The sequence below is a fragment of the Hetaerina americana genome, unplaced genomic scaffold (assembly GCF_022747635.1).
Source record: "Hetaerina americana unplaced genomic scaffold, ioHetAmer1.1.p SCAF_6, whole genome shotgun sequence".
In the NCBI taxonomy this organism is placed as follows: Eukaryota; Metazoa; Arthropoda; class Insecta; order Odonata; family Calopterygidae; genus Hetaerina; species Hetaerina americana.
This window is the reverse complement of record NW_027287205.1, coordinates 36,468,393-36,540,481: the sequence shown is the minus strand read 5'-3', so window position 1 is coordinate 36,540,481 and position 72,089 is coordinate 36,468,393. Positions and strand designations below refer to the sequence as shown.

General features: G+C 41.1%; 1 protein-coding gene across 1 annotated transcript; it reads right to left on the bottom strand.

Moving 5' to 3' along the window:
- Positions 1 to 15,623: 15,623 nt before the first annotated feature.
- Positions 15,624 to 51,174, bottom strand: LOC139695304 (homeobox protein SIX6-like). The gene is made up of 5 exons (XM_071594006.1): positions 50,928 to 51,174; positions 47,384 to 47,649; positions 45,257 to 45,361; positions 44,251 to 44,354; positions 15,624 to 16,098 (listed from the first exon to the last, which is right to left on the bottom strand). Exons 1-5 carry the CDS (start codon positions 51,172 to 51,174, stop codon positions 15,624 to 15,626), a joined length of 1,197 nt encoding a protein of 398 aa, XP_071450107.1.
- Positions 51,175 to 72,089: the final 20,915 nt, after the last annotated feature.

Below are 72,089 nucleotides of genomic sequence, written 5' to 3'. Positions count from 1 at the left end.
CTTAATCAGGTTACGAAATGTTATTTTCGATACCACGCTCATGAATGGCTTTCATTTCCTTCTCTGTGCTACGAACTTCATGAAAAATTTGAAAAGCTCACATTTTCAGGACTAAATAAGCCAAAGTAATCAACCGGAAGGTCTGTTTGATAGGAGAGGGTCAAGCACAGCCAGAACTAAGCCCAACGGCGTGTGTTAGTCACAAATCAGTGTATGGGGGCCAGTGGCACATCCGAGAGCCAAACCAAGCCCTTCGGTCAGTAGCATAGGGTGCGGCAGCATAGCTTTTTTTCAAGGCGTTTTTAGTTTGAAAAAAGTAATTTATGTTGACGCACCCTGCATAAAGCTTTTTGTATGGAAAAGTCCTTCTAGAGCATTATTGATAAATATTTCACGAGGTAAGTAGCACTAGTATTTATCATTTTAATGATAGAATTTATTTATTTTTCAAGGTATCATTTTCATCATTTTATTTTTTTTGAAAAGTCTAATTGAGAAGGAAAAAGCTAGAAAAACTAACCGCAGTTACGAATGTGAATTCAATCAACTAAGGAAAAAGGTGATTAAAATTATGTAGAGAATATACTGTAATAGAAGCTACCTTTCAGAATGGATGAGGATTCCGCAATACATTGAAGGTTTTGGAAGACTATCATGGTCTCAGCTGTTGACCAGAGCATAGGAGCTATGCTCGCTCAGATGATCCAAAGTTTCCCTCTTCCGATCCAAAAAATTCTCTGTTCTCAGGTTACCGGGTGGTGAAAATATTCGAAGGATCCTCTAAGTTCCAAAGGCGAGAGATCTTAAGAGATTTAGTGTTGCTGAGGATTCCCAAAGTCTCCCAGGAACGTGTCTACGATATCAGCAAACCGTTGTCACAAATGTTGGTCCATATCAGGTTTAGCTCTTCTTCACTGAAAGATAACATTTATAATATAGATATATACGAAGAAATTTGAGTAAACTAATTGAAAATTCCACTTTAGATACAGAAACTACAAACATTTAATGGCAGTAAAAAATTCAAAGAATAAAAAATTAATATTATTAAAGCTTTTTTCTCATATTTCATGCTAGTATCACGGCTTGGGTTAATAGTGCGTCTAACATAGAATGAGATACCAATGTAAAAACTTCCCCCTTATTAATTACAACCCCGAAAGAAATGCAAGTACAATATCGCTAATGAATATTAAGGTATTAATTACTACATATTTTTTTAAGGTAATCTACCGGTTAAGGTAGGTTTTTGGATGGACACAACTACCAAACAAATATTTTATTACTCCTAACAAAACAGAAAATCCATCATCCTACTCTATATCAGGTCCCTCTTCATCTCCGAGTACTTTCTTCCTCCCTTCATCCCGTCCAACATCCCTATCCTGTTCCTTCCCTTTCCCCTTTTACCCAACATTCTACCCTATATCAAAGTCTTCAACATCCCACTGCCGGTCAACACCCCCTTCATCCACTTTTCCTGTCTCCATAGGATTGCTCCCAACAAACCCCTTTCTTCGCCCACCATACCAAGTACTTCCTCATTTGTTTTCTTCTCTGTCCATTTCACCTTCTCCATTCTTCTCCACACCCACATTTCAAAAGCCTCCAATCTACGTCTATCCTCCTGTTTCAGTGACCATGTTTCCGCGCCGTACATAGCTACGCTCCATATCAAAGTTTTTACGAGTCTTTTCTTAACATCCTTACTCAAAGTCCCTGTCATCAACTCCCTCCTTGTGAAAGCCTCTTTGCCTAGCGCAATTCTTCTCCTTACGTCCCTACTACATTGACCGTGTTGGTCCAAAACACTACCGAGATACGTAAACTGTTCTACCAGCTCTAGTTTTTGCCCTCCTATTTTAATGTTAAGCTTTGCCTTTTTCTTTCTAGGAAATCGCATAACCTTTGTTTTATTAATATTGATTTTCATCCCATACCTGTCGCACTGAATTTCCAATTGACTCGGCAATGCTTGCAGCCCCTTGGCTGACTGACAAACTAAAGCTTGGTCATCAGCAAACCTAACTGATTTTACGAATTCCCCGCCCACTTTCATTCCTACCTCGAGTTCTTCCCATGCCTCTGATCATTTCCTCTGCATACAGGTTGAACAGCAACGGTGATAATGGGCAACCCTGCCTTACACCCCTTCCTAACACTGCCCATCCTGACTCCCCGTTTCCCACCCGCACCTGAGTAGTCTGAAACATGTACAGGTTGCGGATTAGCCTCCTTTCCCTCCAATCTAATCCTATTTTCTGCAATATACTCATTAGTTTTTCCCAATTCACTCTATCAAACGCTTTTTCGAAATCTACGAAACAGGCAAATACCTCCTGATTGTGTTCTATATTCCTCTCGATTAATAATCTCATTACTGCAATGGCATCACGAGTACCTCTCCCCTTCCTAAACCCAAACTGATCATCCCCTAAGTAATCATTTGCCCTACTCTCTATCCTTTTGTTTATGATCCTGAGATCAACTTTAGCTGCGTGGGATATCAAACTAATTGTCCTATAGTCCTCACATGACGTGGCCTTTACCTTTTTCGGAATCGGAACTAAAACTGCTCTCACAAAGTCTTCCGGCCAGATTCCCTCCTCATAAATGCTACGGATCAGCCCATATAGCCTCTTCCTCCCACATTTTCCTAAGCATTTTAAAAGTTCCACGGGAATGTTATCTACCCCCACGGCCTTATTTAGTTTCATCTCCCTTAATGCCCTTTCTATCTCATTGTCTAGTATGCCTGGACCTAAGCTGTCTTCCTCTACGTCATTTTCTTTTTCAATGTCTAACTTTGTTGGTCTGAGTTCTTTAGTATACAGTTCTTCTATATACTCCTTCCATCTCTCTTGGATCTTTCCTGCGTCAACTATTACCTTACCCGCCTTATCTCTAACTGTTAGCATAGCTCTTCCTTTCTTACTTACCGATAACGATTTAACTTTTCTGTACAGCGCACCGATTTCACCCTTCCTCTGCAGACTTTCCATATCCTCGCACTGCGTCTTCCACCATGCTTCTTTTGCTTTAATTGTTGCCCGCCTCAGTTTATTGTTCAATTCAATTCTTTGTACTTCATACTACATATATTGAATACTAAGATTTTTGATTAATTTTGCGGTTATCAACTAAGTATTGTTAGGAATAATACGAGTATTTAGTGAAAAGCGCAGTAATGGCAAATTGGGCTTGCAGTCATTTCTCGCGTGAATCGACAAAAACGAGACTAATATTACAAGAGCTACCTCATGTAGACAGGCGGAAATTAAAATTCTGAAAACGACGCAGTAAGTAACTAGTGAATCTAAGAAGCTAAATCGTTACATTAATTCAGAGGCGAAATTTATCCCGTATTCTGTAGGCAAGCCCATCCCATCCCAAATAAAGTCTGCACTTTACAATTTATGTAGCTAACTCAATCATAAAAGTTGACAGATTTAAAATTTTAGCGCAGAAATTTGGTTACCTTTTCGGAGTATGTATAGACGGCATCGGGGAAATCATCTCGTAGATCAGCTGATCACAGAGCACTCTTCGTCTTACACTTCGATACGTGCCCCTCGATTTGCTGCAAAGGCGATGCGATGCATTCTTCCGCAACGGAATTGGTTGGAGTCCCTTAAGTAATGCAGCTGGCAGGTTGAAGTTTAAGCGTCTGCAATGCATGAAAGAAACAATGAAATTTTTTGGAAAAATTATTTCTTGATTTTTTCTTAAATTTAGCAATAATGTTCGTAAAACAAGAAAGTTCATAAAGTGATATGGATCTGACCCATTAAAAGTAGGTAATTTTTACAACTAATAAATACATGCTTAATACTCATTTAGAGAAGCACCAATGATCTGAGCGGGGAGATTTCACTGGACGAGTCTTCCCTGAAGCTCTCCTCTCTGCAATTGAGCCACCACATACCTGCGGTTGATCTGCAAAATATAAAGACCACACATTCTAAAGCACGAAATTAATTTCATATTTGCCAAGTTTCCGTTTTGAACAGTCATTTTAGAAACGCAAATTATAACAAATAATTCCAGAATAAGAAGTTCCTATATTCGCTTATTCCAACGCATTTCCACGAATCTTGAGCATGCCTAGTTCTAGGGAACCTCGCTCTCCCAATTCAAATATTAGGTCTGGACATTTGAGTTCGATAAGAGTAGCTCTTAGGTAACGTTGCGTCAATTCAGTTACGGCAGTATGTCTAGACAAATTTAGCCTTTAGTAAATGTGAACGAGCATTTTTACCACATTAAATATCAAAGAATATTAAGGTTACGAAAGAGATGGATCGAGTTCAGGTCAGGGCTCGATCGCGGGAAGGATCGCGGGAGTTTTAACAAAATAATTCAGATGTTTCAGTTTTTCAGGAAAATGATCGTGAATTAAGAATACATGGCCACTTACTTGTTTTATTCGAGACTCCACTCATTTTTCGTTGCTCCCGTTACTTCGTTTGCACCATCCAGGCGATACCTATCTCTTTAGCGCACCTGCATCAAGCAGAACTCGAAGAATGCTTCAATGTCTTCTTGGGAATGCGTTCTGGGCCAGTGCATGCCGAGTGAGGGGGCGAGAATAGTTCGGAGACCACAGGTGATTGGTGCGTGAATATGAGAGAGGGGTGGGGAGGTTTTGAGCTTCCGGGAAGGAGGAGGGGAAGAATGAGGGGGGGATTCGGCGTATGGTGTGGATGAGGGAGTTGGGAGGGTGGGTTTATGGAATATTCTTAGCAGGGTAGAAGGATGGGGTGGGGGGATGACGAAAGTAGGCTGTAAAGACAGCTGAACGCGAAATGGCCTGGGCATAAATTGAGACAAGCGCTTCTTGATGGAACTACATATGAAAGCAAATATGTGTCAAAGATAAAATTTCTAATGACATTTATTGGAATAAAATGTTCTTGTCTTATTGGTATTCAAGGTATCCAAAAAGGCAAGGCAAACAAAAAAGTAATTGATTTCTTATCTATTTGATTAAAAAGATAGTGTAAGCGAAAGATAATGATATCAATAAAAACTTAACGGTCATGTGACAAGTTTTCGCCGAAAATCTTGAAACCAATAATTGCTGAAGAGCATGGGCAAACGCCGTGGGCAATTTTACAACTCTAGGCGATCAAAAGGAGTCACAGAAAAGACTTGCAAGATATTTACACTGAAAAATAGAACGTTTCCGAGTATCCTTGGATATTTTCCATTCCTTGAGTTCTTAGGTGGAAGTTTTTGGTGATCTGATGGGCGCGAAGGATTTGCAGGCGAGTCAAAGAGGGAGCAGGGAGGAAGAGTTCGAATTGACCGGCTTGCAACCGAGTATCCTAGGGCATTTTTCCATTCCTCAATGTCTAAGGCGTGCTCTCGTGGACTGTGACGTGATTTAGATCCTTCCGTGTGGATAACTGCCCCCTCCAGGTCGTCACCGAGTGGACTAAATTCACTTCTTCGGGTCCGATTGATGCTTCGCCGATTCGACTGACTTTCTTTACGACAGGTCACATTTCTATTCGCGACAACCGGAGTTTTTCCAAAAAGTGGTCTGTAACCGACAAGGAAGTCGCTGGTTCAAATTTTGAAAGGAAATCAGAACATGGGTCCGCTGCGACATTTCCCTGCACGCCAGCCAGCTCACACTGACTAACTTCTTTCGAGGCCTTGCAGATACGGGGATCCGAGTCGACGTGCTCTCCCCGTCTCGCCTGCAATCCCTCGTGCCTATCCTATCTCCAAAAGCCCGCCCACCCTCGAGAAACACCCGTGCATCTGATTACCTAATAAATGCCATAAATGAATTTTTTTCCCCCACGTACATAGTCATTTTACTAGGAACGAAATTTAATTTTACGAAAATGGGGGAGGTGGGAGAATGGGTTTGCGGCGAAGAGACACGAGGGAAGGAAGGAGAGGGAGCGGCGAAATTAGCCACAAGAGGGTTGAAGGTAGGGGAGGAAGGGGGCGTGTAGGTTGTGGAAGGACAGGGGAAGGAGGGAGGCAGATGAACGAACGAAGGGAGTTTAATGTCACCGAACCTAACCACAATCTCCCTGTTCTCCTAATACAGAGAGATGGAGAGTGAGCCATTTCATCTGTTATTGCCAAGAAACCATCAACTCCCATGACATGCATCTCCATTTAACGTCCGGCTATTTGTCCTTGTCTTGCGTAAGATTATTTAATTGATTTTTACCCCACCCTCTTTGTATGAATATGTCATGTACAAAACCCTCTAGCGTCATTATCTGCGCTATTATTAAACTTTCAAGTAATTTTTATGGGAGTCAACTGGAAGGTAAGGTCATTTGCGCCATTAAAAATTGATGGGAAAGGAACGGTGGAGAGAAACCCGGCATCGGCATTAACCTACTCTTGTCGACAGGCGCCAAGGGGTCCTCAGTTTAACGTCCCATCCGACGGACGTCACGCTCCTCAAAGTACCTGAAGTAAGGATCGGGATAGCACTGAAAAATATTTGTTGTCTCCAGGATTTGAACCCGGGACCTCTCGGTGGGAAGCCTGTACGTTAGCCACCGCGCCCTACATAAACGTTCAAGCAGGCACTTTTATCTCAAAAGATTAACTTTTAGGTGTGGAGGAAACGTTTTTTACTACAATTACCCACTGCTCGCTTCAATTGTGACTACTGGTTCAGTCCAAGAGAAGAAAGAATGATCTGCTCCCAGCCCGTACCCAGGGATTTTGTCCGGGATGCAAAGCGACAGGAGTGAGAATGAATGGGCGGAGGCAGTAGATTCGCGGGGGGAGGGGGCGAAGGATGGGAGGACGCACGGGGAAAGGTTTTCGGGCCATAATTAAAACCTTTTGGTGGGGCGAAGGAGTGCGTTTTTTAATTCATAAAATTTCTGACCGGAGTAATGAGAGGAGGGACCAAGGAGAAATCATACGTAAGATTTCCTATTGTGTTCTCTAAGCAATTCTTCATGTAGAAAGAATTTCTATTATCCTCAATTACCAAAGGACAAGTTGTCATAATGTTTACTAAAGAATCTCTCGCCTCTGCATTGCTCCAACATTCACCAATCAGTAAACAGGGTTTCGAAATATTTTTTTCTTTTACTTCTGATATTACTAAAATAAAGGAGGCAAAATTTCACTAATTTTGACAAACCTTTTTCAGTACAAACACTAAATTTAAGTGCTCGGGAAATAATCTTAGAGGAAAACTCTTTCGTCAAACCAGACCAGTCACAAGTAAGACAGGGAGCTTAAAGCTAGCTTCCTTTAGGCCATTGAGGTAAATAAGGATTCGATAGCGATTCGTCAAGTAAATGCCGGAATATGGGGGAAATTAAAATGAGCGGGTTGGCAAAGACTAGCAGTTGGCTAGCGGAGGGATAGGAGTGAGGGGCTATGGTACCCCAAGAAAAACAGAGAGAGAATAATGGAAAGAGGGTGGAGGTGACATTGGAACGGAAGGGGGGGCTGGGTTGGAGGAGGAATATGTGGGACGTGTAGGAGGTGTATGCAATGGGAGAGTCCAGGTTGAGGCACGAGCGAGATCGAAATGGTCGGAGGTAGACGAATGACCACGTCTTAAATGGGATTACAACTCGAGGGAGTCAAACATCCCCTGAGCGACCCGGGATCACCCGGCTTTTCTCTTTAAAAGCTCTTATCTCCGACCTAAAGGAGGGGTTAGGACCTAAGGCAAGAAGATTCAAGTGCGGGTTCTTCGATACAAGAATATATCGGAAGAATTAGTTGTAGTTTTGAGGGGAGGCGACCGACAGCTGAGGTCATTTGTGCCATAGGGGATGGATAGGAAAGGATGAAGGGTGGAGAGAAACCCGGCGTCGGCATTAGCATACTGTTTACGAAAGGCGCCAAGGGGTCCGCAGCTTAACGTCCCATCCGACGGACGGCGCACTTACTCAAAGTGCCCTCTATAAAGCCTCTGAAGTAAGGATCGAGATACCACTGAAAAATATTCAACACAGCCGAGATTTGAACCCGGGCCCTCTGGGTGGGAAGCCAGTACGATAGCCACCGCATCATTCGCGAAAGTGTAAGCCTCACTTGTTCTCTTAGCATACCAAGGGGTACGCAGCCTAATTCCACGAAAAGACCTGTCACACTCGTCTTCTTATTGTAATGATATTTTACCATTCTAGCGGGTTTTCGCTGCACATCATCGAATTCTTTTATCAAAGCTTTATCCCAAGGATCCCAAATACTTTCGACGTATTCCAAATGTGGTCTAACTAAAGTGAAATAATACCTATGTTTAATTTTCTCATTACATTTCATGAAGTCCGCATTTCTACCCCCATTCTTCCCTAATTACTGCCCGAAAACGTAATGCTTTACCTACTCTTGCTTATTCAAATTCTTACATTTCTGAGAATCTCTTTCTGCACTCGCCAATGACTGCGTGCTCTTACTAGCCGTGCGAAATATCGGACCGCATTTGGAGAATGCCCTCTGTCATAAGTTTCGAGCTCGGCACGGAGTGATTTCAATGACTGATGATTTGATTTAATGCAGAGGAAGGGGCGACGGCTGGAAGGTGTGATGTGTCGAATTGTGGGGAGAACGTGACGAGGGACGGGTTTGACGTCTCCCCCCCCGCCCACTACTCACTTGATCTCCTGCTACCACTTTCTGCTTGCCCCTATCTCCCAGCTTCTCTTCCCCTCCCCCAACCACCCACTCTTACCGCGCAACTCCCCTTCCATCCCTCCGACGTTTCGCCTTCTGAGCGTCAATGCAGTCATCATGACATCCTGCGCCCTATTCTTCATATAAAAAAACATAAGACAAGGACACCTTCCTTCTACTCGGGTCTCCCTCGATTGCTTCTTCCAAGATATTGCTATTCAAACCTGTGGTCTCTTCTCAGAAAATGTCCAAACCAGGTGTTCTTCCTTTTTGCGATGGCCTCAAACATGCTTCCCTCTTCTCCCATTTTCCTCAGAACCTCTTCATCCCTTACCCAGTCCAACCACGTGATTTTCTATATCTTTCTCCAAATTCACATTTCAAAGACTTCATTCTTTTTCTATCGGAAACTATCTTATGTTGTAACGCCGTTCAGATTACTAGCAATCAAAGTTGTTACCTTAGAAACAGTGAGGTTTTAGTAAGATTTGTATGCTAAGTGCCCTCGAATGCGTATAATAAGTTACAAAAATGAGTTATCCATTACGTTTCTTATTAATTTTATGTTTACGACTTTTATGCATTGTAACTTAGGTGGACCCTCACTGCGGAGCTCGCGTAGTAGTGACAAACAGGAAATTGGCCATATAGGTGTCGAGGCTCCCTGAAATTTAAAAAATGAAGTCTCTCTACGCCAATGAGAGGGTGATTGAGTGGTCAGATATTTATAACACGGTAATTGCAAATAATATATAGCAATATATTAGTAGGGATTTGGTCATTTTTACATTAAGTAGTTACCTTTGATATTATAGTGTTACTTAGGACGACACTCTCTGCGCAGCTCAAGTATGTGATCAATAGCTTAATGACCACTAATTCGTTGCCTTTCAGATTATTAGCAATCAAAGTGAATACCTTAGTGGTAGTGAAGGTGTAGGCAGATATTTCTATTATATTCGAATGCATTTAAGAAATCGCAAAAATGAAATATCGATCGCGTTACTTAGAAATGTGATTGTTACGAGTTTTATAATTTTGCGCAATTTTCAATGCTAGTGCCTTGAATGTGCGAGCGCAAATTTGGTCGGGCCCGGAGGATTTGTTGGGAATGATATTTTTATGCAAGCGTTCCATTTCATTTTATGAGATTTCAATTATTGGTATCGGTTGACAAATTGTATCGCCGGTCAACCGATGCTCAGAATTGGGGTTTCATGTGGTGGAGTGGAGCACTTGCTGTGTAATATTACAAGGCATAGTGAATTCTCCGTACCCAGTCAGGTTTCCGATGGTTAATTTGGTGCACCTGGGCGAAAGTTTCGCCGTATCAAGAAATCAAATTTAAGAAATCGCTAGCAGATCACAAGGTTTCCAACGTTTGGAAACCGGTTAAAATGACACCCATTTTTAAAAACGGAGATAAGGTTGGAACCGAGCAATTACAGACCTGTTTCCCTCATATCCATATCATGCAAGATCAATCTTAGGAAACACAACGCCCGCTTTTTGTTCATGATGCCCTTAATTTGGGAGTGAGTAATATTGCAGTGGACGCGGTTTTTCTAGATTTTAAGAAAGCCTTGGACAAAATACCTCATAGTAAACCACTCACAATGCTAAAAAAATTTGACATTGATAAAAATATCCGAGGTTGGATTAAAGACTTTTTGAATGGTCGGGTACAAAGAGTAGTCATAGCTCAAATGCAGTGGAAGTTACTTCAAAAGTTCCCAAGAGAAGTGTTATCGGAGCTCTTTTATTCTTTCTATACGTTGACGACCTTGACTCCGTAGTCACTAAAAACATTCGTTCAATAAACGTACTCACCGATATGAAACTTGACTCTTACAGGTATCTGCAGACAGCGGAAAATCATCGGTAATGTGATAATAAATGTATTTGTTTACTTATGTTAGACGCTAATAATTTAAATTTTCACCCCCCCTTTCATCGTCGTAACTCGCTCATCCATTTTTTACCGAGGAATTTTTTTTTACTTTTTATAAGTACGATACACTGTTTTGAAAGGATTTCAGGAAGAAAGCCCGAAGGAATTTTGGGGAATAAAATTAAATACATTGCTAGTTCGGAAGAACATCTGGCGAAATATCAAGTGCTCCAGTTATCGAGTAAAAACTATTCGAAAAGTTTTTAATGTTTTGATCATATTTGGGTCAAGAGCCTTCAGTGTTTTTTGTCACTACTGTATGAATCCGTGCATTCATTATGTGGGCATTACTTTTCATTTTTACAAATCTGCTCTACAGTACACGTAACGTTTCATATTATGAAACTTTTCTGTTCTTCTAATTGAAGATCATACCTAAAAAATATTGTTTTGTATTACAATGTAAAATAACTTTGTTGCTGGCGGGGGAGGAGGGATGGTTGATAGGAGATATCCAAAGGAGGGCATGAAAAGTAGATGCAGGGCATTTTGATTGGCGATAGAATGTAGAAGATCGTGAATGAGGGGAAGGTTATGCAAGGGAGGAAATAATAGGCGTGCTGGACAGGATGAAGGTATAAGGAATTATAGAAGGGTTTATTGCTGTGTGGGGTGTCATCTCGCACGTGGGGCTTAGAAATATAATATTGTTTATTTTTGTGCATTTTAATCCATACTTACCTTGAGCAGTAGAGAAAGACATTGCTGAGAGGAGAGACAGAGTAGAATGTATGCGGAAGGGGAAAACGCTAAAATGAAAGGCGGAAGTGCCACTGATGAATGGGATTCAAATCCTAATCTCTATAGCGATCAATTCTCGCTATTTTAATCTTAAAAATTAGCCTAAAGGTTGTCACTAAATTGGGGAATCTCCTGTTTTTGGATGCGAGAATGCGATTTAATAGCATCTTGATTTGAGAAAACTCGCTGATCTGTAGGTTTTTAGGATTCACCAGAAAAACTTGTTAAGTGCTTTTTGATTATAAATAGGGGTGCGAAACTGTTGGATTACAACACCGAGTATGCTTCTAAAAATCATAAAGAGTAATTAGGACAAAAGAATGACTCTGCTAATTCTTTTTTGATCCTAAGAGTTTTTCATGAAATGCGGTGAACATTACCGTTTTCGTGTGCGAGAAAGATATTCACCTATTCTCAGTCACAAGTTTGGGAATACTACCTCGGATTTACTTAAAAAATAATCGTTACATTATTTGTTTATTAAAAGTACAAATATTAACTATCATGGGTGAGTTTCCGGTTAACCATATTGGTCGTTGTGCTCAGGAAAGAATTAAAAATATTTTCCCCAAAAGTTTTGCTCTAATGTTAACAAATTGAAACTGACCAATTATTTGTTTCAATGTTGAGACTTAATTACTCTCCGAGTCTTATTATTTTATCAATGGGGATCACTTTGTTTTTATTATACGTAGCATATTTGGAAATTAAATGACAGAATATTACATGTTTAATTGACAATAAAATTAATAATCAGCCCTATTATACAGACCATTCAGGCATTAATTTAGCCATTCAGGTATTAATTTTAATAAAATTACACAGTTCAATATTATTTTTAATTGGTTGGTTTATATAATTTATTATACTCGCAAACTTCAAAATTTACATGTAGACGTCGAAGATTCACATTGCAGCAGCCTTATCACTTCTTCAAGTGTAAAGTAGCTCTCCAGCTTCGAATTTTTGGCACAAAGGAAGAAAAACTCAACTAAATTCTAACAATTACTGTCCTTTAGAATACGATCTCCTCTAGGTTCAGTTCTACTACACAATGGACTACTTCCCTAACACCATGTATATCCATTTTCAGTCTCATAAAATTCGCGTTAAACTTACCTAATTCATTCACACAATAGACCTCCGAAAATTAATAGTGGAATCCAATAACTATGTAATAGAATCGGCAAGACCAGCCAGTTTCCTCTCCTTACAGGTGTAGATGTCGTTTGCAGTTTGTCTCCTTGAATTGTTTTAGAACGATATCCTTAGCCAATATAATTAAGAAGAAAATATTCTGTGAAAAGTGATTTCGATCTTTGTGCAATGTTCATCACGGTAGCCATTTCAGCGCTCTGGTAGTCTTTATAAAAAATTACTTCTCACAGTCCCAAGAAACTGCAGGAGACGCCGCAAAAGTAACTTTTGACGGAGTCATCCGCTAATATGCATTGGAATACTTCTCACAGTCATTCGGCAGCCCTTTCGCTCAATTTACTGGCTTTTAAATATTATTTATATACTGCTTTGGAATATTTATATATACTGGTTTGTAATATTTATCCTTCATAATATATTGGCTAAGGAATACTTTCCTAGACAATACATAGTTGATACCTCACATTTGAAATTTCCTTTGAATGTTACTTAAGAAACGTTTGGACCACATTTTGGGTGGCTTCAAACAAAAAATATGAAATTTTTCGCCATATTTTTCCGAGGTCGGTCTAAAATCAGGGTTTAATCTTGTAACTTGCTTTGGTATAGCAGCTCGGATTTAACTTAAAGCTTCCAAAATTTGTCAAGGGCTTGGAAAGCAAAATCTGAGGTGAAGAGAATCACTGGAGTCCAAACAAAACTAACATGAGGTAAGTATGTCAAGGAAACGTGATCTTCAAAATGCCTGATCTGGTTTGACCGATTGGAAGGATACCCGTAAAATTTGTCTCCATCCAATTCCAATGACTGCTATTGGACAAGGAACTGCGCTGTTGCCAAGCAGTAATAAAAAAATCGAATGAACTACTTCCGCGACGCGAATTAATGAGATGGTTGTTGGTTAAAAAAAAATTGCACTTAAAATGTCTTCTTTCTAAGAAAAATCACATCACCCTCCTTGAAACGCGTTCACGTCAGACCCGTCCCCATGAGGTATTTTCTACTCGAACGAAACATTGTTCGACTAAGACTGAGTGAACTGTTACAGGTCAGATCTGATACCAGACTAGGGGCGACTCGAGTCACCTGAATCCTTGGTTATTAGGGGTACCTAATCCTCCAGCATCTCTGCTTCAGAGGACCCCAAGAGTTACCTGTCCATCCGAATAATCTCTGGACCACACGGTATGACACCAAAATTATATCTCTGGCCATTGATGGCCAAAACTCCGAAGATTTTTGGGAAGGAGTTGTTCACTTCCAATCATCCAAATGGTCACAACAGGGCACATGGCCATCTTATGGTGCAGCCGGTTTCGAAGCCTATCGATCGTTCATCGGCTGGGGATAACTCTCCTCAATCATCCTCCATACAATATCCATAGTCTAGCTTTTTCTCGAAACCACCTGGGCAGAATCATGCTGATGTTGCACTAGACCTGAAACATAAATTGAGGAGGTCTGCTGGGATCCACTTCCACTGTTTATCACATCGGGGCACGTGATGATTTTGACCTGGTCTGGTCCGCAATCAGGGAAAACACGAACCAAAACCATTATAAAGTCTAACATGGGATTTATCTCACGCTTGTCCACCCGCTGTTGAAAGGGAATTCGATATTAGCCACCTCGCATACTCCCACTATATCCCGTCTGTCCATATACGATCACTTCATAAAGCATATTTGAGTTTGGGTTATCGGACGGTACACAATCGCGATATCTCAAAGACCAGACAGCATGTAATAAACGTGTTCTACATTGCAGTGCATCGTCATAAACTGCTATTTCATGAACATATCAGTTTATTTTCCGTAATTCTCCGAAATACGTAGAGATAAGGAATAGATTAAACAGTCATTTTTGACGAGCAGCTTTGTAGATACAATCATATGAGGGACATAGAGCCATAATGAATTATTATGCCAATGACTGAGAATGATTTAAAAAATTTTCACTTAAAAACATCAGAACAATTAAATGATTTTCATGGGTTGTGTGGTGAACAAATAAAAGATCAGATGAATATTTCTTCATTGAACACAATTAATATCGCATTGTAGATCAAATTTTTCCGGCAGATGAAAATCAATGATGATCCACTACGGTTTTTACATGTGTCTGGATGTGAAATATCGAGCAAATGCACTATCCTCTTGCAAATCTACTCAAAAATTTTGTGGTAGGCTATTGAAAGTTGTCTCAGTTGCCGTGGGAATGCATAGATATACATGGAAACGTTGGCAGCAAACTATGAATTGTCGTTCTTCTCAATGATTTTCAACGGGGGCTTCAAGTCGCAAAGGACGTCAGCAATGAAGTGATCGTGTATTCAACGACCTGGGAATCCATGCCTTGTCCTTCCGTGGAATGGGTCAGACCACCGTTGAAACTCGAAGATGCCGGATGCCGGAAGAAATTGCACTTCGTTTAAGAGCCACTCGTCACACCACAAGGGAATGAGAACGAACTAAAGCTCATCATCGTTAAATACGGTCATTACACAGTCGGCCTAAGGTTTAATGCCATTATTAGCGTTGTAAATTGTCTTCACCTTAACATTCTGGCATGTTATTAAGGTAGTTGGGATCACTTTAGTGGGACCAGATTTAGGTACGCACGAGCGGAATTCACTCGCCGCCATAAAGGAATAGCAGGCGCAAGGAAATATTGCGGAGCGACCTATTATAGGCAAATTAACTATTTCCGACAGAAAATTCATCGAAACCGCTATGTGGTTAAGAATGAAAGTCGGAAAACCACACGAAGAGCGATATTCGGCGAGAAAAATTCCACTGGACCAGATACATAAAGCCCTAACATGCCCTCACCCCGCGGGGAGGGCAGACTCTTGTGACTAATTCCAGCCCGCGACAATCGCGTCCCTATTTGGTCGCAATTTTTTAAATCCCTTGCGATCAGCCAGCCGCGCATGCGCACATTCGCCACAAAGCACGGCTCTCGGCGGCCGAAACCTCGCGCGATAGAAAATCGAGTGTGAACGCCTGGCCTAATAGTTTCCCCGTGTCAATGATTTTAGCTAAACTAGCCGTTTGACCGAAAATGGTGCTCAGCGCAGTTTAGACCGAAAACGGATACGTAGAGCTTTAGGGCAAACGCAGGTCCGTACTCCGAACGGCGTTAGCACGTCTCAATGCGAGGTCATCACGGCAGTCACGGCGGTCGGGTGGAGCGACGCGAATTGCATCGCCGACGTCGCGTCGACCGCCTGACCCACGTCGTAGGGCGCAGAGGCCGCGGAAGCCCCTCCTGCCGCGTAGGCCGAGTAGGCGGAACCGTAGCCGTGGTAGTGGTGGTGCGCGATGCCGGGCTCGCTCTTCACCTGTCCCCCGCCGCCTCCGCCGGCGAAGCAGCACCCGTCGGGCGCGGATGCGGTGTACACGTGGGACGAAGGTGAGGACTGGTCGAGGCTCCCGGTTAGCGAGTGGTGGTGATGGTTGTGGTGGCCGGCCATTATCCGGTCGGTGGGGGAGCCAGCCGACGAGGCGGATGACACGGAGGAGGAGGAGGCCGGCGAGGACGTGCCGTGGTGCTGAAGCAGTAGGCTGCCGAGAGATATCTGCGGGTGGTCCTGGGTCGCATGAGGGTTCAGGGACATGTCTCCGCTGCAAAAGACGTGCAATAAAATCGTTCAGATTAATATTTTCTATTGATGGCAGTCTACCCTTGACGACATACTTTAAAAATGGACATACTGTGAAATGAACTGTAGAAAAATTAACTTAGTGGAATATAGTAACAATATAAAAAGTAAGTAAGTAATATAATAAAGTAAGAATAATAATAAAATAAAAATAATTTTTGTATTAATAAAAACTTTGTTGCAATTTTCCACAATTAAGACTTTATTTCGACCATGGTTTCGATGCACTGTATCATCATCAGGTGAGGAAAAGTACAAGGGGAAGGAATATATATACCTATGGTACGTACCTATGTTATATACATTCCTTCCCCTTGTACTTTTCCTCACCTGATGATGATACAGTGTATCGAAACCATGGTCGAAATAAAGTTTTAATTGTGGAAAATTGCAACAAGGTTTTTATTATGTCTCGATTCCACAACATCACGCCTGACTCTTCACTTTTCGTAATTTTTGTATTGTTTTACCGTGGCCACAGAGACAAACGACCGTTGAATTTCCAGGCCTCTCCTTACTCGGAGCATCATGACACACAATAATTAAATAAACGCTCCATAGGTTTCGCATTCGTAAACCTATATATTTTTGTTCCTTATTCCAGCCTCCCTTCAGCTCCCTTCTATCACGGTTTTTAACACCCCATTGCCATTCAAAATGCTCTAAATACATCGGTCCAGCCTTCTTCGGGTATCTCCCAACAATTCTCTCACCTCCCGCTAGGCATTGGAAAACGTCTAATGCCTAGCACTTCCTCGTTTGTTTAGCATTCTTCTCCACAGCGACATTTCAAAAGCCTCAAAATCTACGTTCTCCTATCTTCCTGCTTCAACGACCGTGTTTCCGTTCCGTACAAACCAAGCTCAGTTTCAAAGTTTTAACGAGTGTTATATTAACAACCTTACTCAATTTCCCAGCCATAATTTCCAACCATGTGAAATCGTTTTTGCCTAACATAATTCTTCTCTTAATGTCACTAATACTTTGATTATTTTGGTCCAGAACACTTCCGAGGTAGGAAATCTGTTCGGTTTGTGTACGTTTAAGAGCTGCTTGGTTAATATTTAACTTACTTTTATCTTTCTTCAAAACCGCATAGCCCTGATAAATCATAAAAACAGTAATCAACTCTAAGTTCGGCCCACCCATGGACTACAACCTTGACGCGGAGGAAGGGCTTGCTCGTTCCGATGACCCCCTAGAGCTGTCCTAGCGGTAGCAATAATAATTGCTCCTAGTAGGATCACCCAGATAGGTCGAGGGTTAGTAGCCTGACGAAATGTAGTCCAAGGAGCGCCTGCTCCTCAGTGAGGCGGCTGCAAAGGCGTCTGACCCCAATAACAGTGGCCATTGAGTGATGGTGTCACGTTAAAAACACTATTAAGATAGACATTTAGATATCGTCTCAATTTCATATCCCAATAATGTTATGCTGAACAATATAGAGAATATGAGTCTTGGCAACTATGGGACTTGGCCCAATCGCCCTTGTGCCGTGCCCGACAGCGAGAGAGGCAAGTTTTCGGCTGCTGTAATCCAGGGAAAACATGCAAAGGAAAGCTACATCACCAGACAAAAGACACAGAAGAAGACCGAATGAGTTAGAATAGGAACTTGGACTGTTAGGAGAGCCAACGCGGAGTTGCCATAATATTGAATAAAAAGGTAGTTAGAAGCGTATATAACATAGAGCAATCGACGGATAGAATATTACTAGTAGAGATAAAAGCAGAACCGACGAGCTTGGTTATTGTTCAGGTAAACATGCCAAAAAGCAATTGTAAGGAGGAAGAAGTCGATAGGATATACGCTGAGTTAGAGGACATTATCGCGTGTCCTTGCAGGAAAACATTTGATAGTGATGGGAGTTCGGATTGCGATGGCAGGAGAAGCAAGAGATGATAATTAGGTGGGGGACTACAGTTTAGGTGCGAGAAATGGCCTCGGAGAGAAAGCAATTGAGTTTTGCAGGAGAAAGAGGCTAGTCATCACCAACACTTGATTTACACACCACAAAAGGCGCAGGTGTACATGGAAAATTCCAGGTGACTTAAAAAGGTATCATTTAGATTATATTCTGGTTAGGCACAGGTTTAGGAACAGTTTGATCAATTCACTTAGGTTCCCGGGAGTGTATGCGGACTCTGATTACAATTTAGTTGTAATGAAGTGTACCGTCCATTTCAAAAAGATAAGGCAGGAGTGGCTGTAGAGAAAATCATGGATGACGGAAAAGAGCTGAGTACTATCGAAGAAAAATGGGAATGTATCAATAAAGGGATATCGAAAACCGCAAAAGAAATTTTAAGAACCGTTAATGGGAAAAGGGAAAAAAAGGAAACCATGGATCATGGATGATATGATTAGAAAGATAGATGAGTGAAGAAAATGGAAGAATGTAAGCACAGAGTTCGGCAAAATGAAGTACAAGGAGTTAAATAATAAATTGAGATGGGCAACAAATAAGGCAAAAGAAGCATGACGAAGAGATAGTGCGAGAATATGGTAAGTTTGCAGAGGTAGGGTGAAATTGTTGCGCCATACAGTAAGGTTTAATCACTATCGGGAAGTAAGAAGGGAAGATCTGTACTAACAGCTATATAGTGATATAGTTATAACTAGCAGATAAGTTGGGTAATATAATCGTTGAAACAGAAAAGATCCAAGAGAGATGGAAGGAATATATAGAAGAACTACGAGGGTCATCCGGAAAGTAGTACCCGTTCGTGCCGCATGAAGTGCTGACGACGCGAGTAGCCGCTGGACGAGGTCAGATAGCTTCAGTGGCTTGTCTGCCTTCTCTGAGCCAAGTTGCGTGACGCTAGCATTGCCTGTGTTGTTTCTGTGATTGTTTACAATGTTTAAAAAAATTGAGAACGCCGCCAGTTGTGAAGTGAGGGCAGTGATTAAATTCCTCAATGCAAGAAACGTTCGCCCATGTGATATTCATCGCCAATTAAAGGAGGTGTATGGAGACAATGTAATGGACGAGTCGTCTGTTCGGCGGTGGTGTCGCAACTTCAACATGGGGAGGGGGAACACACACGACGATGAGCGTTCGGAGAGACCGTCTGTCATTACAGACCAACTGGTGAGCTCAGTTGACGAATTCGTGAGGAACGATCGGCGCGTCACAATTGATGACATCTGTGAGCATTTTCCCAATGTTTCTCGAACAATTGTTCATGAAATTGTTAAACACCATCTGCATTATGCAAAAATTTGTGCAAGATGGGTCCCTCGCGTATCTCAATGAGCTGGCGGCGAAGGACTATGCAGCAGGAATACAGAAACTTGTCACACGTTATGACAAATGCCTTAATTTGCTTGGAGATTATGTTGAGAAGTAGTTTAAAGTATCCTCTTTCAAATAAAATTTTTTATGTTTGTTAATATTTACTTTTGTGTCTTTATTTCACGAACGGGTACTACTTTCCGGATGACCCTCGTATTATGGTAAAGAACTTAGGTCAATAAGGTTAGACATACCTGTGGAAAAGGAACATGACGCAGAGGAAGATAGCTTAGGTCCAGGCATACTCGACGATGGGATAGAAAGGGCATTAAGGGAGATGAAATCAAATAAGGCCGTGGGGGTGGATAACATTCCTGCGGAACTTTTGAAATGTTTAGAAAATGTGGGAGGAAGAGGCTATATGGGCTGATTCGTAGTATTTATGAGGAAGGAATATGGCCGGAAGACTTTGTGAAATCAGTTTTAGTTCCTATTCCGAAAAAGGTAAAGGCTACATCTTGTGAGGACTACAGAACAATAAGTTTGATTACCCACGCAGCAAACGTTGTTCTAAGGATCATCGACAAAAGGATGGAGAGCACTACTTAGGGAATGATCAGTTTGGTTTTAGGAAGGGGAGAGGTACGCGTGATGCCATTGCAGTAATGAGATTATTAATCGAGAGGAATATAGAACACAACCAGGAGGTATTTGCCTGTTTCGTAGATTTCGATAAGTCGTTTGATAGACTGAATTGGGGAAAACTAATAAGTTTATTGCAGAATATATGAATGGATTGGAGGGACGGGAGGCTAATCCGCAACCTGTTTATGTCTCAGACTGTTCAGGTAAGAGTGGGGAACGGAGAGTCCGGATGGGCAGTGCTAGGAATAGGTGTAAGGCAGGGTTGCCCACTATCACCGGTGATGTTCAACGTATATGTAGAGGAAATGATAAACTAGGCATGGGGAGAACTGGAGGTAGGAATTAAAGTCGGTGGGGAATTCGTAAAATCAGTTAGGTTTACACATGACCAAGCTTTAGTATGTCAGTCAGCGAAGGGATTGCAAGAATTGCTGAGTGAATAGGAAATTCAGTGCGAAAGGTATGGGATGAGAATCAATATAAATAAAACAAAGGTTATGCGATTTTCCAGAAAGACAAAGACCATGGATAGAATTTAAATAGGAGGGCAAAAACTAGAGCAGTTGGAACAGTTTACTTATCTCGGAAGGGTTTTGAATCAAAATGGTCAAAGTAGTAGGGATGTAAGGAGAAGAATTGCCGGCAAAATGCTCCTACAAGGTGAAGAGAGTTGATGACAGAGACGTTGAGAGACGTAGGAGAAACAAATTATTTCTTTGGTAGGAAATTATAGCTGTAAACAAGATTTCCTTACTTTGTTTTTCCGAAGAATGACAATAAAAGTTTATTATCAATATCCTCCCATTCTGCATCTTTGTCGAAACTCTACGGCAATCCGTTCCACAACTCATTGGCCAAGTGGAGCGAAATTCGATCATCAAGCGTGCCTTTTCACTCGTAACGCATAGATCGAAGATCAGCGCTAATAGACGCCCTGGGGAAAACAGCTGCGAATTTAGTTTTTCGATTTTTTTCAACCAGGAGATGATGGGCGCGTGGGGGGGAAAAAGAAAACTTGTAACGATCTAGTCGCCATGGCGTTAAGAGCTGAGATTTCCGGGGTGAAGCTGGGGGTGTTGGATAGGAAGGATGGGGGACAAGAGTCACCGGGGGGGAGAGGAAGGGAGCAGGGTGACTGGGAGACGAAGGGAGAGAGGTGGGGAAGGGCGCAAAGGGATCGGGTTACCCTTAAAGGGGGAATGAGCGAAACAAATAAATGGCGGCCAATAATCCGTCTCCCGGGCCAACGACGACGAAAGGTGTTCCGTTACAGGAGTTGACATCCGACCTCTCTCCTAGCTTCCACTCGTTTTCAAATTCTCTTCTCCCCGCCCTCCCCCTCTCCCACCTCACCACCACCCCAAAATCCCCCATACCCAGCCACCCCATCATTTCCACCCCCGCGCCCATCACACCCCCCTCCCAAACCCGCGAGGGTGCGAAAAGCCTCCCGGGACCAAGGACAATTAAGCACTTTTAGGTTTCATGTTGCAAGGGTACACGCCCGGACTGCATGGAAATTCCTTCCCTTTAAGAATCCGGGGTTGTTGGCGAGTGTGCCTACTTCGACTTGGGGGAGGGGGGGAAGTAATTCATCTCTAACTGTAGGACGGAGATGGGAAAAACACAGGGTTGAATCTAAACCGTTGCTTCCAAATTAAAAGAAAGTCTTTGGGATAATTTTCACGGCACTCGCAAAACCTAATTGAGTCGTGTGCATAAGTTGAGCTATTTTTTTTATGCTGTAATCTTTTGCAGCGCAGAGATTCACAATGTATTCTTGATTTTCGTGTCCCGATTTGTCGTTAAATTTTCCCGCTGATGACGTTTCGGCCCGTTGGTAGATTCATGCCATATGGGAGTGTTCTGTACCTTCTTTCCCAGATCTGAAGATGCATCCCAAAACGAGTGCGAAACGTCATCAGATGAACAATGGACCAACGCAGAGGAAGAGCACGTCACTCCAGAATCTTCAAGCAAGTTTCAAGTAGCAGCATGAAAAATAATTGATTTAACAGCTTTGACATAAAATAACTCATACACTTCTCTATCGTCACAGGTGATCAATCCCATGATTGATTCGATTAAATTCTCAAGTTATGTATCGTCTACCCTAGTCATGCCTACATATTTCTCCTCTTCTGAAGGCTGTCATTATTTTTTCTACATATCTCATATCAACTATTATTGTATAATTCCCAACTACCTTTCCCCTAGCGGGCTGTGTGCGTGAGGATATCACGTCTCAAAATTTCTCCGATAATATTAATATGGTCGCGAATGTTTAGGGAGAGAAGGCTGTGTTGGAAGATAGGCACTGATTTTTGATGTAGCCTAATTTAAGTGTCCCTCGAAAACTTTATCTAAAATATTTATTTTGTTTGTGTTTACGTATAGCTGTTATCGTATTTTTTAATGGAGGCTGTTGTAGTTGACAGGGTAACGAGAAATAGAGAGAGTACATATACATTATTATTATAGGTGATTTACCGGCTAAGGTAGGTTTTGGATAGACACAACTACCGAATAAATATTTTGTGTGGCTCCTAACAAAACACAATATAGCATCCTACTCTACAACAAGTCTCTCTTCATCTCTGTGTACTTCCCTCCTACCTTGATCCCGTCCAACATCACTATCCTATTCCTGCTCTTTCCTCGTATGCCTAACATTCTCCCCTCTATTACAGTCTTCAACATCCCACTGTCGATCAATACGCCCCTCATCCATTTTTCCTGCCTCCTTATGATTTCTCCCGTTTATCTCTTCTCCCCCCACCCTACTAACCACTTACGCATTAGTTTTACTTTCTGTCAACTTCACCTTCTCCATCCTTCCCCACACCACTATTTTAAAAGCCTCAATCTACCTCTACCCTCCTGTTTCAGTGACCATGTTTCCGCGCCGTACCTAACCACCCAGCATATCAAAGTTTTTACGAGTCTTTTCTTTACATCCTTACTCAACGTCCCTGTCATCAACTACCTCCTCCTTGTGAAAGCCTCTTTGCCTAGCGCAATTCTTCTCCTTACGTCCCAACTACTTTGACCACATTGGTCCAAAACTCTCCCGAGATACGTAAACTGTTCCACCTGCTCTAGTTTTTGTCCTATTTTAATGTTAAGCTTAGCCTTTTTCTTTATAGAAAATCGCATAACCTTTATTTTATTAATATTGATTATCGTCCCATATCTGTCGCACTGAATTTCCAATTCACTCAGCAATGCTTGCAACCCCTTGACTGACTGAAAAACTAGAGCTTCGTCATCAGCCAACCTAACTGATTTTACGAATTACCCCCTAATTTCGTCCCTATCTCCAGTACTTCCCATGCCTCTTTAATCATTTCCTCCACATATATAGTATGTTCCCATTTCATTATATCCAAAATGCCATTGATACTCATTTTTTTCACAAAAATAATTCATGCTTAATTTGTACATCCATTCCTCATACCGAGCCGGAATATTTTCAAAAACGGTAACCAGCCATCATCTGTAAGCTTTATTTTTATCAATTGCCCACCTTCCCCGGGAAATATTGAGACCTCATTCGTAATTATCCTTGTGTTATTATTACGGTACCCCTAATATTCCATCACATTATTATTATTGCACTCACTCTACTACCCATTGATTAGTTTTAGGTTCTAGAAGGTTCGGTACCGGGTGGCTATAATAAGTCTTGTCAATTAGGCTTCATTAAATGATATACTCTAAGAAAATCACGAACAAAACAATGAACTTCTTTCAATTTTCATTCTCGCACAGAATTAGCCCTTTTCAAGTTGTCCTAAACAAAGATGTCAAGGATAGACATTAAATTCGAAATAAGTATTGTCATATGTCCGTTTCCGGGAAGATTTATTCATGAAACGCTTACATACAATTCTGTATCCTGTTATCTTATCAAAAAATAAGCACTTGTTCCCCTAAATATCCGCGGACTGGTCATAAGTAGGAGACAGCAGTAGGAAAATGTAATGCAATAGAAGGAAGAAGTCCTTCACTTTAGTAAGACCACATTTAAAATACGCGGAAAGTGCTTCTTTGGAATCCGTGGAAAAAATGTTAATAAAGGAACTAGAAAAAAGTTCAGAGAAAGTCTGGTACTAGAACAGTAAAAACTGCCTCGAGAAGAAAGTAAGTTTGAGAAGTATGTTTACGGAATTAGGATGGGAAACCCGGGGTCGCGAAGAGGACAGGAAAGACTACGTATGACTAATTAAGAGGTTCTGAGCAACTGAGTTCACCGGTGAAACCTAATTAATTTTAATTGCCTCACATTAATTTGGCAAATAGAATCACCAGGATAAAAACAAAGTCAGATAAATGATAGCTTCAAGCACTCGTCCTTATCTCACGCAATACATAGTAATAATTAAATCGAACCCAAACACTCATATATTTTTATTTTAAATGCAAAATTTGACGCTAAGGTCAAGCACGCATCATTATTGCATGGTATAAATAGACATGTCTGCTTGCAAGTGTATGTGTTGTTATGTCTACGTGAAATTACATATTAATACAAGTCTAATTGTATATTTGTACATGAGGGACTTTTAAAATTAAAACCCGTTTAAAGTACATCCTCTAATGGGTTGGCCTGCTCTGTCCACCTGCCTACGTGCGGGTTGAGCGAACAAAGCTGCCCTATTTGTAACAAATAAAATAACTATGTTACAACTATATAACTATGTCCTCACCAGCCAATTCAAAGGTCGCAGATTCGATTCCTGCCCAGGTGGGTTTTCCTCCACTTAGGGCTTGGGTGTTTGTGATTGTCTTTATTGTAATCTGCAAGGGTTAGGTGGAAGAAGGGACTATGGGGTCTCAATGTTACCCCAATAAAGTCGTTCAATCAATAAATAAATAAAGTTGGCTAATCTTAAACAAAATATTCAAATTTTAAAAATAATTACTTTTTTACATCAAGAGCATTTTAATCTTTTAATTATTACAAGTTATGTATATATTAAATATTTGGCAGGGTAAGGTGTACACAATAAACTGGTGTTCTAACACCCCCGCTACATGTCCTTGCGGCGGCTTGAGGGGGTACTGTGTAGATGTAAATCAAACATGACAGGCAGATCGTCAAGTCTATTTGCTCGAGCGTGGAGTAGTTGAAGGGGGGTGTCCCTTTTAAGCCCCCTATTTTCGTTCAGACCCGTGCCCCTGATCCCCCATTGGCGGGTCCCAAATTATCAAACATAATAATTTCGTTCTGATCCGTGGTTTTCGAGCCTGCCCCCGCACGCCGCCGCCTCGGCTAAATCATTGGCATCATCGTTCACTTGTTCGTTCGACGCGCACATCGCGGCGCGCCATGTTTTCCGGCTACTGTTGCAAATCGAGAGGTGCCATTTCCCGCACACTGTGCTCAATGGCGAGTGGGGGGGAGGCGAAGACGAGGGGGAGGGGCGCTGCGTCACCCGTGCGTCAACCCTGGCTTCGCCACCCCTCATTAACCACCCCACAATCATCCCCACCCGCGACGCACCATCCCGGGCCCCTTACCTGTCGGTACACCGCCCCTTGTTATTTCCCATGCACTCTCCCACCCCAAGTACCATTGGTAAGGGCTTTTCACTCCCTTCCAGTTCTGCACCTGCAGTGGGACGAGAGAGAAATAGCCCATCCTTTCCCCTCCACCCCACATCCTCCGTGCACGGTCCATCTACATCTGCGCAGGATCCCAGAAAAAATTCCGCAAAGGCGTTTGGCAGGGGGTGTTAGGACACCAGACTTCTATAAATTAATAGTCACCCATACATACGTAATTTAAAAATGCAACTTTCAGAGCTGAGTAAGCATACAATAAATATATAAGTAGAGTAAAAACAGGCATTTAATTCTGAATTTAAATCTTTTTAAAGACAAGATTAGATTATGAATTGTAAGTGAATGTAAGTACTCAAGACTATTATTTCAATTATTATTTTCTGTGCGTATAATATACTGTGGTTATTTTTTTATCTCGATCAAAATGGTTCGGTAGCTAACGTCAGGATTTTTCAGTGGTATCCCGATAGCTTCTTGGAGGTTTACGTGAAGATCCCTTTAAGTCTGTCGGATGGGATGTCAAACTGTACTACCCCTTGAAACCTTCGTAGACTTCGTAACAGTAGACTTATGCCGGGTTTCTCTCCATCCTTCCTCCATTTCGTGGATATCCTACCCGTATCACATGATCTACCTATCCCTAATGGCACAAATGACCTTCGTTGTCGGTCACCTTTCCTAATAATTACTACAATGAGTACTTGAGCCTATCAGCGGTATTATATACCTCTTTTATTTCATCCTGGTGGTCCAATCCCCTCCGTTCGGTTTGAATGTTAGGACTCCCGTCGAGTCGGAACCGCAAGAAGGCCCGGGCGACGCGAGCTTTCCCCCCTTCTGACCAATCATCCCCTCTCGTCACTCGTTACTCCGCGATCCGATCCGCCCCTCATCGCCTCCCCCCCCCTCCAAATGCCCTTCCCTCTGCCATGCCCACTCTCCATGGAACGACAAGGGAGTTCCCCTCTCGGCGCATCAAGGAGACCCCCCACCATTGTGAACCTATACACGCGCGGGGGGGACAGGGCGCAAAAACCGTCCAATTCGTCGACTTTGTCACGCTAATTCGCGCCCCCTGGATTTGTTCTTCCAGAACCTTTGTCGGCACTTGATCTCATAACCCTCACTATTGCTTTTCAGGCTGCCTGCCCAGGTGTAAGCAGAGACACGTTGGTTAGACACGTGGCTTCAAATTTGTATGAAACATTGGCTCTTTTCCCAAACGTTCATTATATTATATCAAAAGAATACCGGTCTAGTTTTGGTGTGAATATACGTACCTGCGATCTAAGCTCTACTACAATCCTAAGCGCAACAATAAAAATATGCCTTTTGACGGTTGTGTACCATTCTAGGTCGGTTTTTGATAACCCCAAGGACGAAGTTGAGCGTTCGATGCCCTTCGTCGAAGTCCCGCCCTACACAACAAAAAAATGCAGTAATTTTAGCCAATCTAAATGGACAGAAATAAAAATATCGTGTCATCCAAAATATGATAACTTACGATATTTCTTGACTATTTGTGCCAACAGAGAAAGTTATCCATCGAAATTGAGCGTAGTTGTTTTAATTAAGACTTCGGATTTTTGCCGTGTGCTCCGGATATCCGAATCGCGGATGTGACCACGGAGACAATCAGGATTGGAAAATGTGGTGGAGCACTCTTCGTCAATTCTTACACCATTATTGCGATATCCGAGGCCGCGGATATTATTTTTACTTTTCTCCTAAAAATTTTCCGCTAATCTTTTCCTTTTGAATTCGCTTAACGCTTTTCGTAATTCATTCTTGGCATTCACCCTAGTATCTTGTAATCATTAGTGATCTCAATTCTTTTGTCGCTCGAAATATCTTCCCTTATGATTTTTATCTTGGCGTGACATAGCCTTTAACGTCGCAATGCTTTTCTAATATCCGCGATGTACCATCTACGTTCCGTCTCATGCTTTATAAATTTACTGGGAATGAACTTGTTGCATGCTGAGCGCTTAGTCTCAAGGAAGTGATTCCACGTATCCTCAGTATTTCAATGATTACTATCTTTCTTAAAACTTGCAAATTGACTCTGTAGCTCGCACTCTAGGTCATTGTAGTCCCCTTTTTTTAAACAAGAAGATTTTCCTTTTAGGCTTTTTATTTCGGACCACATAGAGCGGAAACTTGGCGTTTACTGCCCTATGGTCACTAATTCCTTTTACAGTTTCAATAGTTAAAGACTTTTTCGGGAATATTCGCTACTAACAAATCAAGAATATTATCGTCCCAAGTTGGTGAAATGACAAGTTCATGCAAGGAGTTCAAGATAAAAGAATTCAATAGCGATTCGCAGATATCTTTGACTTTACCCCCCGTTTTAAAACTATGTAAATGTACCCCAATCAATAGATAGAACATTGAAATCTCCACCAATTATAACGTCGCGATCATTGTGTTGGGATAAGAAACCTTTGATCAGCTGATCTAATTCTACTAATGAATTATCTTTGTCGTACGGCGATCTGTAAAATGCGCGTACATAAAGTGATGATATTCTGCGATTTTGTTTTTTAAACTTCGGCAATTTACTACCAGTACAGGTAATGTTTCCTTGACATTACGGTTTTTTGAATTTTTAACAAGGATCGTTTTCTTATCACTATTTAATGTGAACTCACGTTAGAATACGAAGATATTAGTTCGGTGAATATTTTAAAATTGATAAAATCTAAAAATACATTAATACATACGAGGGTCATCCGGAAAGTAGTACCCGTTCGTGCCGCATGAAGTGCTGACGACGCGAGTAGCCGCTGGACGAGGTCAGATAGCTTCAGTGGCTTGTCTGCCTTCTCTGAGCCAAGTTGCGTGACGCTAGCATTGCCTGTGTTGTTTCTGTGATTGTTTACAATGTTTAAAAAAATTGAGAACGCCGCCAGTTGTGAAGTGAGGGCAGTGATTAAATTCCTCAATGCAAGAAACGTTCGCCCATGTGATATTCATCGCCAATTAAAGGAGGTGTATGGAGACAATGTAATGGACGAGTCGTCTGTTCGGCGGTGGTGTCGCAACTTCAACATGGGGAGGGGGAACACACGACGATGAGCGTTCGGGGAGACCGTCTGTCATTACAGACCAACTGGTGAGCTCAGTTGACGAATTCGTGAGGAACGATCGGCGCGTCACAATTGATGACATCTGTGAGCATTTTCCCAATGTTTCTCGAACAATTGTTCATGAAATTGTTAAACACCATCTGCATTATGCAAAAATTTGTGCAAGATGGGTCCCTCGCGTATCTCAATGAGCTGGCGGCGAAGGACTATGCAGCAGGAATACAGAAACTTGTCACACGTTATGACAAATGCCTTAATTTGCTTGGAGATTATGTTGAGAAGTAGTTTAAAGTATCCTCTTTCAAATAAAATTTTTTATGTTTGTTAATATTTACTTTTGTGTCTTTATTTCACGAACGGGTACTACTTTCCGGATGACCCTCGTATTTACAAAATATCAGGAACTTTATAAAATTAATAACAAACAACAAAAATATTCCAGATTTAACTCCTAATATACGACACAAATGATAGCCATAAAATCTACTACAGGTAACGCATAATATTATATACGCCCAGAAAAAGTTATAATGCATATAAAACATACATAAATATACAGACATATCCACTTATTCATGTTTCGGTTCATCGGAAGTATCAAGGGAAAAACTTACTTTACTTACAACTTAAATACTTAAATTTAAATACTATGTTGATGGAGTAAGATACGTGTATTTTGGAAGTTTTGGGAGCTATGGCTCTCAAAGCTGTTGGAATTTCAAGGCCTGAGGGGTTACGTATTTACTTATTACCACATATAATCATAGTTTATCGGAGAAGACCACGTGAAAAATATTTTCCCAACTGTGCACAATAAAGAGAAACCCATCGGGTACGTGGCAGGGAGTGTTACGACACCAGCCATAAATAAGAATATCCCGAAAGAAGTCCGTGAAGGGGAGATAATCATTAAAATGCTAGTGTGACCTTCTCTTTGATCCGTCGTCGAGAGTTTGTGCAAGAGCAAATCGAATCATTGAATCTCTCAATTCAATCGACTGTCGTGATAATTTTGACGATATTGTTAGGCTCATGAATGAATGAATACGGGAATTAGATTGCCTATTCACTGGATGCTCGAAGCGAAATCACGCGCCTGATATCTTGGCTACGGTAATAACTTCAAGTCTCTATGGCCCCAATCCTTTGTTTACGAAGCAATTGTGAGACGTTTTGGGTCCATTCATACTTTTTTCACCAATCGGTTATCTCAACACCTCATTTTATTCAATTCTTCCATCAAGACTTTTGGAGAAGGGCCCAAAATGCTGGCAGCATATTCTATGTGGATTCAAAGTCGGATAGTATCAGTTATTTTTAATTTTTTCACTATATTTTATAAATATTCATTTCAAACACATAAGTGAAACATTCCACCATGTGTGCGTATTCAGTCTGGAAATGATGCTGTTTATCTACTCCCTGTAGTACGTATATTGCGTGAAATAATGGCGTAGACGTCTTCCGTGTTTGATGACGTGGCTGTAAAAAGATTTCGGTTCTCCAGCGCATTGGTAATATTTAGTTGAAAGTTTCGTCTCCGTTCCATAGAATATCTTCAGGTTGAGGTTTGATCGTGTATACAAGGTGTTATTAAAAAAAGACCGGACTGATTTTATTCTTGTACATAGGGCACGCCAATATTCGAGGGTATGTAAGTCGCAAACGCTTCGCAAACAAACACAGAAGCTGATTCGAAAATTTCATTGGGAACGCTTGGAACATCCACCGTAAACTTCCCACTTAGCCCTCAGTGATTTTCATCGGTTCGGGACCATAAAAAATCATTATGGTGGCCGGGGTTTTGAAAATGATAATGCCGTAGTCCAAGAGGTTACACGTAGCTGCGATAGCGATCACAAGCTGCTTTGCAGCCGGCAATCAAGGACTTGTAAAAAGAGATGGGATGAGTGTCTGAATGTACAGAGTGAATGCGTAAAAAAGTTAAATAAATTTCAGTCAGCTGCTTTGATTATCATTACCTCTATTCAGTTTGGCGATTTATTTATTGACCTATCCTCGTATATACGGCCAAATTTCGCTTTCCAACTGATACACGAAGGAAATGGTAAGATAGGCAAGGAAAGAGATGGAGATAGGTGGGGAATTCATGAATTTAGATTTGCTGATAACCACGATTTAATTGACCACTCAGCCACGGAGTTACAAGCATTGCTGAGTAATTGCGAGAGGTATGGTATAAGAATAAATGTAAACAAAACAAAAGTTATGCGATTTTCGAGAAAGAGGAAGGCTAAGTTAAATATGAAATAGGAGTTCATAAAATAGTGTAGGTTGAACATAAAAAGAGACGTTTCAGGCGTGTTGTAGTGGAATATCATGATTAATTAAGAATTGGCAATTTTCCAAAAAACAATATTTTGTGAAAAATTGCCAATTTTTAATTAATAATAAATAGGTCGAACATTTTATCTAGCTTGGAAGTGTGCTGGTCCAAAATGGTTGAAGCAGTAGGGACATTGCGTTAGAAAAAGAAGCTTTCACGAATAGGAGGAAATTGATGACAGGAACGTTAAGTAAACGTATTAAGAAATTGCTCGTCAAAACTTTAACATGTAACGTGGTTTGGTAAGGTACGGAAACATGGTCACTGAAGTAAGACGATGGGCGTAGATTTGAAGGCTTTTGAATTCATAAAGTTTATCACCATGGGAAAAATCTGTCGCCTTTTGCAGAATGCTTACACTATGAATACGTAAATAGAATAACCTAAATGCGTAGGTCGATCAAAACTAAATATTTTACAATTTCGGAAACCGCGAGCCTTCCAAGGTGAAGGCTATGGGCTTTTTTATAATCGCAACGTCGGAACCTCTCCACATATCTCCCCTCGGTTCGATATTATTCAACAGCCATTATTTCAATTTCCCAAATCATTGCCCAAGTGGTCCACAACGCCGGAACTCCCGTGACGACAACCGACAAAAGAACAACAGGAGATGACCATCGATGGCCGCACCACCATCGCGCGAACTCGGACGCGGAGTCGAATTACCCCGTGAGGATTTCATCCGGAGGCAAAGGGCGACTGTAAGTACCCTCGCTTACCCTTCTGCGTTCCTCGCGCACCCTGTCCACGCCCATCTTCAAAACCTTCCAACCCCCTCCCTCTCCCCCCCACTCCCTTTCACTTTGCCTCGTTAAGGGTTTTTTCTCTCTCTCTTCCCTCAATGGTTTCATTTGTCACCCTCCTCTCGCTCGTTAGTTAGCGACTGGGGCCGGTTTCGGAAGGGTCGGGAGGGGGCTGGGGAAGGAGTGAAACGAAGGGGCGGCGAAGGAAGGATCCAGGGGTTTTGGGAGGGATGGTTTACTGTTAAGGGTAGGGACATCTCGTCCTGACATCCATTGGGTAAGTTATGAGCTGGAAGAGAAAGGAGAGGGGAGTAGTCGAGGGTTTGGCGTGCTTTTCTGATTTATTGGTTTTATCGGATGAACGCTGCCATAATTGGGTTTCAGGGCCTTAAAAACTTCCCCACCCCATCGCATCCCGTAACCCCATGATACTCCCTTGGGGGGTGGGCACAATTTTTTTCCGAGTGAATCGAAGGAATCAACGCATTATTTCCGCCTGTTCACGAGGGTTAAGACTAATTGCGCGATGGGTGAGTACTCCGAATGCCACGTGCATAAAAATTTGACATATTCCCACCACCTCCATCATTATCAACTTACACTACAAGCCACCGAAAGGGTGTGTGATGGAGGTTGTCATGCCACCAGCCATCTACATCTACACAATGACCCGCGATATGCCGTGAGGGTGTGTGGCGGGGGTTGTTAAGGCATCAAAGATTTAAATCATAAATATGCACTTAAACATAAGCATATTTTGCACATATACACACACAAAGGTACACTTATATCCTTATTTGTATCATCCAATAATGATTGTGCACGATTAAGGACCGCACCGAGAGTCGCTCCTACGAAGCAGGCCTTTACTATGGGATGTGTGAGATGGAAAATATTTCTGTACGAAATTCGTAAGACTACCTTTTTCTAATGGAGTCTACATTAAGAAAGCAAAGGTAAACAAAAGTCGGCCCACAATTCCTTTCGTTTTGGCAGCTTAAACAAAGGAAGTTTTCGAATGCGAAGGGGGCTTTTTTCTACGAAGTAGGCATGATCACGGGAAACGAGTGCAAAGGCAGCTTTAGATATGTGACTCTCGGTACGGGCCAAAATCTTTACATTTGTTTTTTCTAAATGAAAAATCTAGGGTTTGTTACGGTTGATTTTGTTTCGATTCCGTATATTATGAGGGGAAAACGGGCACTCGAATCTATGACCGTGTCTCTCTCTTTTATTTAATACCGGCGGTCGATTCTTCAGTAAGTGGTAATGCATAACCATAGTAATTTTCTATGCGTCACAATTAAACTAGTTTCCTCTGTATCACACTAAATGTCTTAGTCTTGACTGCTCACTTCGTGGCTCGAGGGGCTCCAGACATAATTTCTCCAATAAACACGTTACGCTTGCATGTTTTTCGTTATTCATACATCGATAAAATACTTCTTTCATGGATTCCAAAATGCATGACAATTTCCCTACCAATTGGATTCCATGTTTGCGGACTTGAGCGCACCAGGAAAAATTGGATCTACTTTTCAACGCTGCAATGCAATTTTCGCTGCATTGAAGGGCCAAAGGTAAAAAAAAGTACCAGAAATCTATAATATTCCAATAGACCCGAAGAAAAAATTAAAGAAATTGTAGTCGGAGGCAGCTCTATTAAAAAAACTGGGTTATCTGTAGAACAAAAGGAATACCGAAGGATTTTTAGAGGAATACGATAATTTAACCCAATTTAAAGGCCAATTTGGCTGTTTTTGAGTCAATTGCTACATAAATAACACAAATAACACAAAAAAGTAAAAATAAATAAAAAGTTTTTGTGCCAGAGAGTAACAATAAAAGCAGAATATCTACAAATATTTCATCATCATCAAGGTTTAACTATCCTAGAATTGGTTTGTATTAACCCATTGTTCAAGTCCCGGGCATCGTTCAATAAGTCCCGGGACTAACTAAGAAAATAACATTTGTTTCGTAAAATTCATTTTTAATCATCGTCATAATCACCTTAAAGAGCTATACAATCATCCCAACGCTTTTCTAACTTTTCGATATCATGCTTGTAAAATGATTTGTTCTTGTCCGCAAAATAAGCTTCGGTTACAGCGATAACTTCCGCATTCGAGCCATATCTTTTTCTCTGGAACATCTTTTTGAGATCAGCAAGAAGCCAGTAGTCGCTGGGAGCTAGGTCTGGAGAGAATGATGGGTGGGAAAGCAGATTGAAGCCCAAGTCCTTCAATTTGGCCATTGTTTTCATTGACTTGTGGCACGGTGGTGCATTGTCTTGATGAAAGATGATTTTTTTTCTGCTTCATGTACGCTCATTTTTTGCGATTTCCACCTTCAAAAACTCAATTTAATAGTCGATATTGATAGATATTCCCTTTTCAAGGTAGTCGATGACAATTATACCTTACGCATTCCAAAATAATATAACGTTCAATAAGTCCCGGGACTTATTGAATGATGGGTTACGTGTAGCTCTCCAAAATATCCTGTCCCATGCCTTCTTTGGTCTTCCTCTGGATTTCTTCCCCTCTATAGCCTCCCCAATTGTGGTCTTCAATAAGCTACGTATCTTGCCTCGGAATTTGCCCAATTAGGTTCCCTCCTCCTCTTGCAAGTGCCCTCCTTAGACTCCTCTCTTCGTCCACTCTTCGAATCAATAGTTCATTTGTTACTCTGTCCATTTTATTTTCACCATCCTTCGGTAGCAGCACATATCCAGTGACCCCAATCTTGTTTCCCCTTCGTCTCATATCCGTAAGATAGTAGAAGCCACAATTAATTTTGAATGAATCTATAATAGACTATAGAACACATACAGACCACACAAATTTAAATTCATCCGTGGATCCACAGGAAGCTTCTGACAATGTTTAGCGAAACATAAATGGGCCATCTGAAGGAAAATTAGGATGGACTTCAATGATAGCAGTGATCTATATTTGAGGTAAATGGGTGACACGATATAATTTTAAAAAATAATCTAGAAATGCTCTCTATTTCTATTGAACCGCTTCAATAAATTACCCTGAAACCCTAACGAAGGCGCAAGGAAGGTTGTTGCTGTTTCTGGAATTTTGGCGATTTTGAAAATGAATGCATATTGGAAAAGAATTAGCATTTAAGTCTACGAGGACCTTTATTGTGAAGTATGCATTCAATTTCAACCGGTTCAAGTAGGTTCGCCATTGTTGGAGGAAGCAAGAGACAGATATAAAGCAGAAATATAGGATGCAAGCAAAATTGCGATCGAAGAAAAACAATTTATTCAGTGAAATATAGAGAAACTAATAGTAGAGGAGTAGTCAGGATGTTTTCATCGAAAAGAAGCGTGTACTAAATGTCCTACACCATCGGGAATCTAGAGAAGAAGATTAGGAAGAAAGAATAATAGATCCAATGGAGAGAGTGGCGCTACAAAATAACGACAGAATAAGCGACCAAATAGCTAGTGAAAAAGCTTATCCAAAAGCGAGGAAAACGTGAAGAAAAATGTCATGGAAGGGGTGAAAGGTGAAGGAATCCATAGAGGAATAATAGGGAAAATTTTTTTTGGATTAGTGGAAGATACTTGTACTTCTGCGAATATGACGGAGGAATGAGAGAATTGGCGGTGATGAGAATAGAATGGGAGTTGCTGTAAAGTAGTAACCTGTGGACCACATGTTGAGATCGTGATGGTGGCTCAAAATAATGCTTAACATTAATATAATTTTTCGTCTGTTATGTCATGTGGTACTGTTCCTTCCTCTGCAGCCATTACTTTTATGATTGCGCGGGGAAAATATTTGTGTTATCCCTCAATTTTTTATTTCAAAAATATTCGAACTCCAGTGAAGAATAGGCTCAAGAGACTAGGAAAAAGGATTAAATGAATGAAGGAATTAATGGCTTCACTCGTAACATTTGTGTGGAAGCATTTAAGCCAGAAATGCTGTTAATTCAATTTGCCACATGCACTCAATGGGGAAAGCAACATCATAAGAGGTCTAGATCGATAATATTTTCACATGCGGCTTATGCAGAATTAAGGATAGTCAACAGATAGATGGAGAATGACAAATGACTACTAATACCACTCTATGAGGGGAATAAAGGGTGTGTTCCATAAGTAATACAATTGAATTTCCAGCGGCGCTATTGGTCAGAGTGGGATCTAACTACTTGGAGAAGGTGGGGGGCGGGGTGAGCTTTGCCGCAAAACCGTACTCAGTGCTCTCCAAGCTGTGGAAGCGGCAGGACATCAGTTATTGTAAACCTCTGTGCGCCTCCCGTGTCACGAAATAAATGGAATCGACGATCGAGTAACGTTACGCGATTACTAAGTTCTGTGCTAAACTGAAAAAATCTCTTGAGGAGACGAACAAAATGATTCGTGAGGCGTACGGGAACTCTGTTCTGTCCTAAAGTAGGCCCGGAAAGAGGTTTAGGACGAACAACTCTCTGGGCGGCCGTCAACCAGCAAATCCGACAATAATGTGAATCGTATTCGACGATTGTTGGAATCTTACCCTCGATTGAGTATCAAGATGGTTGCCAATGAACTGAACTTGTCATCTACATGTATTTGTGTTTTAGATTAGAATGTGCAAAGTAGAAATTATATTAAAAGAAGGATTTCGTTAGATGAAGAAGCTTTTACAAATAGTAAGGAGTCAATGACAAGGACCTTAGATACGTACATCTACACAATACCTCGCAAGCTGCAGCCATTGAGGTCCAATTCTTGCCTGGCCTCTTCGAGAATAAAGATAATCCCAACCTAATTTCTCCCACATGCCCGCCACACTGATTCAATTCTCGTGACAATTCAATACAAACACATCTAACGGAATTTCACGGAATAATTCCAACTGCTCAATTAATGTTTCCTCTCATAGATCCCAGGCAATTGTCACACATTCCAAATTTGGCCTACCTTAAGCGGACTAACACCTTTCATTTACTTTTTCACTGCAGTAAAGAGATAACAATTTGTAGATGCAATATACGAGGGTCATCCGGAAAGTAGTACCCGTTCGTGCCGCATGAAGTGCTGACGACGCGAGTAGCCGCTGGACGAGGTCAGATAGCTTCAGTGGCTTGTCTGCCTTCTCTGAGCCAAGTTGCGTGACGCTAGCATTGCCTGTGTTGTTTCTGTGATTGTTTACAATGTTTAAAAAAATTGAGAACGCCGCCAGTTGTGAAGTGAGGGCAGTGATTAAATTCCTCAATGCAAGAAACGTTCGCCCATGTGATATTCATCGCCAATTAAAGGAGGTGTATGGAGACAATGTAATGGACGAGTCGTCTGTTCGGCGGTGGTGTCGCAACTTCAACATGGGGAGGGGGAACACACACGACGATGAGCGTTCGGGCAGACCGTCTGTCATTACAGACCAACTGGTGAGCTCAGTTGACGAATTCGTGAGGAACGATCGGCGCGTCACAATTGATGACATCTGTGAGCATTTTCCCAATGTTTCTCGAACAATTGTTCATGAAATTGTTAAACACCATCTGCATTATACAAAAATTTGTGCAAGATGGGTCCCTCGCGTATCTCAATGAGCTGGCGGCGAAGGACTATGCAGCAGGAATACAGAAACTTGTCACACGTTATGACAAATGCCTTAATTTGCTTGGAGATTATGTTGAGAAGTAGTTTAAAGTATCCTCTTTCAAATAAAATTTTTTATGTTTGTTAATATTTACTTTTGTGTCTTTATTTCACGAACGGGTACTACTTTCCGGATGACCCTCGTATAAAGAATAAAAATATTGGAAACTTTGGTATGGGACGTAGTTTTGTTCGGATTAGAAACTTGACTTTTGAGGCGGTAGAAATTTTGGTTTGGAGGAAAATGAAAAAAATTTACAGAAAGGAAATCAAATAGAGAAGAGCAAGGCGTGGTAGGAGAAGAGAGAAAGTTGTAGGGAGAAACTTGAAGAAGGCAGGAAAGCTAAGTGCAGGACATACGAGTTCTCGTATTAAGAGGCAATGGATTGTTGGAGACTGTGATAGAGGGGAGAATTTTAGGGGAGAAATGGATTAGGCATGCAGGATGAGTTGAAGAGAGGTGGAAAATATGTGGGGTTAAAGTTGTCATTTTGTAAATAAAGGTTACAGTATTTAGAGTCATATTAGTTGGGGTTTAGAAGTGTCCATCAAAAACCTAACCTTAACGATAGCTGACTTTTCTTATGGCGGTTCGATCGTGACTATACGCGATTTGCTATTACTAATGACGAATGATGAAAAGTAACGCAACACAGCTCGGAAACAAATATGATGTGAACCTACAATTTTTAAGCTATTTATATATATATTATTAAAACATGCTCTTAAACTTATTTGGGACACACCACCTTTTCAAACGATGTGATTTCCAATATTTTCCCTCAAAATTCATTAATATCACGTGAGAAAGGCGGGTAGGTACTGTTATGCCAACGATATTACAACAATCATATGTAATGATCAAAATTGAATCAGTTTTTTGGTGACAACTACGAGTATATGCTTTTTCGCACCACGAATACATAATTCTTCTGCTGGTAGTCCCGCAATGCCATAAGACCAAGCATAAAATCTTGGATTTTCGGTGTCAATTTGAATGTAAACAAACACGGAAAGACCCTATTTCATCATTTTCATTTTATAGAATGCACTTCAAGACTTAAAATACAGAAAATGTGGAAAGTGATATAATCATTATATTTCCATGCAATCTCCTTAGTGAATATTAACAAACGGGACCGGAGCATTTTCCTCACGAGTCTTGTCGGGTTTGTGTCCACGATATTTCGCCCCAAAATATATTACTTCCACCCTGCATCTTCCGCCAGGGGTTATTTTCCACAGGAGAGGCGAACTGGAAGGTTAAGTGGGTGCTTTGGTCCCTTCGGAGGGGTCAAGACGGGACCGGGCAGTGGCCTGGCAAGGAATCTACAAAGGATGACTTACACATGCTGACCACCCACATTCGCAATCGCTTCCAGATGTCCACTAGCGGGAACTTCTGAACGACAGGGCAGTTGCCTGACTCTAGGGCACCTTTTTTTGGTTTTATGAGCTTCCGCTGCTCCGTTTCTGATGCAAACGCACATTAACTTGGGTGTTTTCGCCCATTTCCGCTCGGTAAATTAAGTTCCTGATGTCTTAGCAGTTTAGGTATATGTAAAATGGAAATCGGAAGAAGGAACTGCACTATGGTATCTAGAACAAAAAAAATCGACGGAGAGTATGCTAAAGATATGGCCTAAATATTGTGATAAATGATAATTAATGTTATTAGTTTCCCTCTATCTGTCCTTTATATTTCGTTTTTTTAGGCGCAGCTGCAGGAAATACGTTTTTGAAGGTGTTGGTTTTTTTGCTAAAGTGATTGATATTGGTTTCATTCTCGCAATTATTCGGGTTAGGGTCAGTTTTAGATGGATCGAGGCACTACTAAACTGAACCTGGCCAAAATAGTGCAATTTATCGCAGAATTTACGATACATAACCACAAAACAATCTAAAAATAGTGCCCCAACAGTTTCCGTTAAAAATCCAACATGATAACATAATCTTAAACACCATGATTTTATGATATAATCCCATGCTCAACATTACAATAACGCGTTCTTTATCTCTGCATATTTTTCACCTCTTTCAATTCCATCAATAATGTCTATTTCCTTTCCACCATCAACCTCGATTTCTCATATGTCTCTCCTTGTCCGTAGACCAAGGGTGGCCAAACCGTGGCGCATTGGATGATTACCAGTGGCGCATTGCATCCTTGTGCCTACTTGTTTTATTTTATTGGTGTCATAACTGAATTCATCCTAGTATTTTCAACATCAAAGTTATCTCAGTTTAATCCGTAAAGCCTTTGTTCAACTTCTCCCTGTCTGAAACTGACAATGGAACTTTAGAGAAATTACTTTAGGCGGGTTTAAAAATGTACGAATATGTTTATTGGTGTTCTCATTGCGCGTTCCTGCTATAACGATCGCAAACACCGCGCACTAAAAACATAACATGTGTTTGAAGTCACGTGCGAATGAGCGGCGAGCGTTCGATAAGGGCCATCGTAGCTGAGTGAACAATCGTAGCTTGAATTTTGAAGCAGTGTTTTATTGAGTGTACTAGCGTAGTTTTTTTTAATGAGAATGATTGAAAAAGAGATTCAAGATAAAATATATATTACGTTTATCAAAGGAAAGCGCCACTACCTTTACTTGGCACGAACATAGAATTCAAATTCTACGCAATTGATATTGTGTGTGATACGACGTACGTACTTGTGATCTATTTGTTTTTTTTCATTATTTTTAGTTTTATACTTTTCTACGCTTTAATTAATATTATCCATTAAAGTGCTAAAGAAAATGAGCAAAAGAAGCCAAGAAAGTAATTGTAAGCGCGAATTCAATGAACAGTGGAAAAATGAGTTCTTATACAGATATAGCAAGGTCATCAGGAAAATCGTTTTGAATTGTTTGTGGAAGTACTCTTTCGCATAATAAAAAAATGATCTTGAGAGACACATTATAAAGTACAATATAAATATGCAATATAAAATAAAAGTATAAAACACAGCATCAGGTCAATGCAGAAGAAAATATGAAGCCTGTTCTTGGGTCTGAGTCACGAAAAGAATATGTCACTAAGAAAAAGGAAGAAATCAGAAAAAAAAACAAAATATATTTGTTAAAGTAATTAGTGAAGACTTGATGATGATAGAAGCGAATAACTGACTCAAATTTGAAGAACTCTTAGCTACTTTCAGCGAAAAATTGAACACCAAACATTAAAAAAAAACTAGCGATATCCAAGCATGCGGAAAAGTTTCAATAAAGGTAAGTAATACTTTTGTGATCTAATAGATATTGTTTTTCATACAATAATTAATTCATTTACAAATATGTATTATATCAATAAGCATACTTTAATTTAAAATTGCCACTACTGTCATAAATCATATTCCAGGACCCCTTCTATATAAAAGTCATGTGTCTTTTGAAATGGCGTGAATTAATTAATACAACTGCGCGGTTGAGTTATTTCTTCTACTTCCTTAAGGATAAGCAGATCCTACCCCTATGCCTAATTGACAACTCAATCGTTATAGTAAGAAGATAAAAAAACTTTGAGTTTGAGTTGTATGGCGCATCTGAATCGTCTGTGAAAAAAATGGCGCATGGAATGCTTAAGGTTGGCCACCGCTAACGTAGGCGATATGCTCATTCTATACCATTAGGATAAAATGCAATGCAAAGTGGTCATATAATTCATTCTCTTCAAACCTAAAATCTACAATCAGACAATATAACCCCATTTATTTCCACAAACTAATATTGAGATCTTGTCCATAACGAAAATATCGTAATATCGGTGATAATTATCGATCTTAGATATAAAGCAATCAATCAAGACTATTTACTTATTTGAAAGGTAGGTTTTGAATGTTTCCTGGCGGCTATTTGTTTCCAAGCATCATGAGAACTCTCTATTTCTTGCTTCATTTCTTCCTAACTTATGTCTGACTTAGGGCTATCTGAAAAGCTTACTCACTTCCTTCCTCCATACCACACTTTTCCACACTACCTTCCACCACGACCTTTAGCATACCTTTCAATATTCCCTACACCCAATTTCCTTGCCTTTTTCGGACTTGCCTTAGCAATTTACACTCTTAGCCCACCCTGCAATACATTTTTGAAACCTCAGCGTGTGTCTTCCTCTCTGTCCTACTTATTTTCTCAATTTTTCTCTAACACACCCACATGTCAAAACATTCCAAAGCTACGATCACTCTATTGCCACTAAGTCCAACTTCCATTAAAGCGCTACGATTCATGTTGAAGTCTTTACTAATCCTTTTTTCTCATCTTAACTCAATGTACCCGTCATCAATTTTCTTCATTCTGGCAGACGACTCTTTTGCTGTCGAAATGCCTCTCGAAATAATCGCATTTAATGGTTCATTTTCCTCTAAAATACTGCCCAAGACAGCAAATTAAATCTTTATGAGCAAATTAAAATTATATGAGCAAATTAAAATTATCTACAGCGCTATATTGTAACTCTTTGAGACACGTTTAGCAAAACATTCAGTTCGCTATCTTTTTTAAGAACCATGTTAACCGTGATCGCAACTTTAAAACCTTAATGGAATATCTATCCGTCGCTGTATATCATAATACAGAATGGCTCTGTTGGTTGGATTAATACGTTACATGCAACGAATACCGTCACCCATTGGATAACGATAGATTCTAAATACATAGGACAGATTGGTGCCACAGGTCGGTTTGAAAAAATATATCTACATGCGTTCTTATGGACATATCGCACCGCCCTCCACGATATGCTTAAAAATAAGAAATCTACGCTGCAGGAAAATGAACACCACGCACCCGAGCACACCACTCGACAGGAACGCAATAAAGTGAGAAAGCAATTTGTAGGTTTGGTGAAACATCCACAGGTGCCCGAACCAATTTCCCCAGCTTGAAGGACGACCAAATTCATTAAAAGCTTGAGAGCCATTCCCCCGAATGGTAAGTGGAGGGGGCGGAGAGAGAGAGAGAGAAAGAGGGGAAACCAAAGAGAGAAGGCAATGGAGCACCTGAAGAGCGGAATGATTGACAGCCCTGAACAGCACGAACATTAGGTGAAGAATCAAAGGTCCAATATCCTACGCAGGCGCATCTAATTGGGTTCGTTCAGGAAGAAGAAATACCTCGGGGGAAAGCCAGACGTATTCTTCCCTTCATTATATTAATTTTCGCCGTTGACACTATCGATTCAATGTGTTGTACGTAATACAGTATATCCGCAAGTGCCCTGAAATCTGCGACAAGGACGTGTGGCAGGGGGTATTAGGGCACCAGCCATCTATATCGGCATATTACCCCACAAGTTGCTTTAAGAGATTGTGGCGGGAATGTCCGGGCACCCGACTTTTGAGTCCAACTGCGCCCTTATATATTTATGTATGCAAACATTCAAAAAAGAAAACCCGCCATATGGCGAACAAATAGTCATTCACATGGAAATAGATATAAAGAAAAGGGATAGGGATGCATGTAAAGGACGAATACAGGAGAGGTGGGGAAGGCGGAATCGAGCAGATCACAAACGCAAAAATATTTCCTGGACCGAGACTTGAACACCGGATCTTTCGACTTGCCGAACCGATGCTCTAAACATTTGAGCTATCGAAGAAATGTAATTTACACTGAAATCTGCGGGCCTTTATGCAACCAAGTGTCCCGAATCTTTGGCTAAGAGATGGCGTTAGGGAGCTGTTTCACCTACCAAAGGAGAAATAGACGATACATGCTAGAGGAAAGGACAGAAGGAAAGCAATCATACAACTCATAAAGGATAGGAATAGTGTATGTCGTGGCACGCATAGTCAGAAGAAAGAAACGAGCCACAAAGAGACGCCCCGAAACCTCAGAAACACGCGCCGCGAAACGCACGCCTGCAGACCCCATACAAGTTACCTTGATAATAACACAAGTTATCGGAGCATCGCCGAGGGAAGCAACGCTGAAGAGCCAAGCGCTGGGCAGCGAAGAAGAAAACCGGCAAGGAGCCGGTGGAACCAAGAAAGTAAGTTATCGGAAACCATGGTGTCAAATTAAAAACACAATTAATAAGCATGTTCTTCCGGCTTGGCATAGGTTTTGGATGGGCCTTAGCACTAGACATTACTGTAACCGTAAGTCCTAACTAACACGGCAAAAAACATCCTTAAATCCAAAAAGTCATATTACAATAACTCATTCTTCAGATCTGTATACTTTCTTCTTCCCTTCATTTCGTACAAATATCGATTCTTTTCCTCCCTCAACGTCGCCTTCCCACCATTTTCCCTTCTTTCACCCTCTTTAGCATTCCAATGCCCCTTGGTATTTACCCTTGCCACTCGTCATGCCTTCTTCGAACTTCTCCCAACAGTCGTTTTTTTCCCCTACCGTGCCTATAAATTCGTAAATTTTCTTTTCCGTCTATTTTATTTTCTCCATTCTTCTCCAAATGCACATCTCAAACGCCTCAAATTCTAAGCTTATCTTCCTGCCTCAATGACCAAAGTCTTCGAGCCATAGAAAATTACGTTCAACTTCAAAGTTGTCTATATAGTCTTTCTTTTCATCTTTACTCAAGGTGAGAGTCATCAGCTCCCGCATCTCCGTAAACGCTTGTTCATCTACGGCAATTCTTCTTCTGTCTCCCCACCCACATTTAAATTACTCCCTAAATATATAAACTATTCTACCTGCCCTATTATGTGACCCCAAAACGGAAAATACAGTGTGGAATTTTACGCAGAGATTTTTACTATTCTGCATATTATGATGAATTATTTACGTTTCTTATATATTTTCGCCTAGTATGCAATACATTCAGTACACGTGATTTTTCCCCTCGCCCGTCCTTCTTGTAACAGGTTAATACACCAACGGAAGCATGTTAGAAACTCACCACACTCTAGACTGCAGCTGTGACGCCATTTGCATGGATGGCGAATGAAGCAACGTCTGCGGCGTCCTGTCCCTTTGGCGCCTGTTTTTGAACCAGTTCGACACCTGAGAGCAATTAAAAATAGCGTCATTACATTGCAATCAATGCCGGCTTGAAGTAGTGGCAGTTATTAAGGGAGGTAATTGGACAGGAAAGAACACTCGAGATAATAAATTGAAGGCCGATAGTTATGCCTTTAATATAAACATAAATATAATAACATCAGAAATTTAATTGAGATATTTAAGATAAGAGTGTGATTTAGCTTTGCATAAGTGGGGAGACAAGAGAGAACACGGGTATGGTGGAGGAATCAGCCTCAATCCTTGAAGAGAGCAGGCAAGACTTAGACGTATACCCTGTGATTCCGTAACAAAATCGCCGCTCGTCATCGGTATTCCAAAGGGTTTAAATCGCCAGGGTTTTACACAAAAGCATGCGAAAGAGCAAGCTCATCCGCTCAAATCCTCAACCTTTCAGGTAATTTTATTTCAAGCAAAAATAATCTCTAGAAGTTTATCAGGAAACATGCCTGAAATCCATAAAAGATTATGTTTTGGCTGTTCAATTGAATTAATCTCGATTTATTTTAATTCAATGGTTTCAGGCTCTCATTTGTGACGGGTCATGATCGCTGAATGAGTGAAATTTGTATTTTTTCACACTAAACTTTATTCAACCACTACCCATTTCGATGCGCATAGGCGACATCATCATATATGTATGATATATCTGATGATGTCGGCTATGCGTATTAACTGGTAGTGGTGGTATAAAGTTCAGTGCGATAAAATACAAAGTTTACTAATTCTGACCCTCTGCATCATTTACTTTATTGGGTGACCAATTACGACGAACATCACGGGCTCGAATATCCCTCCCTCCCTCCCGTATTGGTGATCGATTGATTAGCTGGCGAATGAATCTCCTCCGCCACGCACTCTCCCCTCCCACGACGGAGTCTCACCTGCGTGAGGGTCAATCCTGTCCGCTTGGCCAAACCTCTCTTCTCCTCGGGCGTAGGGTACCTGTTTCTCCGGTAGCAGTCCTTCAAGGCAGCTCGCGATCTCTCCTGTTTGGTCGTCATGCAACGGAAACAAGCATTGCTGAAGTGTAATGGAATTTCGAACCTTTGTCGTAATTCCCAACACCAAAAACATTCACATAATCGCAATAAAATCTTAATCTATTATAAATAATATTGCGAGAAGCGAGTATGCCCCACGGGGATTCTGGAGGAATTATTTCGGAGGCTTATTGATTCTCGAAGATACCAAGCAAAGACTTTTGGAATGGTACAGGACTCCTAAGTTTTCTAGCGACACTCAGGGCATAATAATGACGCCAAACTATATTGAGAGGGATCAACGTCGCATTAACATAAGAGGGATAGGCACAGTCACAGACAGATCCAAGTACCCCTTCTTCATACAACACGTAATCGTAACAAAATCGAATCAAAGGGCTCGAAAAATGTATCTCATTTGAATGACAGAATTTAATAAATGCATAAGATAAAAAAATATTGCATGATCCCTATAGGCATATATGTGCACGAGTTTTCGTTTTTCAGTTAACAACGATAATGATATCATTAGTCCAAGGAACAGAGTTAAATGGATGAAATAATGAGTGGACGTGACTGGGGCGAAAGAAATGGAAATTATGGAGGGAATCAGTTACTGAAAATAATGGCAAAGAAGCCTTTTTTAGCTTTGCCTACCCCGAAAGAGAATGGCGTGTAGGACATACTTGTAAAATGGGAAAACATTTATTTTTATTGGATTGAACGGATGACCTAGCATTAGCTAGACAATAAGCCAAGGGGTTTTTACAATCATTACTTAGCGCATTGCAGAATAAAATTGATAAGTATGAGGTTAGAATTCATTAGAAGAAAACGAAATTAATGAGATTCTCATGGAAGAGGAAGGCTTAAAGTTGGAGAACATGAATACAACAGGTAGAACAGTTTAGATGGAAATTTGTGGAGAAGAGTGGACAGAGGAAGAATTCTGGCATTGTCTAAACAATTTGTATCCTCACTCACATGGTCGAGAAGCTCTTAGCTGATCCGCGTGCGAATTTCCGTTCGTTTGTCCGAGAGCACTCGCGGCACCAACTTCGCGCACACCTTTCTCATGCCTATGTTTTCGGTCACAATTCGATGCATATCATTTTTAGGGATGCCAAGTTCATCAGAAACCATGTGAACACTTAATCTGCGATCCCTGTCCAACAAAGCCTTCACTCCTACAAGATTTTCGTCACTTTTTGAGGTCGTAGGGCGTCCTGAACGTTCGGCGTCTTCAGCATTGATCTACCCATAGGGTTATCATCATAAGCTGCCTGGAGGATGTCATGAGTTTCCTTCCGGTTTTTTACAGTTTCATGCAAAATTTGATGGCGCAGTGCTGTTTGAATAACCAGTTCATGACAGAACGTAACGAGGTCACGTTATAGAGGTTTCGCAAACGAACGATCCGCACTCCGCAAAGGCTGGGAACCAACCACCACCGACCAACAGCCTTTCCTGAAAGTACCCTCCCTCGAACCAAGCCAGAGAAACAGCCGGTCGTTAGTTCGTCAATTCAGGAAAGAAATAAGTCATACTACTTTTGGAACCGACCTTGTATCTTCAAAAACCTACGAACGTGCGTATGGAAGGGCGTATTTGGTCTGCAGCCAGAGTAATTAGTCATCGGTGACGTCCCATTTAGTTTCATTTTCGTAAGTCAAAATTGATTTTTCTTACCTCTCTCGTCACGTCATATTTCAGGGAAAAAATATCCCTTAACTCTCCCTGTTATATAAGTAAATTTGACATTCAATAACTTTATCGTCACGCCTTAGCAGTGTCGTGCCAGGTCGGATTTATCCACTCAGTTTCAGCGTTAACGTCGAATGATTTGTATTTAATTACAAGTTTGAAGTCGTTCAATTTAAAACTCTCACATATCTTAACCCAGGATAACCTTCAATGTAACCTTCTCTCCCTTCATGACGATTCTTCAGGAAACTTGCAGCTTTTCTCTCTGCTCATCGAGAAAATACGAGCTTTAGGCAGCCGTAAGTAATAACTCAAGGGGCTCACCTTGAAGCAGTATACGGTCTCCTCTCCGTCCCAGATGGTCCGGGGAAGCGGATGCTTCTTCCTCAGCCTGTATTTGTCCACGGCACCCAAGGGCCTCCCCCGCACCCGCTCGGCCTCCCTGTAGTGAGCCCTGAACCACAGCTGTTGTAGCTCGCCGTGATGGGCGGCGGCGAAGTTGTGGCCTTCGAGGATGGCGTACAGCTCCCGGAAGGCACCACGGTGGAACGCAACGGCAGCCCGGGCCCTCAGCACCGCCTCCCGCGTCTCTGAACACACCGACGGGCCCGCCGCCTCAGTACCCTCCCTAAGAAAAATGTGCCGGAGATTATATATAAGGTAATCTACCGGTTAAGGTAGGCCGCCGCTTGGATGACCACAACTACCAAATAAATATTTTGGTTCTTGCAACTAAACACACTTCCCACCATATAGCTAGCACTTCCGCATTTGTTTTCCTTTCGGTCGATTTTACCCTCTCCATTCTTCTCCACACAACATTTCAAAGCCTCCAATCTACGCCGAATAATCCTGCTCCAATGACCATGATTCCTCGCCGCACATAACCACGCTCCATATCATAGTTTTGACGACCCTTTTCTTGACAGTCTTACTCATGGTCCCTCCTCCTTGGGAAAGCTTACCAAGTCTACTGAAGCCAAGTCACCTCCTTACGTCCTTTTTATATATACTATGACAATTTCGATTTAAAACATTTCCATTCCACCTGCTTTCTTTTTTACCCTCCTATTTTCATGTTAGACTAAGTCATTATCTTTCTGGAAAAGTGCATAACCTTTGTTTTATTTATATTAATTCTTATCCCATATCTATATCCAATTCGATCAAAGCAATGATTGCTACCCCTTGGCTGACTGAAAAACTAGAGCTTGGTCACCATCAGCAAACCCAACTGATTTTACGAATCCCCCGCCCACTTTCATTCCTACCTCGAGTTCTTTCCATGCCTTTTTTAATCATTTCCTCCTTATATATTTTGAACGGTAACGGTGATAATGATCAACCTTGCCTTACACCTCTTCCTGACACTGCCCATCCGGACTCCGCGTTCCCCACCCGCAACTGAGCAGTCTGAGACATGTACAGGTTGCGGATTAGCCTCCTGCCCCTCCAATCTATTCCTTTTTTTCTGCAATATACTTATTAGTTTTTCCCAAATCACTCTATGAAACACCTTTTCGAAATCTACGAAACAGGCAAATACGTCCTGATTTTATTCTATATTCCTCTCGATTAGTGATCTCATTACTGCAATGGCATCGCGCGTGCCTCTCCCCTTCCTAAACCCAAACTGATTATCCCTTAAGTAACCATTTGCACTACTCTCTATCCTTTTGTTTATGATCCTTAGAACAACTTTTGCTGCGAGGGATATCAATCTTATTGTCCTGTAGTCCTCACATGATGTAGCCTTCACCTTTTACGGAATATGAATTAACACATCTCACAAAATCTAACATACAGGCTTCCCACCGAGAGGGCCCAGGTTCGAATCCCGGAGGCGGCATATTTTTTCAGTGATATCCCGATCCCTATTTGAGGTGCTTTGTGGAGAGCAATTTAAGTGAGTAAGACGTCCGTCGGATGGAACGTTAAACTGCGGGCCACTTGGCGCCTTCCGACAAGAGTAGGCTAATGCCGGGTTTCTCTCCTTCCTTTCCCATCCATTCCTAATGGCGCAAATGGCCATAGCTGTCGTTCGCCTCCCTTAAAACTACTACTACGAGGAATTAAGGTATTGACAATTTCATATCCCAAAAATGTCATGATGGGCAATACAGAGAAAATGAGTCCTGGCACCTGCGGGACTTGACGCAATCGCGAGAGGCACGAGGCCCGGCAGCGAGAGAGGCAAGGCTTCCTCGATCGTCATTGCACTAAGCCCTTGCAAAAGAAAACCGACCGCAGCAGGACAGAAGATGCAGAAGAGGAAGACCGATTTTGTTAGAATAGAAACTTGGAATGTTAGGAACATGTTGAGGACAGGAAAATTAGAGAATATAAAGCGAGAAATGGAAAGAGGTTTATAGATATTTTAGGTTTATGCGAGGTGAGATGGAAGGATAGCGGGGATTACTGGAGTGATAATCATAGAATAATACACAGCGGCGGGGACGAGATCCAATGAGGGGTTGCCATAATATTGAATATAGAGGTAGGAAGAAGTGTAGTCAACATAGAGCAAGCAACGAATATAATATTACCAATAGAGATTAAAGCAAAACCGAATAAATTGTTCATTGTTCATGCCACCGAGCAATCATAAGGAGGAAGAAGTCGATACAAAATATGATCAGTTAGAGGACATAATCGCGTGTTTCACTCCTGTGTGAGGTGTAAGGCGTGCTGTAATCTCACGAAATCCTTGCAAAAGAAAACCGACAGCAACAAGACAGAAGACGCAGAAGAAGATGACCAATTTAGTTAGAATAAGAACTTGGAATATTAGAACGATGTTGAGGGTGGTAAAATTAGAAAAGCGAGAGTTGGAGAGAGGAAATATTGATATTTTAGGTCTATCGAGGTGAGATGGAAGGAATGCGGGGATTTTTGGAGTGATAGTTGCAGAGTACTATACAGCGGAGGGTAAGAAGTCAACGAGGGGCGGCAATAACATTGAGCAAAAAGTTAAACCTGGAGGTAGGAGAAGATAGAGTGAATAGGGTGGAATTACTCAATATATTGCAGAAGGTAGGACTATACTGGATGCATAGAAGATTTATCCGTAACCTGCACCTGCCACAGAGTACTCGGGTGCCAGTGAAGAATGAAGCGTCGGGATAGGCAGTGTTAGGATGTAAGACAAGGATGACTTTTATCACCTCTGTTCCATAAGGTATACGTGTAGTAAATGGTAAATTACGCATAACAAAACTTTTGGGGAACCGCATGCTTCATATTCATCCTTTCTAACTCCCTTAATTCCATCCAAAAATGCCTCCATCTACTGTGCTTTCCCACACTTATCCCCTCCGCTTCACAGTTTTCACTTTCCCGTTGCGTCTCAGTATTTCTTACCACTACTTTTCTGCCTTCTTCGAATTCCTCCTATCCGCCCTCTCTTTACACCTACCATGCGTCAAACTTAATCGTTGGTTTTCCTTTCCCTCCATTTTATTATTATCTCCATTCTCCTACACACCAGTATCTTAAAGGCCTTCAAATCTAGGCTCGTCCCCCTCCCCAAACGATCATGTCTTTGAAAACCATACAAAACTACGCTCCATATCACAGGTTTTTACTAAAAAACCTTTCTTTATAATGTAACTTGAGACGCCTGTCATCAACTGCTGCCTCTACGTTAACGCTTCTACACTTAACGCAATTTTCCTTTCTATACCTCTACCACTTTGCCCACCCTCATCCAAAATATTTCCTAAATACTGCTCTACTTGTTCCGGTTTATGGCCCCCAAACTCAGTATTTGGACTGTTAATAAAATTTAAGAAGTAAAATGAAACTCGTAGAGGTGCTTCATCGCAGAGAACTCACCCCGACTTTGAGCCGTTGGATGAGGCCTGCCCGCTATCCAGGAGCAGTTCGCTGGGTGGGAGGGACCAGAGGAAACGCGCGAGGCGGTCAACGTCCCCGGAAAGCCTCAACGTCTCACAGATGCACGCCACCTGCTCCGCGTTGAACGAGAAGGTGTTGTTGCCGGCGGCAGTCGAATTCGCCGTAGGGGTCCCAGCCGGGGCGGTGAGCTGCATGGGCTGGAGGGAGGGAGGGTGGACGAGGCCGTGGTCGCCTCCCTCGTCGACCACGCCTCTCCCCATGGTACCCGCCGCCTCACCCCCCTCCGAGCCTCGAGTTACCCCTCCGCCGAGGATGGGCGAAGGATGGGCTCTGGCCAGCGGGAGGTCGCAGTCTTCATCCGAGTCCTTCCAAGGGAAAAATTAGGCGAGAAAAGAAACAATAATTATATGCCATGCACAGCTTAGCTTCCACCTATGTCTAGATAGTGATCCCGCATGATTACAAACACTCACAATACATGGAATAGCTTCAAAGAGGCTAGTTGAGGAATATTAAAGCTTGGACTCGGGAACCAAATCCAGATAAGATTGAAGTAGTAGTATTTAGGGGAGGCGACCGACAGCTTAGGTCATCTGCGCCATAGGGGATGGACAGGAAAGGATGAAGGGTGGAGAGAAACCCGGCGTCGGCATTAGCCTACTCTTAACGAAAGGTGCCAAGGGATTCACAGCTTAACGTCCCATCCGACGGACGGCGTACTCACCCAAAGTGCCCTCCACAAAGCACCTCAAGTAGGGATCGAGATACCTCTGAACAATTTTCAACACCGCCGGGATTTGAACCCGGGCCCTTCTGGGTGGGAAGCCAGTAGATAAGATTGAATAAATGGGCATAGGTAGATAGCAATATGATCTGACCATTAGAGATGGAACGCGTATTAGAACCTGCAAGTGATACAATTACTCCGGATTTCAATTACGCACGATTGTTACTTAAATGACGTAATAAAGGAGTAATCAAGGCAGACGAGGACTGTCCCAAATAAGTGGTATCATTTAAGAAAAATACAGACCAAAGTGAAAAAACCAATTATTATACAATACCATAATTGAAAACGTTACACTCTATGGATGTTATGTCTGACAACTGAAGGGAAGATAAAAAAAGATGTTATTCTGTGAAAAGGCTGATTTTTTGAAGTGGTCCACTGGTATCTCCAGAAAATAAATGGTTCAAATTGAAATAATTTGTGAACTCATTCATGTGCCTATCGCATTACATACCGAATGATATCCGCGCAAAACAACTCGAATGGCACTTTAACGTACAAGCGAATGAAATAATAAATATTATCAAAACAAATAAGATAAAGGGAATTAGAAGGAAATTTAGAAAAATAGGTCAGTGACATAGATGTACTTAACCACATTGATAGCTTCACGCAGCCAACTGATCAATAAAAAGAGAACTTAAAGAACAGCAACGAGAAATTTGAGAAAGCTGGACATAGGGAAATGGAAGATGGCAAAACCGTTATAAAAACCAATAGGCCAACACAGGCAAGTCAAAATCAAACAAGCACATAAAAATCTCATCTTGGAAACCTTCACAAGGGTCATGTGTAAATTTGGTTAACATGTAGAGCAAAACTGACTGGAGGAAATAACTACATGAGCGGATCAGATCTTCGTTTCTTAAAGCTAAAGCCTAATAGCCGTAAACTCGCTTTTTACTGTTCCAAAGCTTGGTGGTTGGGGCGAGAAGGTCAACTAAACAAAGCAGGTTTTTGTGAAGCTTGCAAGGAAGGGAGATAATAATGGAAAAAATTAGGGAATGGGATGAAGCAAATAAGCTGTACAGAGGGAATGTCTAACGGACGAATATTCACATATTGTGAAGGAAGAGAATAATTTGATGGATAATACCTTAAATTGGTAAAAGCAGTGTGCATAGAGGGGGTAATGAGTGGTAGTCGGATGTCCATTGATGTGATGAATGCTAAATAAGCAAGGAATAGACTTCATTGGTAGGATGTAGGCATGAAAAAGGTAAAACAATAGGTAATATAATTGGGATCGATACTGTTCATCATAAAAAATGTTGTACTCTCCAAAAAAAGAAATTGAGCTCTACAGCCCCGTAAATTAATAAAATAAAATATAAAATAAAAATGGCCAGAGGAATTTTTATCTTATTGTATCAATTGTACTGTACAAACAAATCTTTGCGATTAAATCAAACTTTTACATGCCTCACAGCTCGTTTCAATTTTCTAGTGCCATTTTAGATTTATTTACATAAAAACGACGCGTGAATGTTGGAATTCGCAGTGAGACGGTTTTATCTCTAGAAAGCGCTATCTGTAGAAGGGAAAATAAATGCGGAATCGTAATCTAATATTTTCAGCCGTTTCATTCATAAATATTGCCCAAAATTTCTTCTTATTTTTATCTCCAAAACATAAGCTATCGTAGGATATTATCCATATGATCCTTAATAATGCATTATTTGTGCAATTCCATGAAAATACTTCTATTTTGTATTCCGAGATGTGGATTTAAAAAAGATAAAAAAATAAATCGTGAGTGGACACATACGTATCCTGGTTTAGAATCACCTCCGCCGCACACTCTATCGGCGACTAGCGGAGTATCATATGACATACCTGAAATTAGAAATTATGTTACAGATACTGAAGTATTGGAATAAAGGTTATGTAATGAAGACGCTGAAGTATTGTAAGACAAAAAATCTTCTCACAGGCGTTCAAATTATTTTTGTATTTTAGCTCAAGTTCTTCAACTTTGTCTCACACGCAGTTATTCCAGGTGATGTGACAGCCCATCTTTTTTGCACGATTCGTCATTGATTCAGAGAAAAAAATTGCCAAAACTAAGCTTTTAAATGATTAACTAGCTTGTCATCTGCTTATCAACGTATTATTCAGAGGCATTTATACTTGTGCAGATTACTCAAACCCATAGTTTCATCTTAGAATCATTCTTCCCAAACTTCCCTAGAAAACGTTTGCAGTAAGAGGAAAATGCGGATACTTTACAGACTTGTACACGCTGAAAAAACTTCATACAATTATTTAGCATTAAAAAATAGAAACTTCCTGAAACCAAGAGAAATTCCCTCACTGTTTTCTCTCTTTTAAACTTCCCTGCCTATTCCTATTTTTTCAACTTTTCCCAGTGTGCTTTCCGCTGAATTTTGGACATATTATCTAAATATGTTCGAATAGATATGTCGTGGTGTGCGTAACTATTGGCTTCTTTAAAACGTTTAAATTAATTTATTTCCTGTACATTCCAAAAGTATCGGCAATGGCCTTTTACATTCTGTGAATACAAAACAAATATATGATAAATATAAAGGAGCATTAGAAATAAAAAAGACCATTAAACCCCAAAATATTACAATTACCTCTTTTAGTCACAAATGTGAATAAACGTTTTATACCCAGAATATTATTTTCAATGAGTTTATTTTCTTTCCTGAATTAGGCAGATTAACGGGAGTCTCTGTTTTTATCAACCAAAATGAAGCAACAACTGATGTCTTTGGGGTAAATCGTATAAAGTATACGATATAACGTGCGTAGTTAAAAATCGGTAACATGTATGGGTGAATTGGTATGGTAAATAATAAAGTATAAATATCATGAGAAAAGGAAATTACCTATGCCATTTTTTAGCATCTCCTCGTTCAGTTATGGAGAAAAAAATACGACATCTGACATTCAGCCACTCTCTCTTTAAAGTCCAGTCCTCCTGTTGCAATTTACTCCGCAAAGTTATCAGCAAAATACAATAGCTTACCGATTTCATTCTCACGTTCAACCTCTAAGGTATGAATGTATTTAGATAGAATTACATCGATCAATCAACCAATAAAAATCAAGATAATTTTAAAGAGTACCTAGTCGCCGGCTCAGGAGTTATATATTAACATTTTTATGGTAATTTGAAGTCAAAAACTAAAGTTGAAGGGCATAAAATAGAGAAAATGGGACATTTAAACTGTTTTAGGAAGTGTTTAGACAAAGAAAAGCTGAATTGCTAAAGACACTATGATAAGAATCGTGATAGGTGATGAGGTCTTGCAAATTAGAAGCTGATGAGAGAAACTGATAAGAAATGACGTCAAGAAAAGATTAATGGAAACTTTGATGAATATTTAACATCCATTTCCAGAAGCTATTTAAAAAATTACCAGCACCGCTAATGTTGAATTTCTCGTTCTCGGTCGGCAATTACTCTATTATTATTCCGTTTGAGTGCAATTCTTAATCAAAATTTTACGTCGACTGAAGGAACCTGGAGCTTATCACTAGAATTTAAATCTCCGTTCTGTGACGAGAGAAGACTTAAAAAATCATACGTTTTAGACAATAAAAAATTGTAAATTTACTACTATAAATGAAAATCAAGATATTTGGCTTCAATTAAATTAAAAATAAAGTCAATGTCAATGCAAGTAATGAAAAATTAAAAGTTCGAGATCAAAAAAATGTTATTCATAGGACAATCTAAATAATAACTCAATTAAATTTCCTTGTTCGTGGATGCTTAAGAATTTCTGGTGTAGATATGTATGCTACTTCCATCTGCACACGCAATTTAAGAAACTGCGAATGTTAAATGCCCAATAGGGCATTTGATTATCTCAATGCTCGTAGACACGGTAAATGAACTTGCATAATTCAGGTGAATTTGACGTCATATTTCGTAGAATTTTAACAGAACGATTTACAAAATGTGCACTCATCTCAAAGTAGAACTAAAGTAGGGTTTATTAGAACCAGGTGATAGCTAACCTGACCAGAATCGTCTCAGAATAATTTGGAATTTATTTCATTATGCAAATTTTTTATGATTAATCTCAAAGGATGCGAAAAAATTATATATATTACCCTTAATATAAAGCAGCCTTACTGGAGAGGAAGAGATATATGAGTACGTGCGGTATCATTTAAATAACCGCCATACACATGCCATTTTTTGGGTACTCATGTTATGCAGTAATAAGAGTCTTTTATGTATGCATAAAAGGCAAAAAATACGTCAGTATATAAGAAAAAAATGCGCATAATCATACAAAACGTAATTTTTATTATTTTTTATAAAAATAAGATATGTAATGTAAAAATGAAGTTTATATGCGTTAATAATGGTGAAGAAATTAAGTCAAACATAAGGAATACAGAACAAGGAAGTAGGTTGAAAATTTAAAGCCTTGATTTTACTGACATTAAGATCGAAATATGAGAAGAAAAATAAGATCAAAATAAGGATAGCGAAACAGCCTTTTGAAAATGAGAAAGATGTCGTTTGGACCATTAGGCTTGGATTTAAGAAATGGAATAGAGAAATCCTATATGTGGTGTAAATTTCTGCACGGTGAAGATACGTGAACATTAAGGAAAACGGAGGAAATGACAATTTACACCTATGACTTGTGGTTTAGGAGACGGATATTGACGAAGAGAAGTTGGAATGATAGGTGAAGAAATAATAACTATTTGGCAAAGATCAAGGAAAAGAGAACACACTCGTGGACAAGGAGGAAGCGAAAAGCGAACTGGATAGGCGATGTTTTTAGAGGAGATTGTTTTTAAGTAAATTGTTGTTTTTGTTTAAGTAAATTGTTGAAGGCATGGTCTAAGAAGAGAAGAAAGGAGAAAGAAGAAGAATCGAGACGCTGGATGGCCTTAAAGATGAATGCACAAAGGGGAAATAAATAAATTTGCAGAGAAAAGACGACAGTGGAGAAAGAAGTGGTTGAACCAGCTTAAAAACCAGATGACTTTTGACTGATAAATGAGGACGACAAAACTGGCAATTTACCCCAGTAGATTAATCGAATTTCATCGAATAATTGCACATTATTTCATTTTCAATTAATTCTCATGAATGTCAAGTTTTTATTAAGTTTGGTTTTAGCCCAAACTCTAGAAATCCTAATGTTAAAAGTGAAACATATCTTTTTTTTTCATTCATCTCTCAAAACGCCCGGTAAAAAGAAGTATAAAATAAAAATATATGTTTTTATATTAAAATGCGGTTTGAATGAATCTTCCTCTTCATATCCGTTAATGTGATACCATTTCAAATCGCAAGCAGGAAGGAGAGTAATAGTTAGTTACGGAGAATAGTTAGTCCCTGCAGTTAGTTGCAGAGTGTGGTCTTCATCGTAACGATGGCGAAGTACTATGTGAGTTAAACGATCAGATCTATCAGATTAATAGTGTAGAATTAATTACGAGAAGTAAGAGCCCAACTAGTGTAAAAATAGGAACATTCTGAGGAAATTCAATGCCTTAGACGGAATTCGCGGTGTCCATCCTGAATGTTTTCGGTTAATTTACCTTGAGAGATACCTGTAGTTAAAATTAAAAGGGAAAAATCAATTTTCACTTGACTAATTCTTAAATTGATTGTTTCCTTATTTAATATATACACACTACTCATCAAGCTACTACAAGATCTGGGATGGGATACCATCCGTTAAATTGAAATTCATTCAGCATAAAATTTCAACTTGGCAATAGTAAGTTGACGGGCTGAATGACGAGCGCAAAGTTTTCTCATATGATAAATTGCATACTACCTTGATCAAAAAGTTCCCGGAATAACCACCGTGTGGCGCTCCCATCGTTCCGATTTGAGTTCTGTTTTTTTTTGTTAAATTGGTACATCTGTTGTTGATATTCCCTTTAAATCTTAGTGTCATAACTTGACATTTGCAAAAGTTACGGTCGGTTTTCGGTATGTCCATCAGTGCTTCCTGCGATTTTTCCATTACTTCCTCTCGGCTGCTAAAACGCGTTCCCCGTAATGGTTTTTTAACTCGATTGAACAGAAAGAAGTCACAGGAAGCCAAATCAGGTGAATTCGGTGGCTGTTGGATGGTATTTGTTGCATTTTTCGTCAAAAAATTACGAATAATGATAGCACTGTGCGACGGTGCGTTATCATGGTGCAAAATCCACGAGTTTTCTGCCCACATTTCTGGTCTCTTTCGGCGAATTGCTTCACGCAAACGTCTCATAACGCCCAAATAATACTCTTTGTTTACTGTCTGGCCTTCTGGCAAAAATTCATGATGCACTACACCGTTGTAATCCATGAAAACCGTCAGCATTGCCTTCTTTTTTGACTGAAAACGACGTGGTTTTTTTGGTCTCGGCTCATTTGGTGAACGCCATTCACTTGCCTGATGTCTGGATTGCGTGTCGTACTCATAAACCCACGTCTCGTCTCCAGTAATGATCCTTTTGATGAATGTGGGATCGGATTCAGCCTCGCAAATCATGTCTTTTGCGACGTCAACACGGTCTCTTTTTTGCATGAAATTGAGGTCTTTTGCTGCTACACGACGGAAACCCAAATCATTAACCACAATGTCTTGGGCGGATCCATAGGCAATGTTCAAGTCCTCCGCTATTTCTCTGATGGTTAATTTGCGGTTATTGACCAACATTTCTTTTACTTTATCAATTTTTTCACCGACTTTCGATGTCGATGGTCTGCCACTGCGTTCATCATCTTCGATTGACTCACGACCACTTCTGAACCGCTCGTGCCACTGGTAAACGACCGTTTTTTTTAGAGAATCGTTGCCGAAACACTTTTCCAACATTTCCAACGTCCGTGCGCCACTAAATCCGTTTTTTACGCAAAATTTAATACAAGTTCGTTGTTGCAAATTTAAATCCATTTCTGAAATTGTAAAAAATCGCCAACACACACAGAGATAGATGTACTCTTGGCTACGTAACTTTTGCAAATGTCAAGTTATGAAACTAAGATTTAAAGGGAATATCAACAACAGATGTACCAATTTAACAAAAAAAAACAGAACTCAAATCGGAACGATGGGAGCGCCACACGGTCGTTATTCCGGGAACTTTTTGATCAAGGTAGTATTTATCTACCTTTGAGAGGTAAAAGATAGGTATGTATGCTAAAAATGTTCGGGCGTCACCGGGTGTTATTTAATATAACTGTATGAATGAAAGCAAATTCCTTGAAAATGAATTATGCATTTGATATGCATGCCTATGAACTAGTGCATGCCCTCACTTAAAATGTGAAATGAAAACGTTTTTTGTAGACATTACTATGTGTATATATATATACACAAGTATGTGCACTTATTAAATTTTTTTAATGAAAACTTAAGATGTTGACATTCAAAAGTTTGACAATCTGCTTTATGAAATATTTAAAGGCATGATATAGCATTTGGCCCAAAAAAGAGTCACCAGGTTTTCATTTAATATTACATGAATTAATTACATAAAAATTTGCTTCAACATTTCCCTTTTTGTCATTTTTGACCCATTCTCTAACTTAACCCCGCTTCTCTCCATGGAAACGCTATCCAGGATCGCGTGATTATTACCCTATGCAGCGACTTTATTCCGCGGACGTCTCAATAGTTAATTCCACTTCATGAAATAACACGGCGCGTTAGTCATACAGGTTGCGCGCTGGGCTCCTGACTTAAGATCCGAGTTCGATTCCCGAGCACACCTTTGGGAACCCTCAGCTTCACCTAAGCTGTGTGATTTTTGGAATGCCTACCTGATCTTTCTGGGAAACCATAGACGGTGCAAGGAAGGAACTGGCCCCATTATTATCCTGAAATTCACACGCCGTTGGGTATCGGGTATCGTATTGGGTATCAAACAGACCTTGTGGTCGATAACTATGGTGATGACTAGTAGGGAATAACATATGGCATCTTGGACGTCATAATACATATAATCTTTGGTAAATCGTCAACCTTGCATCCACGTCGAATTGAAGTTTTTGATTAAAAATTAGTCTTTGCGTGGAGGGATACCAGAAAGTCAAAAAATATACGGAAAAAATGCAGTATTTGCAAAAAAATGGACAAAGGTATAAATCGTACGTTGAAATCCCCAATAGGAGTAAAATGGGGCGGGGGGGATGAAATATTGAAGGACGTCTGAGAAGAAATAATGTAAGTTTCTAGTGAACTAAAAAAAGGTTTTGCGAGCCTTGGTGCTGAGAGATAGGACCTGTTGCGAGCGGCCCTTCGTTCCCCGGTCATCCTCCGCCTTGCCGGGAGAGAGTTCAAGCGGAAGGACCCAAGGGGGACGCTGAAAAGACGACAGGGCACGGGAGCGGAAAAGCAGAGGGCAAGTGTTTGTGTTTGTTTGTTTGTTTATCGTCACTTTCACCTGTGCTGAGTTGACAAGCGTGGACACACAACTCCTTCGCTCGTCGTGCGACGTTGCCGATCTTCGTCCCTTCACATCCGCGAAGAGGGCGAGAGTATTTGTGCTGATAAGGGCACCGTTTTTTTTTAGTGCAAGTAAGCGGGTGCTTTCAGGAATTTTTCCGCCCATACTTTTAAACCCCATGCCGATTTCAGTTAAGTTAGCCATTCCGTCCGTGGTCACCAAATCTCTCCAGGATTGGAAGTGAAAGAGAAGACAATCCAAGGAGACAAACTGCAAACGACATTTACCACTGTAAGGTGAGGAAACTGGCTGGTCTTGCCGATTCTATTACATAGTTATTGGATTCCACTATAAATTTTCGGAGGTCTATTGTGTGAATGAATTAGGTAAGTTTAACGCGAATTTTCGGAGACTGAAAATGGATATCCATGGTGTTAGGGAAGTAGTCCATTGTGTCGTAGAACTGAACCTAGAGGAGATCGTATTCTAAAGGAGGACAGTAATTGTTAGAATTTAGTTGAGTTTTTATTCCTTTATGCCAAAAATTCGAAGCTGGAGAGCTACTTTACACTTGAAGAAGTGAAAAGGCTGCTGTAATGTGAATCTTCGACGTCTACATGTAAATTTTGAAGTTTGCAAGTATAATAAATTATATAAACCAACCAATTAAAAATATTACAGAACTGAGTCTTTTATTAAAATTAATGCCCGAATGTCTGAGCTCTGTATAATACGGCTGATTATTAATTTTACCGTCAATTAAAAATGTAATATTCTGTCATTTCATTTACAAATAGTGCTACGCATAATACAAACAAAATAATCCCAATTGATAAAATATGAAGACTCAGAGAAAAATTAAGTTGAATGATGGAATTAAGTAAAATTGATGGAATTTTTCTGGTGCGTTGAGAACCTTCTTCTTAGCTCGCTATTATCCGTGTGGGAATATTTATAACCTAAAAAGCATGTGGGATCTGTAGAGGAGCAATGATTATTTCGGAATTTGGATGTGTCTATGTATATATTACTACATTTTCCGGTTCAAAATGTGGATATTTTCCAAGAAAAGCGTGCAGTTACGTAAATAAAAAACTGTAGGATATTCGAATTTGAAATTTTCATAAATTATCCAAGCAAGAAGCTGAAAATTTATTTCGGCATTCGCAAAATAATGAACTAATTACACTATTGATAATGCTCAAATGAATTTACAGTTGAATAACGTTTTATATGGTTTTATAAATCTGCATATTAACATCTTTAGCCTGGATAGCAATTGCATTCCTACTAAAGTGCCCACAATTGGAATCATCAATTCAATTTCCTAAATTTGCCGTTTCTTCGACAGAAAGTATGCTAAAGAGAATCCAAGCTGAAATTTCAAAAGTGAATATTCCACACCTATTGCTTGCCGGCCTTATTTTGTGTAAAACTTTTTCATTGTTTTAATTCCACGTTTCAGGAAAGAGCGGCACACTTTTCGATTCACTTAAGTTCATGGAAACCAAAATTATTATTATTAGGTAATCTACCGGTTAAAGTAGGTTTTTGGATGGACATAATTACTAATTAAATAATTTGTGACCCCTAGCAAAACACAACATCCTTCTCTACATCAGGTCCCTCTTCATCTCTGAGTACTTTCTCCCTCCCTTCATCCCGTTCAACATCCCTATCCTGTTCCTTCCCTTTCCTCGTTTGCCTAACATTCTCCCCTCTACTACAGTCTTCAACATCCCGCTGCCGGTCAATACCCCCTTCATCCACTTTTCCTGCCTCCATAGGATTTCTCTCAACTCTCCTCGCCCACCATGCCTAGTACTTCCTCATTTGTTTTCTTCTCTGTCCATTTCACCTTCTCCATTCTTCTCCACACCCACATTTCAAAAGCCTCCAGTCTACGTCTATTCTCCTACTTCAATGACCACGTTTCCGCGCCGTACATAGCTACCCACCATATCAATGTTTTGACGAGTCTTTTCTTAACATCCTTACTCGACGTCCCTGTCATCAACTCCCTCCATGTTGTGAAAGCCTCTTTGCATAGCGCAATTCTTCTCCTTACGTCCCTACTACTTTGACCGTGTCGGTCCAAAACACTACCGAGATACGTAAACTGTTTTATCTGCTCTTGTTTTTGCCCTCCTATTTTAATGTTTAGCTTAGCCTTTTTCTTTCTAGAAAATCGCATAACCTTTGTTTTGGTAATATTGATTCTCATCCCATACCTGTCGCACTGAATTTCCAATTCACTAATCAAAGCTTACAACCCCTTGGCTGACCGAAAAACCAAAATATGTATAGCGAATTAGAGGACCTCAAAATTTTGTAAGACATTCTGTAGGTTAATTGAAAATTGGAAACTAACTGATCGCAAATGTAGAACTAGGTGCTGTGCGTACATTTAGCGATTGGTGACTTGCAAATGAAAAGGTTTATGACGCTAATGGAACTCATGCATGCAAAAAAATGTTTTAATAGGTATGAATCTTTACCAGTTTTCTATTACTTGATATAGGAGACTTTCCGCCTGAACTATATGGGATTCGTTCATGGTTAAATACGGGAAATACAAAATACAGAAATTGCAAATTGAGACCTAACTCACCACGGATATAATTTCTCTGTGATGCAGCGTACCATTATCATTCTGCATTACTTGGAGGTGATCAGATTTTAAATGTGTAATTAATGTTTATTGTATTTTGCTCTTTGCTATTATATACTTGGTCAATCTAAGTCAATTTGCATTTCGAGAACCCTTAAGTTTTATTTTATTTTCAATTAACTAGCTTGCAAATTCGAACGGTCTCTGATCTTTAAATAATAATTATTATTAAGAGTATTTTGCCCTAACCAGTTACGGTACGTTTTTGATGGATGCAACATCTAAGTTCTGCTACACTTCTAACCTAATACGACACTAAATAAGTACTCTAAAATCTGCATTACAATTAGACATCCTTCAACTCCACACGCTTCCTCCGTTCTTTCAATGATGAAGAAATATTTTGCATATTCAGAGTAGCCACTAAATTAATAGATTCTCATTCCTGATTTTCTTTCCGAGCATGCCCCAAGTGCTTGTAAGCTGATGTGCTATTTTTTCTGGGGATCATCCCCCGTCACTTTGCGCACTAAATGGATGACTGTTGTTGGTTCATTAAACTATAGTTTTTGTTTCAGCAATGTCCTGTAAACACAATGTCCTACGAAAACACGAATTGATCTCACAATCAAAAGAAATGTATTTCTCATCGGGAATACGTCGATTCTCATTGCATATTCCCGAATTTAATATCAAATTCCCGACTTTAAAAAAATATTTTCGAGGTAATTGAGTGACCCCCGACTTTTTTTTGATTGAGTGGTCACCTTGATTGACCAACAAATCAATACAAAATTGGAATCCAGGTGATCGCAAGGGTGGGACTACAGGTTGAGTGCGTACATTTAGCGATCGGTGACTTGCAAATGAGAGGGTTTAAAGTCGTTAATGGAACTCATACATGCGAATAAAATAAAATATATTTTATTAGATATAACTCTTTACCAGTTTGCAATTCCTGTTTGACCCAGGAAAATTTGCGACTGAACCATATGGAATCTGTTCATCGTGAAATCAGAAAGGAAAAAAGCAAAATACATAAATTGCACATTCAGACTAAAATTACCACGGATATAATATTTCCGTAATGCAGCGTCACAACACGATTTTGCATCCCTGCTTAACCATGGTCGTGATAAGATTCGGGATGCATAATTCCTGTAGCAGTTAAAAATCCGCGGGAAATCCCACCAATTATTTGTAAAGATGGCTTTGAAACCTCGCCAGTAGCACGCTGCTTTTCCCAGAAACTAACTCATTGCAATGGAGAAGCTGGTGCCCTGCGCCTCTTGTACCCAAGAACGAAGGAAGGCATCATTCACTCACTCTGCATGCATCCCCATGAACATCACCAAAAGGTCCTCACACACCCCCGAAACGTTTTGGCACACCTGGAAGCAGTTTTTACGCCCCCATACTCTTCCCATAGCTTCACCCCCGGAAAGCATATGACCACCAGACGACGTCACTCACGTCGCCCTACGCTCCTCTCTCGCAAACAGCGAAGAGGAGAAGAGGGAGGGATGCGGGGGGCTTACCTCGTCCACGCCCTCTTCGTCTTCGTCCTCTTCGTCGTCCTGAGGAGTCTTGTCCGACCCCTCACCGCCCGCCTCCTCCTTGACCCTCCGGGCGACCACTGCGGCGGTCATCGAAGGCGGGCTCACCACTACGTTGCCACCCGCCATCGACGACCGCAGTGGGATGAGGGATAGTTCCGTCCTGGTGCTCCCCATGCACCTCTGCTCTTCCAGCATCATCATCATCTTTCACCCGTCCGTGTGTCCCGAAGAGCGAACGAAGTCTCTCGCCGAACGAAAGGATGGACGCCGAAAGGGAAACCTTCCAGCGCTCTTTCCACCAACGGAACCGAACTCCCTCTTCTTTTTACCGGTCTCAGTAAGCACGTCTATGTCTGTTCACTGTGCATCCGGGGAGAGGTAGCATCCTTTTTCCGAAAATCAGTTCAGATCTCCTCCCCTTCTCTAGTCTGCGGGAATTTTGTCAGGGGCAGCATCCTAGACAACGGGTTGCGGGGTTCCTTCAATCTCGATCTTCGGCGCGTAAGGTGTGGCGGGGGGAACTGGTCCCTTCGTATCCCTCTACCCATCCGAGGGGGGAAGGGCGCGGGTCCCGGGGAAAGCGCATCTCCACGATCCTTTGTGTGTAATTTTCTTTTTAATTTCTCCGACAGGGTCACGCGAAAATCAAGGGAGTCTCAGGGGGGACCTATATCGAACGATTCGTAACTGAGAAAATTTCCCAGAAAAACAGCGTCCTTCGCTCGTTAAAAAAAAACAAATTCGTGTCCCTAAGACGACCCACGGATGCGTGATGTCGTGTTCAGATAGGCGCCCGCTTCCGTTCACCGTTCACTCTTAGGGGGGAGGGAGGGAGAGGGGGAAGAAGGGAGTAAAGGCCGTTCGTTCACTCGCGGGAGGTAAGGGAGCGATCTCCCGAGGTCCCCGCGGGATGATGATGGGAAGGGTGTCACTTCCTTCTATATGATCTGACCGGGGGAGTGTGGGGTGTGGGATTCAGGGGGAAACGATATCGAGACGATAAAGACCGCTCGACACATGCACAACACACAACTCACAGATCTTTGGTTGCCCGCGGGGTCGAGCCCTGGGTGTCCTCGCTGCGAATTCCCTCGACATGCCGGAGACGTGGACACCTCGCCCCGTTCGCAAATATCCTCCGTGCGAAGTTCGCCGTACAAGATCACAAGTCGTTGAGTTTTGACTCCTGTCTTGTGGTCAACTCAACTGGAGGAATACCGAAAGGGAGATCTCCCGTTGCAACCATACTCGCTCACTCGAGACAAAGCATACCGATCCGGTATCACCAACCCTGCCGCTCCATATCACTCATCCCTTGTCTCTCTTTCTCTCTCTCTCTTTCTCTCTCTCTCTTTCTCTCCTGAGAGAGTACTGCACAAGAAAACACGAGCGAGTGCTGACCGTACGTAAGAGGAGCCGCTTCCGGTCGGAGGACGTAGGAAGACTTGCTTCTATGTTTTCCCACTGACCGCGGGGCTGCGCTCCCGTTTATTCCGCGGGAGACAATCCCGGACGAGACAGAGGGCGCTCGAGGGAGAAAAAAATAATTAAATGAGGCAAAAAAATAAAATAAAGATTAACGAGACGAGATTATGCTCCGGGTGTCCGTGGGAGACGTGGGTTGGACGTGATGGACCCCCGTTATCTTCGCCGACGGTTTGCGTCTCGGAGGTGTAGTGGAGTCCCCCGACGCGCTTGTTAGGGAGCAGTTCGTGATGGGTGGGGGTTGTAGTTGGCGACCGCCCGCGATTTATCGCGAGATTTCCTCACGTGCTCTCCCTCGATGCTTTCTTGTGCCCTCTCACCCCAAATTCGGTCCGATTTGAATTCACTCGCGTGATATTATCAACTCTCTTCAACCCCTCCACGCAAATGATGTGACTCCAATGAGGAGACGGGGCGGAAAAAAATAATAAATGAAAAACGTCATCCGTCGACCAAAAATCGCCTAACCCGTCGGGCATGCGTACACAACGCGAGCGTCTCTGTGACTCGCCAATGAGGAAGGCGCTCTTACGGAGTTCCGCGTAAATAAATCCCTCCTCACCCCCACCAGCTTTTGAAACTATTCACTGACGTTTGGTTTGAAGAATTAATTAAAATTAATGATGATTATCGGTTATAGTCGCATTTGAAGAGAGACGAAAGGGGAAATACTTTCGGAGCCGTATTTTTAAAAGATATTTCTTTGCCGTGCCAAACGTCCGGTTCAGTGAACGATTTATTCTCCAGTATCCTTCACACACTGCATTTCGTCACGGATGGGATATATCCCAAAGTAGCGAGAGGAAGAGGGATATATAAATCCATAGACGTACATCCAATACTCGTATATTAAAGTTCACTTGATGATATTGGCATCGCAGCGCGTCTCCGGGTAACAACACCATCGTCACCGTCTATCACTTCCCATGTTCCCCCGCCAGGGCACGGCCCAGTTCCCGGCGAAGAAACCCCTCACTCTCCCTGAGCGTTCCCCTCCTCCCTGGCCGTCGGAACCCCCTCCCGACCACTTGCCGCCCGCCAAGCAGCCCGAAAGAAAGAACGACGGACACGACACGCAAACGGGAGCACGCGGAGGAGGATATCTGGAGCTGAGTGAGCGACTAAAAGTGCTTTTAACCCACCCCTACCACCCCCGGCCCGGCTCCGAGGCCCTCTTCCCTCGGCAAACCTTCCCCCACCCCAACACACCCTGACACACACTCCGCTCCCATCCACCGAACACGTATACCCACCCCCGCCTTAGCATCCCAGTCCCTCCCCGCCAGCACGAAACCATCCCCTCTCGGTCAAAGGGACGAGCAAAGCATCCTTCCCTCCCTACACCGCCCACAGCCAAAAGGGGTAGGAGGAGGAGGATATCCTCGCGCCTCCGTCTCTTTCTCATCTGAGTCCCACGGGAGGGGAGGGATGTGAGAGAGGGAGTGAAGTCTCCCCACCCGACTCTGAACTCTCCGAAAACCCTCTGCCCCCCTCACCTACAGACCCCTCAGTGCTGCAACCTGTATCCTCTTTCACCTCACGTCCGCCCCTCCCACGGGGGCGTTTTTGCCGTGTATTTGGGGGAACATATGGGACTGCGTTTGCGATCTGGCCGAGATTTGGTGTTGTTATTAGGAATACGCGACGAGTGCGTTTGGGATCTGTGGGAGAAGGGGGATCTTAATTGAGGAATTGGAAAAGGTCCAGTGAATAACCGCTGGATTCTTTAAAACATTGCTAAAAAGAAGAGAGAGTGATAGTTTCACTGAGGTTGTGCTGGAGAAATTATGTGGAGAGTCTCTTAATTCTTGAAGAGTAGAGGCAAGACTTAGACGTTTAGAAATTCACAAGGCACCCAAAGTTTGCTGGTACCGTCAAGAGAATTAAAATGAATCCAAATTTTATTGACGGATTCGACCTCCAGGATAAAAAAATGAGAGATTATTAACGTCACTGACAGTTCAACACATGTTCTTTCCTCTCGCGGTACACAATTATAACCAAATCGAATCTAAGCACCCCATAAGTTTTCATTTTAAAATCAAAATGTATCCATTTAGTCAAAAACACCCTTCGCTGTATGAAGTGGATAGATATTTGTGTGTGTGTGTGTGTGTGTGTGTGTGTGTGTGTGTATTGAAGCAAATATGTATCGTATTCAAATTAATGTTAGAGTTAAATTTTTATCCACCTCCCAGTAGACTCGTACGTACACTCTAATGGTGCCCTGCAAGGTATTGTGTAGATTTTGGTTTTATGCGTATTTTGTGGTAGCCTTGTGGGTGTTGTAGGTAATTCATCCGATTCTCTACCAAGTGATGATTTTCACATCATCATTTCATGTATTTTATCGCCCGTATTTCAAGCACTTTTTATCCCAGCCACTTGTTTCTGGCTGACAATCGTCGCTCCGAAATCGGAAAATGCCATTCAGGTATCTTGTGTTTAACGATGTGACAGTTAGGACCCGTCTCATTCTTGTCCTGTAGTTAGTAATATTTACTGAGTAGTAGTATTTAGGGAAGGCGACCGACAGCTAAAAGTCATTTCCGCTATTAGAGATGGACAGGAAAGAATTAAGGGTGGAGAGAAACCCGGCGTCGGCATTAGCTTACTCTTAACGAAAGGCGCCAAGGGGTCCGAAGCTTCGCGTCCCATCCGACGGAGGGCGTAATCACTCAAAGTGCCCTCCACAAATCACCTCAAGTAGGGATGGAGATGCTGAAAATATCGAACCTGGGCCCTCTGGGTGGAAAGCCAGAACATTAGCCACCGCTCCATTCCGATACCCAATAATTTCTTATATCACACTTTTATTCAAGTCAGGAAACCGTTTGGACTTGCGCATAATGTAAAATACGTATTTATACAGAGCGAAAAAATATACGCAGCATTATGTATCAAATGAATTTGAAAAACTTCGAAGAACTTGGTCAATGACTTTAACAATTTTTTAGAACCTTCGACATTTAAGTTCATTATTCCCTAGAACCGTTCAATCCTATTTTATCCTTTATTTATATACATTTTTTCAATTCGACAACGAACCTTTCGCATGAAGGTTCGAATAAAAGGCATAATTTCTTTTGAAGACCCTCCCACCCTTGTTGTAATCCTTCATCTCTCGCATCCCTAGCCTTCTGAATTGAAAACGAACGTCGGATATGACGGTTTCTCCTTTTCATCAGATATCGCTCAGTCTATAGGGGCCAGCCAATTCTCGGCAATGTAATACTGCTGCACCATCATTCAATAATCGAATTTACGTTAGGAGAAGATTTTAATTTCCCTCGCAGCAAAAAATATCTCTTTCGGAAAGTGATTTTTATCATTATGATCGATGAGGTTTTTTTCTCTCCCTATTCTCCGGAGGGTTGATTTGTTGAATGGAACCGAAGCCCACTTCAGAACCGTCCTTGGATGTACGCAACATAATGATCATGCCACTAGGTCAGATAGTCATCGTTCAGACATATTTTAAAATGTCAATATATGCACTTATTTTTAAAAATTGGGAATGCCATTTAAAGCACTCCTACGGGTGAGTTCGTTACGTGTAACACAAAAAAAATATGACACTGAAAAATAGGTTCGCTTTGCTGATCACTATTGACGTGACGAACCTTATCTTGTGAATCACACCAATATGTAAAAATTGTGCATCAAAGGAGTACCCGAAGTGGCAGGAGCAACGGAAATGGCCTAAGAATTCCCGAAAAAAATAATTTAATCTTTATGTCATTTTACTTAATTTTGGCTCGCTACACTTGGGTCATTTACTAAAAAATCCAGGGATCGATTGGTGTAAAAAAACTCCACTCTGGCGATATGTTTCTAGTGTGATTTGTTGGAGTTTCTTGCATAAACTTTCATCGAGTAATGAAATATGTTGTTCCATGAACTTTCATTGAATTAAATTATAATTCATAACTGTTGATGATACAACATTGAACATGAAAAAACGTCCATATATATCGTATTTATAAATGCAAAAATTATTCTCTTAGAAAAATATTTGACCCGAAATAATAAGTATTGTAAAAGGTCTTTTACCAATGATCAAAACCCTTTAAACAAGTCGTGCTCGATTCGTATTTAAACAGGTAATGCCGAACCTGCCAATTCACAGAATTTTAACTCTAGGAACACCCTTTACCGTTTTACTAGTATATTTATATATTTCTTTGCAGATTCCCCCCACCTTTCCCCATCCATTTGAAAAACCTTAACCCCCTCATCCCTTACCTTTTCCTCCTGGTGCTGCACCCCCTACCGCAGGTGTGTACCTTTTTAGTGGCTCGCAGGGTATTGATGTAGATGTACTACTCATTTTTGCTGTGTTGGTTGAAATAGGTTTCTGTCCACTAAATTATGAAGTTTCATGCTGACCACTTTAAAAGTCACCCACCAGAGATTTAAGTTTTAAATGCACGCATTCCACCAATAACCATTATACTCGTAATGACGCAGTAGGTATGGAGGAAAAAATAATTTTTAGTGTTCCTAGCGGGAGTGGCCGCGAAGTTAATCTGCGAAAGTTGTTCAAAAAGTAATACTTATTCATATCAAAATTAATTTAACAAATAAATATCCCACACAGGTAAGGGTCCTAGAGACTGCAATCTTTTGAGCCGTGATCCTTGGAGAAAATTGAGAGGCAGTTGTAGGTAGATTGGGGGGGGGGGATTTTCAAATATGAGATTAAAATGAAAATCCGAAGAAAAATAAATGAATATAGTTTTTCATTTTTCCAATTTGTTTTTTTACTTTTGAGACTTCCTGCCACTAATTCCTTCTCACAACTGCATGAGAAATCGTTCACTACGATTATTCAAAAAGGTTACGCAGAAAATTACGGCATACAAATACTAAAGCTACAACTTCAAGCTTATGAGCTGTTACGCATATTTTCAAGTGCAGAAATCTGAAAACTGACAGACAATAGCTATATGTTGTAATGAATAGGACTAGTGGCAGGAAGCTGAGTTCATTTCTGTCATTAAGAATAGTTGGGTACTTATGATCTAAGGTAGAATGGAAAGATAGAATAAATACAACATTACTGTTCTCTTAAAGAAAAACGCTGCGGGATCAGCATGTTCACGTCTCATCCGACGGACGGTGGAATGTTCTGGAAGCGCTCTCGGCTGAAACATTCAACAACTCCTGGAACCAGGTCACTAAATTAGCAGACAAAAGAATCTCCTCCCGAATATAAAGAGGGAGGAATTTTTGAGTTCAGTGGAATATGGTTGCAACAGGAATTGAATCACGGTTTACAGAAAGGATAAAACTTAAAGAAAATAAATGAGAGTTTCGGCATCCATGAAAAGACCTATTATAGAAAAGGAAGGGGAGGAAGAGATGGCTACATCTACATAGTACCCGAATAGCCACCGCTAGGGCATGCGGCAGGGGGTGGTTCCACACTAGATATTCAACACGAAAGTTAAGTTTCGGGTAAATGTTGGTTGTCAAAAAATATGATAAATAACTCAGGTGATGGAAATGATTCGTACTAAAACAGCATCCAAAATCTGCATGCATTTGGAAGCTTAGACCGCAATACTGGAAACTAATGGATAAAAATAGTGGTACTTGCAAAGCTACACCCAGTATTCTGGTGATATTTACGCACTTCTCTTCGTATTTTCTTCGTCCTACCTCCTCCGACATGGCGTTTTGAATAGTTCAAGTCTTCCACACTCCTTCCTAATTCCCAAGACGTAACATCTTCTGCCAATCCTTTCATATTTTCCTGACCTTTCGAACGATGTCTACTTCCCGTCTATGATGAAGCTGGCCAAAAGACAGAAATATTCCTCGCAAGATTGTCCTGCGGAAATTCGCTTGGCCCGTCACATCTCGATAATTCCGGTTGGTGTTAACGGATGGAGACGGTGCATTCATTGAATGACGGCACTAAGTCGATTTTAGTTCCACGCTGACATGATAAAGCGAGCATTGATGAAAAAGAGCATTGCATAAGAGATACATATATACGTACTACAACGTCTCCGGCGTCTATCCATCTCGTGGTAATTTCCACGAAGTGCTGTATCATTGCTTAGTCGATGGAATTCCGAAGGGTGAAGAGTTTCTTTCGCGGAATGTAAACAAAGGAATATTCCAAGGACTCTGTTAGCAACCACATACCTACTTTTTTATAATTCATGCGCGCGCTCCTTTGATAGACTCGTACAAAACAATCACCCGCTTCGTGTTCGCAGGCTTTATTATTGAAATAATTGAAGAAGCTGCGTGAAAAGATGAAAAATATGTACAGAGTGGAAAGAAATTATCAGGATACCAAATATCCAGATGACATCAAGAGGAGAA

Coding starts and splice junctions, on each gene's coding strand:
- LOC139695304 (XM_071594006.1), bottom strand. CDS start 51,174: ATGGGGAGAGGCGTGGTCGACGAGGGAGGCGACCACGGCCTCGTCCAC. Junction 47,650..50,927: donor CAGCGAACTGCTCCTGGATA/GCGGGCAGGCCT, acceptor CGGTGTGTTCAG/AGACGCGGGAGGCGGTGCTG. Junction 16,099..44,250: donor CAGCTGCAGTCTAGAGTGTG/GTGAGTTTCTAA, acceptor CGTCTTTTGCAG/CGGAGACATGTCCCTGAACC.